The following is a 72,089-nucleotide window of genomic DNA, read 5'->3' as shown; positions in this document are numbered from 1 at the left end:
TGGGGTCTACACCAGAATGTTAGTGTAAAAAAATTAAATTTTTTACACTAACATGCTGATGTTGCCCTATACTTTACATTTTCACAAGAGGTAAAAGGGAAAAAAGCCCCCCAAAATTTGTAACGCAATTTCTCCCGACTACAGAGATACCCCATATGTGAGCGCAAAGTGCTCTGGGGGCGCACAACAAGGCCCAGAAGGGAGAGTGCGCCATGTACATTTGAGGTGATTTGCACAGGGGTGGCTGATTGTTACAGCGGTTTTGACAAACGCAAAAAAAAACAAAACCCCACATGTGACCCCATTTCGGAAACGACACCCCTCACGGAATGTAATGAGGGGTGCAGTGAGAATTTACACCCCACTGGTGTCTGACGGATCTTTGGAACAGTGGTTTCGTGAAAATGAAAACTTGTACAGCCCACTGTTCCAAAGATCTGTCAGACACCAGTGGGGGGGCAAATGCTCACTGTATCCCTTGTTACGTTCCTCAAGGGGTCTCGTTTCCAAAATGGTATGCCATGTGGGTTTTTTTTTGCTGTTCTGGCACCATAGGGGCTTCCTAAATGCGATATGCCCCCCGAGCAAAATTTGCTCTCAAAAAGCCAAATATGACTCCTTCTCTTCTGAGCATTGTAGTTCGCCCATAGTGCTTTTCAGGTCCACTTATGGGGTACCTTCATACTCAGAAGAGAAGGGGTTACAAATATTGGGGAGTATTTCCTGCTATTAACCCTTGCAAAAATGTGAAATTTGGGGGGAAACACACATTTTAGTGGAAAATTATTTTTTTTTTTTTACATATGCCAAAGTCGTGAAACACCTGTGGGGTATTAAGGCTCACTTTATTCCTTGTTATGTTCCTCAAGGGGTCTAGTTTCCAAAATGGTATGCCATGTGAGGGGTTTTTGCTGTTCTGGCACCATAGGGGCTTCCTAAATGCAACATGCCCCCCAAAAACCATTTCAGAAAAACGTACTCTCCAAAATCCCCTTGTCGCTCTTTCCCTTCTGAGCCCTCTACTGCGCCCGCCGAACAATTTACATAGACATATGAGGTATGTGCTTACTCGAGAGAAATTGGGCTACAAATATAAGTATACATTTTCTCCTTTTACCCCTTGTAAAAATTCAAAAATTGGGTCTACAAGAACATGCGAGTGTAAAAAATGAAGATTGTGAATTTTCTCCTTCACTTTGCTTCTATTCCTGTGAAACACCTAAAGGGTTAAAATGATGACTGAATGTCATTTTGAATACTTTGGGGGGTGCAGTTTTTATAATGGGGTCTTTTGTGGGGTATTTCTAATATGAAGACCCTTCAAATCCACTTCAAACCTGAACTGGTCCCTGAAAAATAGTGAGTTTGAAAATTTTGTGAAAAATTGGAAAATTGCTGCTGAACTTTGAAGCCCTCTGGTGTCTTCCAAAAGTAAAAACTCGTCACTTTTATGATGCAAACATAAAGTAGACATATTGTATATGTGAATAAAAATTTTTTTAATTTGTAATATACATTTTCATTACAAGCAGAGAGCTTCAAAGTTAGAAAAATGCAAAATTTTCAAATTTTTCATCAAATTTACGGATTTTTCACCAAGAAAGGATGCAAGTATCGACAAAAATTTACCACTATGTTAAAGTAGAATATGTCACGAAAAAACAATCTCGGAATCAGAATGATAACTAAAAGCATTCCAGAGTTATTAATGTTTAAAGTGACAGTGGTCAGATGTGCAAAAAACACTCCGGTCCTTAAGGCCAAAATGGGCTTGGTCCTGAAGGGGTTAAATGAGAAATATATATTTGTATGAGGAAGCTTTATCACATGAGGTTCTGATGTAACCTGATGGTTTGTGAAACCTGTTTGATAAACTATTACATTTTTGTTAGATCACATGAAACAATAATTTCTTGCAGTATTCCAATAAAAAATACTTGGAGTGTTGCCCAGTGGTATTTTTAATTTTTTTATTTCCTATTATAATGTACATCTAATGTTTGATAATAATTCTTAATCTATGTAGTGCACACTGATTCTGCAGCGCTGTACACTCAAATTGGTCTTTGTACCAATCTACATTCACCTATCAGTATGTTTGCAAATGTGGGAAGAAACCGGAGTACCCTAGAGGAAATCCATGCAAACACAGATATCGTCCTATTGTCCTTAGTGCAATCTGAACCCCAGCTCTGCAAGGCAACAGTACTAATCACTGAGCCACCGTGCTGCTCAGGGCCGTATCCAGGGCTAATAGTCAAACAAGCTCAGTAGCTCAGTCCCACCAATTGGATCCTCTTGTATGTTTATCTTGTTTGTGTTGAATGAGTGATTCCTACTTCTGTGCAGGCAGCCTAGAAGAATCAGATCAGTGCACTAGGAGCAGCGTCATCTTACCAGCACTGGACACCTTAGGCAGACATTCTGATTGGAAATCATAAGAACAGCAGAGGGCACTGTTAACCTGTTGGGGATGAAGGGCATACAGGTATGCCCTTGCTCCCTGGTACTTAAGGACCAAGGGCGTACCTGTACGCCCTAGACGTTTCTGTTCAACGCCACGCATGGGGGGTGATCGGAACGGGATGACTGTTGATATCTATCTGCAGCCATCCCAAGACATCGCCTAGGGGGGTTCTGAGACCCCCCCTGTTGGCGATCGCTGTGATTCACTGGTCAGTTGTGACCAGCAAATCACAGCTTTTTCCAGCCTATTGAGTCTTTGGTGACCTGATCACCCGGAAAATAAAGGTGATCGGTGCTGTCCTTTACAGTGCCAATCATCCTGAAGGATAGGTGTGAGGTGGCAGGGGTGCCAACTCCTCCTATCCCCTGCAATTGGCCGGGCAGGACAGACCTGCCAATGGCAGATCAAGGGCAGGCATGGGGCGGGTTAAAGTTTCGATCCCCTGCTCTGCCCACGTGTGGAAGTCCAGGCAGAGCGGGGGGAAACATGGCAGCGGGGGGCATGCAGCAGTAGCGAGCACGGGGGTGGTCAGTGATGGGCAGCAGTGTACAGCTTACCCATCGGCGTCCTGCGGTGGATTTGGCATGCTGCGCAATGATCCAGTGAGTGATCCGACCTAGCCCTCTAGAACATGCAAAAGTACAACTTCCAGCATGCCCAGACAGCCTTTGGCACTACAGTTTAGAGACTACTGTGCAGAGGTCTCCCAACTGTGGCCTTCCAGATGTTGCAAAACTACAACTCTCTGCATGCCCAGGCAACATCTGGAAGGCCACAGTTGGGAGACCTCTGCACAGTAGTCTCCAAACTGTAGTGCTCCAGATATTGCAAAATTACAGGCATGCTGGGAGTTGAAGTTCAGCAACATCTGAAGGGCCAGATGTTGCAGAACCATAATGTCCAGCATGCCTGACAGTCGGGACACGCTGAAAGTTGTAGTTTTGCAACATCTGGAGGGCCACAGTTTGGAGACTTCTGCACAGCATAACTACAACTCCCAGTGTGCCTTTCAGCTGTCAGTACATGCTGGGAGTTGTAGTTTTGGTCTGTTACCTAACTCTGTGTTTTCCAACCTGTTTGCCACCAGCTGTTGCAAAACTAGTAATACTTGTAGATTTGCAACAGATGGAGACACACTGGTGGGGAAACATGGAGTTAGTTAACATACACTACCTCAGTGTTCCCCCACCAGTGTGCCTCCAGCTGTTGCATAACTGCAACTCCCAGCATGTACGGTCTGTCAGTGCATGCTGGGAGTTGTAGTTTTACAACAGCTAGAGCCCCCCCCCCCCCCCCCCCCATGTGAATGTTTGGTACATTCACACAGTCAGGGGTTTTCAGTGAGTTTTCCCCTGCAAGTTTGAGCTATGGCATATTTTCCACTGCAGCTGAAACTCCCAGTGGGAAACTCACTGTAAACCCCCGCCCATGTGAATGTATCCTAAAAACGCTACACTACACTAAATAAAGAGTAAAACACTACATATACACACCTTTACACAGTGACACCCCCCCCCCCCCAAAAAAAAAAAATAGATTTAAAACGTCTTGTACGGCACTGTTTACAAAACGGAGCCTCCAGCTTTTGCAAAGCAACAACTCCCAGTATTGCTGGACAGCCATTGACTGTCCAGGCATGCTGGGAGTTTTGCAACAGCTGGAGGCACTCTGTTTGGTAATCACTGGCATTGAGTGTTTTTGATGGAGGAGGCAAACGCCATGCTTGCATCCAGGTCTGTCCCTATGCAAATCTCTAATTTAGGCCTCAAATACGCATGGTGCTCTCTCACTTCGGAGCCCTGTCGTATTTCAAGGCAACAGTTTAGGGCCCCATATGGGGGATTTCCGTACTCGGGAGAAATTTCCTTACAAATTTTGAGGGCTCTTTCTCCTTTTATCGCTTATAAAAGGTAAAGTTGGGGTCTACACCAGCATGTTAGTGTAAAAAAAATATAAATTTTCACACAAACATGCTGGTGTTGCCCCATACTTGTCATTTTCACAAGAGGTAAAAGGAAAAAAAAGACCCCCAAAATTTGTAACGCACGAGTACGTAAATACCCCATATGTGGATGTAAAATGCTCTGCGGGCAGACAACAGTGCTCAGAAGTGAAAGTGCCATGTACATTTGGGGCCTCAATTGGTGATTTGCACAGGGGGGGCTGATTTTACAGCGGTTCAGACATAAACGCAAAAAAAAAACACCCACATGTAACCCCATTTTGGAAACTGCATCCCTTATGGAACATAACAAGGGGTATAGTGAGCCTTAACACCCCACAGGTGTTTGACAAATTTTTGTTAAAGTTGGACGTGAAAAGAGAAATTTTTCACTAAAATGCTGGTGTTACCTAAAATTTTTCTTTTTCACAAAGGGTAATTGGAAAAAAGCCCCCCAAAATTTGTAACACCATTTCTTCTGAGTAAGAGAATACCCTATATGTGGATGTAAAGTGCTCTGCTGGCGCACTACAGGGCTCAGAAGGGAAGGAGCAAAATTTGTTTTTTGGAGAGAGAATTTGGCTGGGCCATGTGCGTTTACAAAGCCCCATGGTGCCAGAACAGTGGACCCCCCTCCCACATGTGACCCCATTTTGGAAACTATACCTCCATGGAACATAACAAGGGGTACAGTGAGCATTTACAGGTGTCTGACAGATTTTTTTGAACAGTGGTCCATGAAAATTAAAAAATTTAATTTTTCATTTGCACAGCCCACTGTTCCAAATATCTGTCAAATGCCAGTGGAGTTTAACTGCTCACTGCACCCCTTGTTACATTCTGTGAGGGGTGTAGTTTCCGAAATAGGGTCACATGTGGGGGGGGGGTCCACTGTTCTGGTAGCACAGGGGCTTTGTGAATGCATATGGCCCCCGACTTCTATTCCAACCAAATTCTCTCTCCAAAAGCCCAATGGCGCTCCTTCTCTTCTGAGCATTGTAGTGGGCCCTCAGAGAACTTTACATCCACATATGGGGTATTTTCATACTCAGAAGAAATGGGGTTACAAATTTTGGGGTGAATTTTCTACTATTACCCATGGTGAAAATGAAAAATTTGGGGTAACACCAGCATTTTAGTGAAAATTTTTTTTTTTTTTAATTTCCACGTCCCACTTTAACAAAAGTTTGTCAATTACCTGTGGGGTGTTAAGGCTCACTATACCCCTTGTTACATTTCTTGAGGGGTATAGTTTCCCAAATAGTGTGCCATGCTGGGTTCTTTTTGCTGTTCTAGCACCATGGGGGCTTCCTAAATGTGACATGTCGCTCCTTCCCTTATGAGCCCTCTAGTGCACCCACAGAGCACTTTACATCCACATATGAGGTATTTCCTTATTCAAGAAAAATTAGGTTACACATTTTGGTGGCTTTTTCGCCTTTTACCTCTTGTAAAAATGAAAACATGAATAAGAACATGTTAGTGTAAAAAATTAAGATCTTACATTTTCTCCTCCACCTTGCTGCAATTCCTGTGAAACACCTAAAGGGTTAACAAACTTTCTGAATGTCATTTTGAATACTTTGAGGGGTGCAGTTTTCATAATGGGGTCCATTCTGGGGAATTCCGAACATAAAGACCCTCAAATTCACTTGAAAACTGAACTGGCCCCTAAAAAGACGGTAATTACTCACCGGTAATGTTGTTTCCTTGAGCCAAGCCAGCACCACCTGAGAGAGGGACTCTGCCCATAAGGACAGGAAATATAACTCCTACATATACTCTGCTGTTGCGGTAATGCTACCCCTACATATACAACTCCTACAGAAAAATGGTGGACTCACATGCATGTAAAATGTTATTATCTTTATTAATGTCACACTTAAACAAAAAAACACACCATTAAAATCACATGAGACAGCACAGAACATAACAACAAAAAGTACCTACAGGATATGACTGGGTAGACTGGTTAGAGAGAGTAATCTCTTCTCTCTTGGGCTGTATGCGCATAGAGTAAAGTGCCACATGTAAAAATTGTACACAGGAGGGGGGAGGGGGTCAAAACATCATGGAAAGCACTCCCATTTAAAAAAAAAAAGTGACTAAGTTCACCAGTGCAAATATAATAGAGTAAGTAGATCACAGTACATGTCTAAAATGATTCAATGTATATGAAGAACATAACTTCATATACATTGCATCATTTTATGCTTTTATTGATACACAGATTTACTTTAATTGGCTTAGTAGACTTGCTTGCAAAAATATTTATATAGTCACATGCACTCTTATTATTTATCTAATAATCACCTTTTTGACTATTTATCCATCTTATATTGTTCCAGTAGGCATAATAATGGGTATTTTAGCATAATAATATTATTATTGTAAACATGTACTGGCAGAACTGTGTATATATTATGTATTGAGAGCATGGTCTTTCTTTAAGTGCCGGGAGCTGGAGGCTGAGCCCGCTCTGCGCTTGTGGCTCCATAGCAACGCGTCTAGGCGGGCCTCGTTATCGCGTACTCATGGAGCGCTAAGTGATGCGTGGTGACGTGGCCCAGTGACGCCGGGCTGGGGGCCGGGAGTGGTTGCGCGGGCGCACAAGGCGTCCTAAGGTGACGGGCATTAGGAGGTAAGACACGGACCCCTGTAAATTAGTTAAATGGAGTCCCCAGAGACATCATGACCCTGTGAGCAAGCATAATGCGAAACGTTCGTTAGAGTGGCTTTGTTCTGTGTGACCTCCAGGTAATGATTGGGGACTGGAGGGACTGCACTATGATCTGTACTGTGATCTACTTACTCTATTATCTTTGCACTGGTGCACTTAGTCACTTTTTTTAAATGGGAGTGCTTTCCATGCTGTTTTGACCCCCCCCCCCCCCCCCTGTGTACAATTTTTACATGTGGCACTTTACTCTATGCCCATATAGCCCAAGAGAGAAGAGATTGCTCTCTCTAACCAGTCTACCCAGTCCTATCCTGTAGGTACTTTTTGTTGTTATGTTCTGGGCTGTCTCATGTGATTTTAATTGTGTGTTTTTTGTTTAAATTTGACATTAATAAAGATAATAACATTTTACATGCATTTGAGTCTACAATTTTTCTGTAGGAGTTCCTCAAGGACAGGAAACCTGAGAATAAAAAGAAGAGCCCTCCTCTCCAGCCTCAGTGTATTTTCGAGACCAGAAGAGCCTTCTTAGGTTATTATTTACATGAAGATTTATACAAAGAGAGAAAATATCAGAGATTAAACCTAGGGTGGGATAACGGATTGTAAGACCATACGACCAAAGGCAAAAGAAGAGGAGTTACCCACATTCACCCTGTAGTGATGAAAGAAAGTTTGTGGAAAAGACCAAGTAGCAGCCTTACATATTTGATCTAGAGAAGCCCCATGCCTTTCAGCCCAAGAGGTGGCTATGGACCTGGTAGAATGGGCCCTCAGTCCTACTGGTGGATCAAGACCTAACGCTGTATAAGCTTAGGCAATAGACTGTCTGATCCACCTAGCTAACGTATTAGTACTAGCTTTGGATCCCTTATTTTTACCTGCAAACTGAACAAATAAAGCAGTAGATTTTCTGAAGTCCTTAGTTCTGTCTAAATACTGCAGGACACATCTTCTAACATCTAATGAATGAAGGGCCTTTTGTCATTAGAGGGGTGGTTACAAAAAGGTAATACAATATTCTGAGAAACATGGAAAAAAGAAACTACTTTAGGTAGTATGCAGGATCTGGGAGGAAGATTATGCTATCCTCTACATTTTTAGTATATGGTTCTACGCTAGAAAGGGCAGAAAGATCCGCTACCCTCATGGCTGAAGTTACTGCCACTAACAGGACTGTTTTTAGAACCAAAATTTTAAGTGGATTCGTATCAATTGGCTCAAAAGGTTGGGAGAGGAAAGCCTTCAGAACCAAAGATAAATCCCATATTGGGGCTCTGGGAAATTTATGAACTGATAGACTTTTAACTGCTCTTAGGAAGCTGATACCCAGGGATGATCTGCTATTTTGGAATTATACACGGCACCTAATGCTGAGACCTGGACTTTTAAAGTGGCCAGTTTTAACCCTTTCTCCAAACCTGCTTTAAGGAATTCTAAAATGTTTACGAATATTTGGGACAGATGAAGCAGAGAATGGTTCATTAAGAAAGTATAGATTAACTTTTCAGATTCTGAATTAAATTTTGTAGGTGCATAACTTCCTACTGGCCTGTAAGGTAGAGATAACTGAGTCAGAGACTCCCTTACTTTTAAGAATCATCCTCTTAAGGGCCATGCCGTCAGATGGAGATTCTTTACCGACTGATGTAACACTGGACCCTGCATGAGGAGGTTCTCTGATTCTGCAAGGACCCATGGATCTGTGACTAACAGTTCTCTTAGTGAGGAAAACCAAGCCCTCCGTGGCCAGAATGGGACTATCAAGATCACCCAAGCTTTGTCCATCCGAATCTTTTTTATGACCCTCGGAATTAATTGAAGAGGAGGTTTCAGTCCCAAGTTTGGGTTAGAGTGTCCACCTCCCATGGGTTCTCTGTGGGGTTCAGGGACCAAATTTTTTGTACCTGTCAGTTTTCCCTCATGGCAAAAAGGTCTATTTGTGGAGTTCCCCAGAGCAAATTTTCTTGAAGATCTGAGGGTCTAGGCACCATTCCCCTTGACGAAGTTCATGACGGCTTAAGAAATCCACTCTTGTGTTTAACATTGCGGACAATGAAAGGAGATTTGATTCTGCGAAGGAAAATATTTGATAACAGATATTCATTAAGGTTTCGCTCTTGGTGGTACTCTGTCTGTTCAGCACGGATACTGTGGTAGAGTTGTCTGAAAATGCTTTTACATTTCGGATGAGAAGGAGTTTTTGCAACTTGATCAGGCTGTTGTGCACAGCTAAGAGGTTTTTCCAAGATATCCCACGGACCTTGAAAGTTTAGATCTCCTATGTGAGCCCCCTAGCCCCAGGGGCTGGCATCTGTGGTAAGTATCTTGGGAACTACAGAGTCAAGGTCTTGACCTATTTGAAGATTTTCTTCTCTTAGCCACCACTGGAGGGACTCTAAAGTCTCTTGAACCAGACAAATTTTTCGGTCGAGATCCTGAACCGAACTGTCCCAATAGGCCAACAGATTTAGCTGCAGAGGCCTTGCGTGAAAATGAGCCCAGAGGACTGCCTGTATAGCGTCTGTAAACAGCCCCAAGAGGGATATACCTTTTCTTGGAGATATGGAACGGTGACGGAGCACTTTGCCTACTACTTTTTGAATTTTTACAATTTTTTTTTGTGACAGAAAAGTCTTTTGTACCTCTGAGTCTAAGAGGACTCCCATAAAAAGCTTTTTCTTCGCTAGCACCAGGGATGACTTTGTCCAATTTACAATCCAACCTAATTTTTTTAGAATAGACAAGGTATGATCTATGAAACTTTTTACCTCTTCTTCTGTCTGACCTACTAGGAGGAAGTTGTCTAAATAAGGGACAAAGGTACTCCTTACTTCCCTTATATGAGCCACCATCTCTGAAATGATTTTTGCAAACACTCTTGAGGCTATTGAGATGCCAAAGGGTAGAGCCCTGAACTGAAGGTGCACCAGTTCTAAGTTTAGACAGATAGCTAGTCTTAGGTATTTTTGATAATGCGGATGAATTGGTACATGCAGGTATGCGTCTTTTAGGTCTATTGAGACCATGAAACAGTCCCTTGTGAGCAGATTTATAGTTGATTTCAGTTTCCATTTTAAATTTCTGGTAGACCAGAAACTGATTTAATGGCTTTAGGTGTATTATGGTGCGAAATGAGTTGCCTGGCTTTTATACAAAAAAAAAAAAAAGGGAAGAATAGAAACCCTTTTTCGCTTTCTGGGACTGGAACTTAGACCTTCTTTTCTATTAAGGAAAGAACTTCTTTTTCTAGAGCTAGTTGACCTACATGACCTGAGTGACTCACCGTGATTTTCTGACGCGAGTCAGAGGGAGGCTGAGAAATTCAGAAGTTAATCCATTTGTTAGGGTATTTAATACGCAAGAACTGTTGGAAATTTGTTCCCAGTGGATGAAGAAATTTCTCAGTCTACCGCCGACTCGATCTAAAGTGTCATTGCTGACCTGGTTTTCTGGAGGTTGAGGCGGACTGGTTAAAGAGATAACCTTTTGAACCCCTGGGAAAACACCACCTAGAATTTTCCCCAGTTTCACAGCCCTGACCCCTAGACTTTTTATTTGAAGGGTAGGGCTTGTTTTCTTTAAAGGGTGGCTGGAGAGGGAACTCTTTCTTTCTGTCACCTGTCTTGTCCAAAATTTAAGACAGGCCGGTCCAAAAAGCAAATTTCCCTTGCACGGGTGGGAACATTTTTAGAGGTGACATCCCCCTGCCAAGTTTTAAGCCAAAGGGCTCTGCGGGCAGAATTTGATTAAAGTGGCCGACCTTGCAGACAGCTTCAAGGAATCTGAGGAAGCATCCATTAAGAAAGCTGCAGATTTTTTTATTAAAGGTATAGAATATATTAATTGTTCATGGGGAACTTTGTTCTGGATATCCATAGACAATTGATCGATTCATAGTAACATGGATCTAGAAACCCATGAAGCTGCCACATTTGGTTTGAAGGAAGCAGTTGAGGCTTCCCAGGCCCTTCTCGAGAAAGATTCAGATTTTTTATCCATAGGATCCCTAAGGACCCCCAAATCTTCCAAGGGAAGAGCCCCTTTCCTAGGAATTTTTTGGATTGATACATCTCTTAGGAACTTTTTCCCACATAGTAAGATCCTTATCATCAAAGGGATATTTGCATTTTAGAGCCTTGGAAAAAAAAAAGCTTTCTTATCAGGGTATTCACGCTCTTTTTTTAATGAGACCAGAAATGCATTCGTGGACCAGAAAAAACCCTGTGCTTCCTTGGTTCAAGGCCCTCAAATATTATATCCTAGATAGTTTTAACTTTCTTCGGATCCTCTATATTCATGGCCATATGGACATTTTTAATAAGTCCTTCTGTATCCTCAGATAGAAAAACGGTCTTCCAGACATAGTGTCCTCAGAAGAAGAAGACTCATCCTCTCATTCTCCAGAATCTACTATAATCCCTTTTTCTTCTGACCCCACGGCAGATGGTAATATAGCTGCAGGGGATTCAGGGGTTTGGCAAGCAGACACCAGGGTAGAAACAGAAGTACTTTCCCTTTCAGGGAATTTTGTATCTCCATTTTAATCATTTCTTGCATAGAGGTTAGTAAAGATTGAACTTCTGCAGAAAATACTTTTACTACACAAGCGGCACAGGTCTGCTTGTCATAACCCTGGGGAAGTTTTGATTTACAGGTATTACAAGTATTACATTCCAAATGCTTCTTTTTTGAAGATTTTTAAAGGAACATCACCCTAGAAAATAAACCGTATCTAGCATTAATGACCCCATAAAGAAAACAAGGTATGGATACACTCACTCAGGTGGTTGGTGGTACCGTAGACGGGGTTTTGGCTGCAACTTTAGCTGAATTACGTTTGGGGTCCTCCTTGGTTGAACTCATGCTGACCGCTGTTCAGGAACACTTGCTGCCAACTTGATAGCTGGCTGTGCTACCACAAGGAGGGCTTCTGGAAGTGTGCAGGCTGCCTAAATACTATTAGACAGTGCTTACACACCGAGGGCCAGCTTCTTACATCACATCCGGGACCTCCGATCACATGACCGACAGTCATATCTGTCTGCCGACCCTCTGCTCTGCGCCGCTTCCGGATTCCCCTATGCAACAGTGCACGTAGGGGAACATACAAGCAACTACCTGTAGTCCTGCAGCAGGTTCTGGCCCAAGATGCGCTACTACAACACCGGCCATAAGCGCTCCCCACCAGCAAAGCGCCCGGAACCCTTTGTGCAGCCAGACTTAACTCCCCAACTAAGAAGGTATGTAGGGTAAGGGGGACCACCACTACAGGGATTTAGCGACCTTCTCTCAGCTATGGAAAGTCAACCTGAGACAGGGACTCCTGCTCAGCTCAGGCTTCCTTAGGGACAGGAAACATACTGATGCTGGAGAGGAGGACTCTTCTTTTTCTTCTCAGGTTTCCTGTCCTTATGGGCGGTGTCCCTCTCTCAGGTGGTGCTGTCATGGCGATGGGGAAAATTTTCATGAAAAATGTGATAATTGTTGCTATACTTTGAAGCCCTCTAACAGTGCCAGATTAAGGCTGCTTGGAGGATGGAGCACTTTAGTATGATGGGGCCCCCCTTCCCTGAAAAAAAACAATGCCAACACAGACACATCCCTAAACCTCAACCCCCCTGTGCATGTTTTCAAATATGACAATTAACAAGCCTTCACAAAGGAATGGGCATTTCAGACTATGCAGCCCATTTTTGGTGGGGGTCCATCTGCTGGGACCCCCATTAATTACCTCAGTTCCAGTGGCTTTCCACCTACTGAAAATCTACAACTCCCATAATGTCTTGAGAGCCTTAGGCATGATAGAAGTTGTAGTTTTGCAACAGTTGGAAAGTCAAAGATTGGGCTACAGTTTCACTCATGATCACCTAGTCAGAAAGAATACACAATGATATAATGGCTCACAGGTGACGTCTTCTATGTTGTCTTCCATTTTCTCCTTCATCCGGTCCAGATGGAGTGGTGGCTTCCAGCTAAATCTTCCTCTGCAGAGTGTGATGCTCAGACATCATTGGTTCCTCACTTTGTCAGCAGATCCTTATCCTGTATATGAAAAATTAATCAATATGAGCCTGTTAGACACTATGCCCCCTGAATATAACCCCTCCAAACACTAAGCCCCTGAAAATACTGCCACACACTGTTTCTTCTCAGTTTGGCTGAATCCCACCTCTCTACTGTCCTCCTCCAGACCCCTTTGTCCCCCAAGGCCTCTATGTCCCCTCCTCCAGACCCCTGTTTTCTCCTCCCTGATCCCTCGGTCACCCCAGACCCTTCAGTCACCTCAAATGCCTTAGTCCTCCTCCAGACCCCTATGTCCCCTCCTCCCTCAACCCATCAGTCATGCCCAGACCCCCCAATTCTCCTACAGATCCCTCAGTCACCTCCCCCCAAGACCACTCAGCCAACCCCAGTTCTCCTCAATACTCCTCAATACTGTACATGCATCATATACACACAACACACATACTGTACACAGTACATACTGTACATCACCACAAATCACATACTGTACACATTACATACTGTACATGCATCATACACACATACTGTACAAATTACATATTGTACATGCATGCATTATATACACACAACACATACTGTACACATTACATACTGTACATGCATTATATACACACAACACACATACTGTATACAGTACATACTGTACATCACCACAACACACATACTGTACACATTTCATACTGTACATGCATCATACACACACATACTGTACAAATTACATACTGTGCATGCATGCATTATATACACACAACACATACTGTACACATTACATACTGTACATGCACTATACACACACACACACACAACACACATACTGCACACATTACATACTGTACATGCATTATATACAAAGACTACAACACACATACTATACACAGTACATATTGTACATCACCACAACACACATACTGTACACATTACATACTGTACAAGCATCATACAAACATACTGTACAAATTACATCCTGTGCATGCATTATATACACACAACACAACTGTACACATTACATACTGTACATGCACTATATACACACAACACACATACTGCACACATTACATACTGTACATGCATTTTACACACACACACAACACACATACTGTACACATTACATACTGTACATGCATTATATACACACAGCACACATCCTGCACACATTACATACTGTACATGCATTATATACACATACTGCACACATTACATACTGTACATGCATCATGTACACACAACATACATACTGTACACACTACATACTGTAAATGCATTATATACACACTGCACACATACTGCACACATTACATACTGTACATGCATTATATACACATACCGCACACATTACATTCTGTACATGCATTATATATACACAGCACACATACTGCACACATTGCATACTGTACATGCATTATATACACACAACACACATACTGCACACTGTGCATGCATTATATACACACAACACACATACTGCACACATTGCATACTGTACATGCATTATATACACACAGCACACATACTGCACACATTACATACTGTACATACATTACACACACAGCACACATACTGACACATTACATACTGTACATGAATGATATATACACAGCACACATACTGCACACATTACATACTGTACATGCATTACATACACACAGCACACATACTGCACACATTACATACTGTACATGCATTATATACACACAGCACACATTACATACAGTACATGCATTATATATACACAGTACACCTACTTAACACTTTACATACTGTACATGCATGCTTCATATACACACATAGAATAGATCAGTGTTTCCCAACCAGTGAGCCTCCAACTGTTGCAAAACTACAGCTCCCAGCATACTCAGATAGCCTTTGGCTGTCCAGGCATGCTGGGAGTTGTAGTTTTGCAACAACTGGGGGCACACTGGTATAGACACACACATGCACTTTATATAGTCATCCACAGTAGTAACACACACACAGGCACAGTACATAGACATACACATATGTACACACACACACACACACATGCTTATACACATATATACATGCAGGGACACCTACTTTAGTCAGGCCCCATGTTGCACAGCCTCTGCAGTGCTGTCATTTCCTCACAGCCAGCTCTGGGCTCCCCTCCCTCCTCCCCCTCCTCCTGCTCAGATGCGAAGAGTCCGGAGCTGAGGGAAGATACCAAGTGCAGGGGGGGGGGCGATTGTAGTGTGGTGAAAAGAACTCCAAAGCTGCAAATGAAATAATGTCAGACATCCGGGAGCCCTCTTGTTTGACTGGGTGCCCGGGGCCCGGAGCACGAGCTCCATAAGCACCATTGTTAATCCGGCCCTGCCCTCTAATGTCTTCAAAAAGTAAAAACATGTCAATTTGATGATGCAGACATAAAGTTTTACTAATCTAGTCTATTCTGGGTATGCTTATAGACCAGCGTATGTGGTAGTCTCCTGTCTATTGTGCTCCTAATTTATCAAAGGTCTCACAGCCCTTGATAAATTCTGTGCTCAGACTTCAGGGTCTACAGCTTAAACTGCATTTAGACCTGCTCCAACATGGTCTGACATTTCAGTGTATTTTGGGCAGATGCGACTTGTCGCACAAAAGTCGCACTTGATAAATTCAGCACCAATGCATTTTTCAATGCATTTCAGTCTAAAATAGACTTGCATGCATCATGTTCTAAAAATCCTCTACAGCAAAAGTCGCAGAAAAGTCGCACATATTTAGACTGCGACTTTCTGTGCGACAAATTTAGACAGGAAAAACCAGTCTAAATCCTTTGATAAATCTCCCCCATTGTGTATGTGAATCAATATATAATTTATTTGGAATGTCCATTTTCCCTACTAGCAAAGAGCTTTAAAGTTCATGCCACTTTGACATTTCCCGACATATCTGATGTGAACCTAGCCTTATTGGGGCTACTTTAAGAAACCAGACTGTAAAAAAAACTATGAAACAATGAAATCCCCAAATGGTCTTATCTCCCCTCTTGGGGACAGACTATTAAAAGGAAAAAAAAAATAAACAACATAAACAACTAATGCTTGGGGTAGCTCTAGCCCTGGTCCATTTATCCTAAACAGTAAATGTAAATTAGATTATAGTGCTACTGTACTTTAGATTTATGCCATATGAATTCTCATAAAAAATAGCTACATTTTTAAAAGCAGATGTCCTTTCTCTTCTTGGACATGAACTTAGCAGATCAGATAAGAACACGATGCTACCCTATCACAATAAAAGTTCCCTCCCTCTTGGACAAATAGTAATTTAGCAGGACAACTTTAAATGACAATGACTACAATGAGATACAACCACAAAAATACCCATAGTGCTCTGCACTGGAATTGTATCAGAAGTTATAGATTTTCAAGAGAAGTTGTGGTTAGTGGTTACCCAATTTGCAGACTTGCAGATGTTTCTATTTTGCAGAAGTTCACAGCAGAAAGAACTGTTAAACAAAGCCATAGACTTAAAATTAGCATCTATAACAGAGCTGGAAAGTAAATAGTAATAACCTATATAAGAAGGACTTTAAACTAAAAGTATCCTCCATTAACTTCAGAAAAGTTCAACACAAACAAAACAAGTTGGCAAAGAAATAAAAAGTTTGAGACAAAAAAATTAAGGGGACCACCATCATCGCCATTACAATTTCCTCAGGGCTATAAATATCAAAGAAAGAAGCATCTTTATATGTACATATAATAAACAATAAATACCTCTCGGGTGTATACTGACTGGAAAGGATGCATCTGACCTATGTGCACCCGAAATAGCCCAGGGCCCTGGACTTCATCTTCTTCTGTGCACCTGAAGGAATCCCACCGAGCCACTCCTGCGCACTAGGAGGTAACACATCTCATGTGTGCCTGTGCACTAGGGGGTAAAGCACAGATATATGGTGTGAATTATATCAGTGTTTCACCTGTAAAAGACCAAGGAAATCCTGAAAACATGACCCGTTGGGGGTATTGAGGAACGTCCTTGAGAAACAATGAATTGCATCATGTCTCTGCTGGCCCAATCAATGTTTATAAATAATAACAGTGTATATGACAGGGATAAACCCATTAGGAGTGTTGACAAAATATAATGTTAGGGTGATAAAAGAAGAAGGAAAAACAAATAAGTCAAGGATCAAAACAGTAAGGCTGCATTCACACTTCGTTTTTACATTATGGGAGCCGGATCCTGCTGGGGGAGGGGAAAACCAGGCTCTCCCGTACGGCAGCCAGTCAAATGGTGACTCCGATTGGCTCATTTTTGGCCCGCATGCTGTTTCATGACTGGACCTAAAACCGTAGTATAATACGGTTTTAGGTCGAGTCACAAAACCGTTTGACTCCGGTCGGCTCATTAAAGTAAATTGATTTCAGCGCTGGTCCGGCTGAGGTACGGGAGAGCCTGGTTTTCCCTTCACCCAGCCGGATCCGGGGCACCCATAATGTAAAAACGAAGTGTGAATGCAGCCTAAGTATTATAATAAAAGATATTTATATTAATTATTATTCCTAAAAATATCAGGGCAGAGGAAATGACCATCATTCACATTACAACTCACCCAGATGAGTCCTCATTCAGTCCTTCCCAAGTTACAGATCTATCTTGCTTCTTGTTGCAGCAACTTGTTAGTAACTGTGTTTCCCTTAATATTGGTGGATATCCATTGTAGATCTATCAATGTTCAATCCATTTGGGGTACAAAATCAGTAAAAAATCAAACAGTGTGCTGCAAATGAAGGAAGGATTTGATGGTGCATCTCTCTTGACTAATACAATGGTGGTGTTTCTGTATTCCTTTTCTAATTGCTGACTGGCCTGACCAATGTAAACCTTATTGCAAGGACAAGTCACAGCAAAATTGACATGAGAGGTTTTACAGTTAATGTATTAACTGATCCAATAAGACTTATTGTCCTGAGGGTTAATGTAGGTTTGAGTAGAAGAGACAAAGGGGAAAATGTCACAGTCACTATATGGAAATGAGCCCTGAAATCTGGTACCACGTTGCACACTAAGGGTAGATCTTAAAGGGGTACTCCTCTGGAAAATAAATTGTTTTCAAATCAACTGTTGCCAGAAAGCTCTACAAATTTGTAAAATACTTCTATTTAAAAATGTAATCCTTCCGGTACTTATCAGCTGCTGTATGCTCCAGAGGAAATTGTGTAGTACTTTCCAGTCTGACCACAGTGCTCTCTGCTGCCACGGGAAACAACTACACCACGTCCTCTGTGGTATACAGCAGCTGATAAGTACTGAAACATTGAGACCTCATTTTGAAACCAATACTGGTCTGTTTTTTTTTTTGTTTTTTTTACTTCTGAATTTGGGCATCTGAATTGAGGATGCCCCGTCTGTTTTCTGAGAGGTTTGAAGAAGATCATATCTGTTAGAACATTAAGCCCTCTAAAAAGCCCTTGATGCCATTTTTGGGGGCTAACCCTTATTCAGAAATATATCAGTAAAGTTTTGGAACTGTACCTTGAAGTCATGGTCCGTGCTACAATTTCTCTGAGTGCTTACAAACTGGCCTGTTGGAATCCCATTCCTAAGTATGTTATAGAGGGAAGGAGGAATAGTGGAGTAAACTATTTGCAATCTTTTTTTCAAAAAAGGTTCATTTATTAATTGATTATCCAATCCAATGTCAAGTAAGTATTCAGATTATTCTGGTTGAGGGAGGAAATAAACTCAAGACACTCCTCCCTAGACTTCTTTCAGAAAAAAAGAATATTGTAAATTAAACTAAACCAGTGTTTATCCTTCTTGAAAAACCGTAATAAGTAAACATGTGTCGGTTCCCATGAACCCAAAAATAGGTTTGTCAAGGAAGGAGCAAACCATGCACCCATCATGGTACCAGAAATCTGCAAATTGTATTTGAGTTTAAATAGAAAAAAGTTATGTTCTAAAACAAAGTTCAATAGACTTACCAAGAAGGATTCTTGATAGGTAGAAGTTAGAAGTAAGTCCTTATCACCACAAGTCTGTTGACCCCCCCAAAAAGAAGGTTACAGTTGTCAGTCCATCATTGTGTGAAATATTAGAGTATAGTGATGCAACATCAAAGGTGACAATTAATAGGTCCTCCGGTAATGAAAGAGCTTGTGTCAATTGGAATCAGATGTATTAAGCCTCACACTTTATATCAGATGTATAGAGTAAGTTGCCATTCAGTTTCACACATGTATCAGTCAACCGACCATAGCACAACATTGCCCTCTTTATCGGCTTCTTTGATAAGGTTAAATAAGGCCTGCCATGCCCATGATGTAAGATTCTGTCCTGTAAAAGAGTCACTTGATAATTGTTGGGAACCATCTTTGACCATAGTAAAAAAAAAAAAATAATAATAATAATAACTGTGGGAAACAAAGGCAAGGGGATTTGGTAAAGGAAATGGCAGGGTTTTGTCCCCACCTAATTTTCCTGTAGTAAATGTACAAAAGGACTGCTGAATCAGACAAAAATACATGAATAGTAACATTAATTATGTCCGTCATTAACCCCTTAAGGACGCAGGACGTAAATGTACGTCCTGGTGCGGTGGTACTTAACGCACCAGGACGTACATTTACGTCCTGTGCATAACCGCGGGCATCGGAGCGATGCCCGTGTCATGCGCGGCTGATCCCGGCTGCTAATCGCAGCCAGGGACCCACCGGCAATGGCCGACGCCCGCGATCTCGCGGGCGTCCGCCATTAACCCCTCAGGTGCCGGGATCAATACAGATCCCGTCATCTGCGGCAGTGCGCGATTTAAATGAACGATCGGATCGCCCGCGGCGCTGCTGCGGGGATCCGATCATTCAGAACGCCGCACGGAGGTCCCCTCACCTTCCTCCTTCCGGCTCCCGGCGTCTTCTGCTCTGGTCTGAGATCGAGCAGACCAGAACAGAAGATAGCCGATAACACTGATCTGTTCTATGTCCTATACATAGAACAGATCAGTATTACCAATCATGGTATTGCTATGAATAGTCCCCTATGGGGACTATTCAAGTGTAAAAAAAAATGTAAAAGTAAAAGTAAAAAATCCCCTCCCCCAATAAAAAAGTAAAACGTCCGTTTTTTCCTATTTTACCCCCAAAAAACGTAAAAAATAAATTTTATAGACATATTTGGTATCGCCACGTGCGTAAATGTCCGAACTATTAAAATAAAATGTTAATGATCCCGTACGGTGAACGGCGTGAACATAAAAAAAAAAGTCCAAAATTGCTACTTTTTTAATACATTTTATTTAAAAAAATTATAAAAAAATGTATTAAAAGTTGTTTATATACAAATGTGGTATAAAAAAGTACAGATCATGGCGCAAAAAATTAGCCCTCACACCACCGCTTATACGGAAAAACAAAAAAGTTAGAGGTCATCAAACTAAAGGGATTATAAATGTACAAATTTGGTTAAAAAGTTTGCGATTTTTTTTAAGCACAACAATAATATAAAAGTATGTAATAATGGGTATCATTTTAATTGTATTGACCCTCAGAATAAAGAACACACGTCATTTTTACCGTAAATTGTACGGCCTGAAAACGAAACCTTCCAAATTTAGCAAAATTGCTTTTTTCTTTTTAATTTCCCCACAAAAATAGTGTTTTTTGGTTGCGCCATACATTTTATGATATAATGAGTGAGGTCATTACAAAGGACAACTGGTCATGCAAAAAACAAGCCCTCATACTAGTCTGTGGATGAAAATATAAAAGAGTTATGATTTTTAGAAGGCGAGGAGGAAAAAATGAAAACGTTAAAATTAAATTGTCTGAGTCCTTAAGGCCAAAATGGGCTGAGTCCTTAAGGGGTTAATGGTGAGTGCTGGCTGCTGATAGCAGTGGTTACTCACCTAGTATGAAGCAAGCTCAACACCTAAGCTCGCTTTATGGTCCCCACGCACCCACATTCATGTTATTATACAGACTAAAAAAATATATTCCCCAAATTAATAGGTCATCAATATTTTATAAGCAGGGATCTAACTCCCAGCACTCTCTGCCAATCAACTGTTTAAAAGGGGCCATGGCCCATGTGCTATTTAAGTGAATGTGGTTACACCACTGCTTCTAATACTGAGGTGAATGAAGGTACAGAGGCAATATAACCATTGAAGAGGCTATGTAAGGGTAGATTATAATCCACTTGGTCACTCCATGCAACATCTTTACAGTGCGCATACTTAGTGGTGTTAGATATCAGTACCATAGAAATAAAGAGCCTATGTTCTCTACTGTCAGGAGAATTCATAGTGCAGAAGTGAAGATAAGAGTTTCCTCTAGACAGATTCTAAAACTAAGAGCTGAGAACGTTCTCTCCGCAGACACAACATTAACTCATGGTGTGCTAAATGACCCTGAATAATTGATAAGCATACATACATCTGCCTCTGTAGTGTTCTGCTCTGTAACTGCAGGGCAATCTGCTGCCCTGGTACTGGCTTGTCTGAACCTGGCTTCTGCTTATTCCTACTATTAATCAATAGAACTAATGGGTATTGGGAAGGAATGTCGGCAAATACACCTCATCTGGCACCATAGATAAGAAATTATTTTACTGTACATGTGAAGAGGGAAGAAAGGGCTGAAGCAAGCTGAGGAAATAAAGATTATTCTAAGAGAGAATAAAAACGAATGGAGGAAGGGAGCGAAGAAAGGAAAAAAGGGAGGAGAGGACAAAGGAAGGAAAGTAGGAAGGGAAAGGGACAGACAACTCTGAAGTGTATCGTTAGATAACCATAGATGGACTGAATTACACTTGACCTCCAGGGAAACAGAAATAAACCCCTCCTTTACCCTAGACAACCAGAGTAATTTGTATTTAAATATCAATATAAAATCCCCCTACATTACCCTAGATAACCAGGCATGTTGAAATAACCCTCCCCTAAGACATAAACCCTTCCACTGCCCAAGACTATCAGAGAAGAAGGAATTAACCCCCATTCCTCCCTCCCACGTGAACCTCTGCTCCAGGCATAGCACTATTGTTCCATATCAGATATAAGAAAGAGGCTTCCCTTATTAAATTGTAGAAAATGCCAGCTCGCCTGTCTATATGCACGTGGGATGCCAGGGCAAGGTTACTCATCAGTACAGTAGTTTGTCAGCTTGAGAACAACCAACACAGCAATTTAGCAATTCTAATTATGAATAAAATTAATCATTATTATAAATTAATTTATTCATGATTTTAGATAAATGTATTCATGATTTTGTATTAGTTTTTTTTTTCCAATTACTAAAGTATATTATGGTATTGTTTAGTTACTGTATGGCAATATTATCAAGTCACTGTATAGAGATGTAATTTGCTTACTTTTTTGGTGTTCAAATTCAGTTCCTATATAGCAGTATTATTCCATTATAGTATGGCGGTATAGTATGAGTGAAGTATAATACATTTCCATTTTAAACAAATGTATACATTTAGATCTTGTATCTATTAATGGGCTTCTAATGTTATGTTTTGAAAACAATGACTGAGATAAATTAGGACATAATAACTAAACATATTCTTTATTTCATGTATTATTACCCGTATGTTTTCCCATCAATGATCCTGATATACCCCACCTCAGGAAATCTGAAAGCCACAATAACCTATATGGTAACTTCTATTGTTGCCCTGTTGCATTATTGGAAGATTTTCACCTGTAAAAAGAGCTGTAAACTCAATGGCCAATTTATTAGATACACCTTGCCAGTCCTGGGTTGTACACCCTTTCTCTTTCAAAACTGGCTTTATTCTTCTTGGCATACACAAGGTACTGGAAACATTCCTCAGAGATTTTGCTCCATATGGACATGATGACATCACACCGTTGCTGCAGATTTGTACACCACACCCCCAAGGTGAACTATTGGATTGCGATCTGGTGACTGTGGAGACCATTGGAGTCTAGTGACCTCATTGTCATGTATGAGATGATGTGATGTGACATGGTGCATTATCCTGCTGGAAGTATCATCAGAAGATGGGCCCACTGTGGTCATAAAGACAGGGACATGGTCAGCAACAATACTCAATACCCACACCATAACACTACCACCACAAGCCTGAACCATTGATCTAAGGCAGAAGAGATCCATGGTTCATATTATTTACCCCAAATTCTGACCTTTCCATATTAATGTCCCAGCTGGAATCGAGACTCCAGATCAGACAACGCTCTTCCAGTCTTCAATTGTCCAATTTTGGTGAGCCTGTGCAAACTGCGGCCTCAATTATCTGATCTTAGCTGACAGGAGTGGCACCTGGTGTGGTCCTCTGCTTCAAGGTTCAATGTGTTGTGCATTAAGAGATGGCATTCTGCCTACCTTGGTTATAACAGTGGTTATTAGAGTTAAATGGGCACTGTCAGATACAAAAACTTTTGATATGTTGTAAAGCATGAATAGGTTTTGCAATTGCTTTCTTTAGAAAATGTTCAGTATTTCATACTGAAAAAGCAAAACAACTGACCCCCTTCCCGCTTGGACACATACTAGTCCTGCTGTGTCCATGCGTCATCACCTATGTCATGGACACACTCCCTTGATTGACAGCTGTGAGCGCAGGGCTCACACCTGGAGGAAATATCCTCCCACTGTCAGCTTGTGTCCCGCTACTGTCAGTGACGACAAGCAGGGAGTTGTAGTTTTGCTAATGCTAGGGGAGATGTGAGCAGACAGCATACTGAGGGAGGGGGCGGATACCTGCACAGTGAGGCTATGCCCCCTCCCTTTGAGAGGAATTCAGACTAGTGAGCTAAATTTAAAGTGTTATAAGATAAAAAAATAAAGCTGCTAGACCGAAAAAGAGAAAATATCCAGAGAGCGGCAGTTGTGTGAAGGAAAATGGTTTGTTGATGCCAGATGAGAATGGGCAGACTGATTTGAGATGACAGGCAACATTAAAGCATACCCGTCAGATCCAACAAAAAAAAATATATTTTTTAATATATCACTCAGTACCTAATCCTGATCATGTACATCTAATTTTTATATTAGATGTACATGGTCAGGATTAGATAGTACGTGATATATTAACCCCTTAAGGACCGGGGGGTTTTCCGTTTTTGCATTTTCGTTTTTTGCTCCTTGCCTTTAAAAAATCATAACTCTTTCAATTTTGCACCAAAAAATCCATATTATGGCTTATTTTTTGCGCCACCAATTCTACTTTGTAATGACGTCAGTCATTGTGCCCAAAAATCTACGGTGAAACGGAAAAAAAAATCATTGTGAGACAAAATTGAAAAAAAAAAACATTTTGTAACTTTTGGGGGCTTCCGTTTCTACGTAGTACATTGATATTTATTCTGTAGGTCCATACGGTTAAAACGATACCCTACTTGTATAGGTTTGATTTTGTCGTACTTCTGGAAAAAATCATAACTTCATGCAGGGAAATTTATACGTTTAAAATTGTCATCTTCTGACCCCTATAACTTTTTTATTTTTCCGTGTATGGGGCGGTATGAGGGCTCATTTTTTGCGCCGTGATCTGAAGCTTTTAACGGTACCATTTTTGCATTGATAGGACTTTTTATTCATTTTTTCATGATATAAAAAGTGACCAAAAATGCACTATTTTGGACTTTGGAATTTTTTTGCGCGCACGCCAATGACCGAGCGGTTTAATTAATGATATATTTTTATAATTCGGACATTTCCACATGCGGTGATACCATATATGTTTATTTTTATTTACACTGTGTTTTTTTTATGGGAAAAGGGGGGTGATTCAAACTTTTAATAGGGGAGGGGTTAAATGATGTTTATTCACTTTTTTTTTCACTTTTTTTTTGCAGTGTTATAGGTCCCATAGGGACCTATAACACTGCACACACTGATCTTCATCATTGATCACTGATTTCTCATAAGAAACAGTGATCGATGATTCTGCCGCTTGACTGCTCATGCCTGGATCTCAGGCACTGAGCAGTCATTCGGCGATCGGACAGTGAGGAGGCAGGTAGGGACCCTCCCGCTGTCCAGTAAGCTGTTCGGGATGCCGCGATTTCGCCGCGGCTATCCCGAACAGCCCACTGAGCTAGCCGGCATGCTTTCGGTTTCACTTGAACGCCGCGTCTAAAGGGTTAATAGCGCGCGGCATTGACAGCGATCAATGCCGTGCGCTATTAGCCACGGGTCCCGGCCGTTGTTAGAGGCCGGGCCCGACCCGCTATGACGCGGGGCCACGCCGTGGCCCCGCGTTATAGATCGGGAGTGGACACATGACGTTCCAGTACGTCATGTGTCCTTAAGGGGTTAAAAAAATTTTTTTTTTTTTTTGGATCTGACGGGTATGCTTTAATGTTGCCTGTCATCTCAAATCAGTCTGCCCATTCTCATCTGGCATCAACAAACTATTTTCGTTCACAAAACTGACGCTCACTGGATATTTTCTCTTTTTCTGACTATTCTCTGTAAACTCTAGATATAGTTGTGCATGAAAATCCCAGCAGATCAGCATTTTCTAAAATACTCAGACCAACTAATCTGCCATGAACAAACATGCCATGTTCTAAGTGAACTAAATCCCTTTTTTTCCTTTCTTATCCTCGAGTTGAACCTCAGTAAGTTGTCTTGACCAAGTCTAAGGCCTAAATGCATTGAGTTGCTGCCATGTGATTGGCTGATTAGCTATTTGTCTTTATATCTTATAAAGTGGCCAGTTTATGAATGGCCAGTCATATGGCTAACTGGATGAGCAATTGATACACATATTATATTGTGCAATACACTGTGCAGCTTAAAAACAGAATTTGCTGCACACTGTCTGCAATGATCTCCAACCCAGGCCATAACAGGATCTGCAAGTAAGGGTCTATTCACGCAAGCGGGATTTCCGAAGTGTCAACGGGAGTGCGAATCTCATAGAAGTGTATTGGGCTTTCATTTCAGGCGAAATTCTGCCATGTGAATAGACCCTAAAGCTTTCCATCAGATTTCATGCAGTCTTTCCACTTTTGGCTACTCAGACCCTAAACAGTGGCAAAACCCAGCAAGAGGCAATATGATATATGTACTTTGACTTTTATATTATAATATGCCTACATCCAACTTTGTTTCATATAGGTTATAGTCCTGGAATATATCAATAAGTTATAGTGCACTCATATTATACTTTATTTTCTATAAAGGATGAAGAAAGTTATGATTATATTGATGAGGACAGAGAATTAAACTTTGGGACCAGGCAATTTCCAAAATCCAATGGCACATCAGAATATGCTGGTAAATATCTTAATGTCTAGAATTATTTTTTCTCTCTAGAATTTTCTGATATTTTCTGATACTTTAAAGGTGTACTCCGGTGGAAAACTTTATTTTTTTAATCAACTGGTGCCAGAAAGCTAAACAGATTTGTAAATTACTTCTATTAAAAAATCTTAATCCTTCCAGTACTTATTAGCTGCTGAATACTACAGAGGAAATTATTTTCTTTTTGGAACACAGAGCTCTCTGCTGAATCACGAGCACAGTGCTCTCTGCTGACATCTGTCCATTTTAGGAACTGTCCAGAGCAGTTCTTTAAATGGACAGTTCTTTAAATGGACAGAGATGTCAGCAGAGAGCACTGTGGTCATGATGTCAGCAGAGAGCTCTGTGTTCCAAAAAGAAAATAATTTCCTCTGTAGTATTCAGCAGCTAATAAGTACTGGAAGGGTTAAGATTTTTTAATAGGAATCATTTACAAATCTGTTTAACTTTGTGGAACCAGTTAATAAAAAAATAAATAAATAAAAGTTCCACAGGAGTACCCCTTTAATGATATCCCCCTTTCATTATGCCCCTAGGACACACCATGAAGGGAATTTACTTTAAGTGGCAGTTAATATATCGGTCATAATACAGAGTACAGTGGAGAAAATGTGCCATATTTTAAGAGGTGCACAATTGTAAATATATTTTGGGCAGCTTTTTGTTATCTGTGTGCCTGAAAAGCAAATCCATGGGTGCTATAAGAAGATGTAGATTTGCAAACTAATATATGCCAGTATCAAACATAAGTTAGGTTACAATTCTCTGTCTGCAGAGGTCATATTACTTACTTAACTTGAGAAAAGTAAAAAGTTAAAATGAAAAATGAAAAGAAATAAGTTAATATAAAAAAAAAAAAAAAAAAAAGGGGGGGGGGAAGAGGGAACACCCTGTCTAGTCTGCAAATCTATCTATATATACAAAACTCATTGGCCCTCATTTACTATTGCAAACCCGACATGTTTTGTTGGGTTGTGCGCCAGATTCTGTCGCATTGTGCCAGAAATTCTGTCTGCGCCAGATTTTGCGTCAGAATTTGCACCTGAATTGAAAAAAAACTAACTAACTCTCCATTTTGCTAAGAAAACCCGAAAAAGGGGCATGACCACTGGGAAAAGGGGTGTGGTCTCTGAAAAGGGGCGTGGTCCCGACATTTTCACAAAAACCCAAAACATATTTACTAAGGTTTCCACGGAAAATGTGGTGGATTTGAACTGAGGAAAACCAGACAGATCAGAGCATGTGTAAAAAAAAAGCAAAGTGTAGGGAAAGTGGAAAATGTAGGGAAACCTTAGTAAATACAGTGGAAAATAAATTGTAGGGAATTAAAACCCACAAAGAAACCTACACAACACTCTTAGTAAATAAGGGCCAATGAGTGTGTATGTTCCAGCATCACGTCCAAACGGCTAAAGATATTAACATGAAACTTGGCACACATGTTACTAATATGTCAACAACAAACATAGGATAGGTGATTTAACCCTTACTCACCCTTATTTGCCAGGGTCGGGGTTTTTGTTTAAAGTCCCATACAAGTCTATGGGAAATATATGTTGCTGCATAACTTCCAAAAGGCTGGAGATATTTCGATAATACTTGGTCACATGTTACTTGTATGTCCACTTAAAATATAGGATAGTTAATTTAACCCTTAACTACCCCCATTTGTGAGGGTTGGGGTTTTCGTTTGTCCCATGCAAATCAATGGGAAATGTATGTTCCCACATAACTTCCGTACAGCTCGAGATATTTCAATACCTGGTACACATATTACTGATATGTCAAATAAAAAGATATGATAGTTAAATTAACCCTTACCTACACCCTTACACCCTTATTATACAAGCTCCGCTCTGCATCTTTTGGTGAATGTGTCAATCCGGCTTGCAAGCCACACCCCATCTCACAAAGAGAAGAGGTCGGGATAGGAGGTTGAGATATGAGGTCAGGATATGAGGACGGGATATGAGAACAGGATATGAGGTCAAGATAGCAGGACGGGATAGGAGGTCGGGATATGATAATGGGATATGAGGTCGGGATATGAGGATGAGCTAGGAGGACGGGATAGGAGGTCGAGATATGAGGACGGGATATGAGGTCGAGATATGAGGACGGAATTTGAGGACAAGATAGGAGGACAGGATATGAGGTCGGGCTATGAGGACGGCATATGAGGATGGGATATGAGGACGGGATATGAGGTCGAGATATGAGGACGGGATATGAGGTCGGGATATGAGGTTGAGATATGAGTTCTGGATACGAGGTTGAGATATGAGGATGGCATATGGGGACGTGATATGGGTTTGGGATATGACTACAATATATGGGGATTGGATATGAAGTCAAAAGCTTCCTCCTTTGTTGATTTTCCTCCCCAACAAGGATGAGGAAGGAAGAACCGGGCAACGCTGGGTACTCAGCTAGTAGAATATAAAACGGAGATAGGGTTCCTTTTACATAGATCTTGGCATACGGACCATCATAGAGGGAGAAGATTACTTGGATGAACTGCAGTTGGGTGACTTAGCTGTTGTTTTTAACAATGCATTTGAAAAGTTACAGCCATGTGCTGAAATAAAAATTATTATTTTGTACTAAATACCCTACAATGAGAATGTGAAAAAAAAGGATTTTAGAAATGTTTGTAAATGTTGGACATAAGTATTCATACCGTTTCCTGTGACAGTTAAAAGGTAGCTGTGGGGGGGCTCCCATTAAGCTAGGTTTCCACCACACAGCGCGTTTTTAGTGACCAAATGTTCACAGGGAGTCAAAGGGTAATTATAAAACACCAAACCCACTTTGCGTTTTTGGGTTTGGCATTTTTTTCCCTTCTTTTGGGCATTTTTGGGATCATTGACAGTTTCCAAAAAATGCAGCATGTTGAAACTATGGTGTGGTTTTTTTTTTTAAATCTTTCTCATAGCATTGACTCTTTTTGTGCATCATTTTTGCCGCCAAAAATACCAAATGGCAGTGTCTGACTCTGCCAGCTGTACTTCTAGTGGAGCTGAGCTGTGCCAACAGCTATACAGCGGCAGGTACAGCTCAGGCTGGGCAGGAGGTATAAATTCAATAAATTTGCAAAAGATTTCTAACATTCTGTTTTCACTTTGTCATTATGGGGTATTGAGGGCAGAATGATGGGGGAAACCTTAAACTTTCTTAGCACAAGGCTGCAACATAACAAAAGGTTAAAAAAGTGAAAGGATATAAAGACATTATTGTGTGTGTTCCAGATAAAAGGTACTTCCAGCCAGAAAAAAATAACCATACTTGTAACAATGTTCAGCTAAGTCCTGTTGTCCATCTTGTACACAGAAATACAAAGTCTACGAGACCACAGGTAAATAAAGTGCTAATGTTTCTTCATCTATTAACTGAGATTTTCAAGAGTTGAACATTGAACTTGATTATGATAGGCCATCAATGTTTAATTGGTGGGGGTCTAACATTGAGAGCCCCTGCTAGTTATGGTCAGATCACGATTGTGACATGTAAGAGGGTTTTATGGGTCTTCAACCCAAGAGACACCATTGCCTGGTGTCAATGGGTTTCCATGACAGCTGCAAGTCTACTAAAGACTTCCAGGTCTGCCCTGATAGTGTGCTTACCTGACTGTGCCTCTATCAGGGCCAAGTTGATTGCCAGAATTATAAATACACAGCATTTTTTGATTATCCATAAAAAAAAACAAGTGTTAAAGAGGTACTCCGCCGGAAAACATCTAATCCCCTATCCAAATGATAGGGGATAATATGTCTGATCACAGGTGTCCTGCCATTGGGGACCCCGCAATCTCCATGGAGCTTCCGTGTTCGTGATGACACGCAACACCCCCTCCATTCACATCTATGGGAATGTGACTGCTAGTATGTAGCCAGCACGCCTCCTCCCACAGACATGAATGGAGGGGGCATGACCACCAGTCATCCGGTACAGAGTGGAGTTCGCGGCGTGCACCGGATGACTGGGATAAGATGTTTTTCGGCGGACTACTCCTTAAAGACCCCACTGATCAATAAAACCAGAAGCTAGGGGCGTATGTCTAAGCGCTTATTTCCCTGTTTTGCTTGTCGCAGCACAAGACAGGGTTCATAGACTTGTATAGAGTATGTCTCCTACAGCAGTGCATAAAAATGGTAAGAAAAGTGTTTAGTTGCATGCTTCTCCCACCTGGTTCTGGCAAAGTGTTCAACCATTGATACATTCACATTTGCACATTATGCACTTTGTTTTATTAGTTTGTTAGGCAAACAATGCATCTATTATTAGTACGACAAAAGCTTTAGAAAAAGTATTACCAGTATTAGGTTGATCACAGGGTGTCCCACTATAGGTACCTTCATTGATTGACTGTTAACTGCCAGAGCGCAACTCCAGTGAGGGCTCAGGAGGCAGGATATCTGTTTACATTTTCATACCACCACCTATTTTTTTTTAGTTAAATGAACACTTTTTATATAATGTACATAATAACATTATTTGTATATACATTCATATTTGAATATTTTTGGAAACATTATGTCTTGTCTCTGCAGGTATTGCTGTTTGTTTCTGTGCAGAGACAAAATACAGGAAGTGTGGGTGGACAAGTAGGGCTCTGCACACTGAGGACAAGCAGGGCGCTGTACACTGAGGACAAGCAGGGCTCTGTACACTGAGGACAAGCAGGGCTCTGTACACTGAGGACAAGCAAGGCTCTGTACACTGAGGACAAGCAGGGCTTTGTACACTGAGGACAAGCAGGGCTCTGTACACTGAGGACAAGCAGGGCTCTGTGCACTGAGGACAAGCAGGGCTCTGTACACTGTGGACAAGCAGGGCTCTATACACTGAGGACAAGCAGGGCTCTGTACACTGAGGACAAGCAGGGCTCTGTACACTGAAGACAAGCAGGGCTCTGTACACTGAGGACAAGCAGGGCTCTGTACACTGAGGACAAGCAGGGCTCTGTACACTGTGGACAAGCAGGGCTCTGTACACTGTGGACAAGCAGGGCTCTGTACACTGAGGACAAGCAGGGCTCTGTACACTGAGGACAAGCAGGGTTCTGTACACTGAGGACAAGCAGGGTTCTGTGCACTAAGGGTCTATGACACCCCTCAAATATTACAAATATTCATAAAATGTTAAATCTACATTATATAAAAAGCTAATACAAATTACATTGCCCATTTGAAAGACATGGACATATATTTTTTAGGAAACAAAGATATGTACAAATCTGCACAATCTTTATCCAACCCTAGATCTGCCATTGTGAAAGAGTTACATATTATATGGCCTAAAATTGCGCATAGATCCAATGTTTCAGCTTCAGAAAGGGTTTTCAGATATCAGATTTACATTAGTTGGTTCATTCAAAAAAGAATATGTTAAGTAACCTAATTGTGTTATACATTTTAGTCTACCTGGAGCTACAGTAAAGCATGTGCTATGAAATCACAGCCAAGTAAAGGTAATAAATGAAGATACAGCAATCAACACCTTGATCAAGTTATTATATTTAAAGATTCAGTCTGCCATAAAGCATTTAGTATATTTCACAGAAAAGTTAGTGTTAAAATGCATGTGCATTTTGTGGGGGGGCGAGGAGGCTGTATTGGGGCAATTTACTTTGTGCTGTGATTTGTAGTTTCTATTGGTACGAATTTAACCTAGATCAGATTGTTTTATTTTTTATTTTTTTCAATAATGTTTTTTTTTTCTAACTGTTGGTATTTATTTATTCTTTTCATTTACATGATTCACCAAGTGGTATACATGTTATATTTTAATAGTTTTGACAATTCCGCACTTGGAAATGCTGAATATTTATTTTTACTTTTTTCTTTTACATTTGATTTGGAAAATGGGGAAAGGGTGGTAATTAGAATTTTCATTATAGGAGGAGTTTATGTATATATTTAAAAACATTTTGATTTATATTTGTACCCTGTTTTAGTCTTTCACGCACTCCATCTATAGGACCCCTGTATTACACCTTTATACAACTGCCCCAGAATATTAGACTTCCTCTCTAATTGCTTCAATAAGATTTGTTAAATAACCATAGACCATGGCCCTTACACAACCTTACACAGATTAACTTCTGAAATAGTCATTTTTTTTTTCATTATTATTTTAGGTCCAGCTGTAAACCGAAGTTTAAAGCCACAAAAATGTATTTTTCAATTTAAAGGTAATGTAATGTAAAAAAAACTGTTGTCTATGTAAGATTTTATGAAGTTCACAACCAATTAAGTTTACACGGGTTGTCATGGGTACATCTCTGAATCATTCATATTGCCATTCACTTCATCATTGTCAACCACGCATAACACATTTACACAGGGCGACGTGTGGCCAAAAACAATCCTTTTAATGGCTGCACAAAAGTTTTCTTGTTCATTAGCTGATTGCAGGACATTCTAATCCCAGGAACGCTCATTGAGCCGATTATTGGTCCATGTAAGGGGGCCTTGGTTATTTCAGTATACTTTTAAGGTAAACTCCCCAGTTCAAGTCACCTGTCTAACCCAGGAAGAAGTACAGTGCCGCCTACAAAAAATCAAAATAGACAAATCACCAGGTCCAGATGGCATTAACCCCTGTGTTCTAAAGGAATTAAGTAATGTAATAGACAGACCCCTATTTTTAATATTCATGGACTCTATAGTGACAGGGACTGTTCCCCAGGACTGGGGCATGGCAAATGTGGTGCCAATATTTAAGAAGGGGTCAAAAGGTGACCCTGGGAATTATAGACCTGTTAGTTTAACCTCGGTTGTATGTAAATTGTTTGAGGGTTTCCTAAGAGATTCTTTTTTTGAATATCTTGATAAAAATAAATGTATGACCCCGTATCAGCATGGCTTTATGAGGGATCGGTTCTGTCAAACTAACCTGATCAGCTTTTATGAGGCGGTGAGCTCCAGACTGGACCAGGGGCAATCGCTGGATGTCGTATATCTGGATTTTTCCAAAGCATTTGAAATGGTTCCACAAAAAAGGTTGGTGCATAAAATGAGAAGGTTTGGGCAGGGGGAAAATGTGTGCATGTGGGTAAGTAACTGGCTCAATGATAGGAAATAGAGGTTGGTTATTAATGGTACTTATTCTGATTGGGTGACTGTTACTAGTGGGGTACCACAGGGGTCCGTCTTGTGTCCTGTCCTATTTAATATATTCATTAAAGGGTACCTCTCATAAAATAAACTTTTGATATATTTTAGATTAATGAATGTTGAATAACTTTCCAATAGCATGTTAATGAAAAATATGCTTCTTTCTACTGTATTTTTCCTGATCAGTCCTGGCAGCAAGCATTTCAAACTCATGCTGGAGTCCTAAACACTCAGAGCTGCCAGCCTGCTTTGTTCACAGCCAAACAGGCTGTGAACAAAGCAGGCTGACAGCTCTGAGTGTCCTCCTTTGTGAACAAAGCAGACTGGCAGCTCATAGTGTTTAGGACTTCAGCATGAGTCTGAAATGCTTGCTGCCAGGACTGGTAGGGAGACCCCTAGTGGTCATTTCTTCAATGTGGAAAATTAAATAGAAAGAAGGATATTTTTAAATAACATGCAATTGTAAAGTTATTCTGCATACATTAATCTATAATATATCAAAAGTTTTTTTGATGAGAGGTACCCTTTAATGACCTTGCAGAGGGGTTGAATAGTAAAGTAGCAATCTTTGCAGATGACACTAAACTCTGTAAAGCGATAAACACTATAGAGGACAGTGCACTGTTACAAATGGATCTGGATAGGTTGGAGGTTTGGGCTGGGAAGTGGCAGATGAGGTTCAACACTGATAAATGTAAGGTAATGCACATGGGGAAAAAAAATCCGGGCTGGGATTATGTATTAAATGGGAGAACACTTGGGATGACTGACATGGAAAAGGACTTAGGAGTCTTAGTTAACAGTAAATTTAGCTGTAGTGACCAGTGTCAGGCAGCTGCTGCCAAGGCTAATAAAATCATGGGGTACATCAATAGGGGCATAGATGCCCACGACAAGGAAATAATTCTACCGCTGTACAAATCACTAGTCAGACCACACATAGAATACTGTGGACAGTACTGGGCACCAGTGTACAAGAAAGATATAGTGGAGCTGGAGAGGGTTCAAAGACGGGCAACCAGAGTAATACGGGGAATGGGAGGACTAGGGAGAATTAGGGTTATTTAGTTTTGAAAAAAGAAGGCTTAGGGGAGACCTAATAACTATGTATAAATATATCAGGGGACAGTACAGAGATTTCTCCCATGATCTATTTATACCCAGGACTGTATCAATAACAAGGGGGCATCCTCTACGGAAAGAAGGTTTCTACACCAGCACATACGGGGGTTCTTTACTGTAAAAGCAGTGGGACTGTGGAATTCTCTCCCGGAGGAGGTGGTCATGGTGAACTCTGTAATAGAGTTCAAAAAGGGTCTGGATGCATTTTTGGAGAGTAATAATATTACTGGTCATGTATACTAGATTTATAGGGACAGAAGGTTGATCCGGGGATTTATTCTGACTCCCATATTTGGAGTCGGGAAGGAATTTTTACCTCTAGTATGAGGGTTTTTTGACTTCCTCTGGATCAACTCAACTCAATAGGGACTTATTAGGGTTATAGGTTGAACTTGATGGACTCTGGTCTTTTTTCAACCTTATGAACTATGTTACTATGTTACTATGTTATGTACATACATTTGTGGTGAACAAAAGATTGCCACTTTGTTCTCCACTAAGTCCGTTTGCACTGATGTACCTATCTTTTTACTGATCAGGAGTAAAAAGAGTGGTAAACTAGCATAGTGCAGGAAACTAGGTTAGGTGGTTCAGGGGGACCTCGTAGGAGGAGCTTTCTCACTAGTATGTCTGTGAATTGGCATGAGGGCCCAACTTTGTAGCGGTGGCATGAAGCAAGTAACAGGCAGTGCCAAACCTATGCCAAACTTATTTTGTGCACCCCAGAGAATCGTATCGCTGCAAATCTCTGATACAAAATTTTAAATCATGGCTGTTTAAGACAATGTAGGTTTGCTTACAATGTTCTGTCAAAGTCGGAGTATAGTCAAAAAAGGTTAAATTGTACTTATTATAAGAGCAAAGTTGATTTAAATTTGACCTGTGGCCTCTCGTGGCTTGTCTGCTTTAGTATATACCTGAATTCCACATTAAACATTTCTCCAGCATATGTTCCTATGGCTCTGTGTGATGACACTCCTCTATTGTTCTTACTAGAAATGCATGACTAATTAGCCAACTGGGTGTTGCCAGCAAAGGGGCATTTCCCTACATTGTGTGAGACTATTCAATCAACGCTGCCAGTGCTAGACAGCATAGGGGCACTCACCTGATGGCAACACCCAGTTGGTTATTTAGTCACACACTTCTAGCACAAAGAACAGAAGAATGGCCCAACACAGAGCTATAAGAAAACATGTCCGAGACTTGTTATTTTAGATGGAAAATATATGTACCATGCATCTTTTTATGCTGCTGTCTTGTGGTAAAATAGACACAAATAAAAGAAATAATTAAAAAGTTAGAAATCTAACAATTATTAAAATTATTAAAAGAGGATAAACTAAAATATTACATTGACATAAGTATTCAGACACTTTACTCTGTACTTAGTCGAAGGCCCCCTTGGCAAAGATTACAGCCTCCAGTCTTCTTGGGGATGAGACCACAAGGTTATCACACCTGGATTTGGGCTTTTTCTGCCATTCTCCTATGCAGATCCTAACAAGCGGTCAGGTTGGATGAACCCATTTTTAAGTCTCTCAGGAGATTTTCTACTCGGTTCAAGTCAGGCCTCTGACTAGGCCACTGAAGGACATTCACAGAAGTCTCCCTAAGCCGTTCCTAAAATGTCTTGGCTGTGTGCTTAGGTCAGTGTTTCCTAACCAGTATGCCTCGAGCTGCTACAAAACTAAAACCCCCAGCATGCCAGCAGACAACCAAAGGGTCATTGTCAAGTTGGAAAGTGAACCTTTAGTACGGAGCACTCTGTATCAAGTTTTTATTAAAAATATTTCTGTACTTTACTTCATTCAGCTTTCCTTTAACCCTGACCATAATCCTTTTAACACGTTTCACGTTTCATTTGTTAAAGGCATACTCTGGTGTAAAACAAATGTTTTAAAATCAACTAAAATTCAAACAGATTTGTAAACTACTTCTATTTAAAAATCTTAAACCTTCCAGTACTTATCAGCTGCTATATACTACAGAGAAAGTTGCATAGTCCTTCCAGTCTGACCACAGAGCTCTCTGCTACCACCTCTGTCCATGTCAGGAACTGTCCAAAGTAGAAGCAAGTAATAAATAAGAACTGGAAGGATTAAGATTTTTATATAGAAGTAATTTACAAATCTGTTTAACATTCTGGCACCAGTTGATTTGAAATAATTTGTTTTCCACTGGAGTACCCCCTTAATTCCCATTTAATAGTAAAATTGAACATAAATTATAAATTATCTTTTAAGAACATTTGCTGTTCTATTACATTGTTGATATTTCTGTTATTGTACTGTTCAGCTTTACTAATTATATCTGATAAACAAACCAATGGCTTTTCATGTATGTTTCTAGGAAATACATCAACTACCCACGAAATTCACAAAAGTCCTGGAAGTGAATTAAGTCGGCCTATTCTATCAAATAATATTGCCACCAAACTGAGTACAGAGGTAAGTAAGGGGAATTTTCTACTGGCATGGCCAACTTCTGTGGTCCCACATCTTAAAGGGGTTATCCAGGAAAAAACTTTTATATATATATATATATATATATATATATATATATATATATATATCTCAACTGGCTCCGGAAAGTTAAACAGATTTGTAAATTACTTCTATTAAAAAATCTTAATCCTTTAAGTACTTATGAGCTTCTGAAGTTAAGGTTGTTCTTTTCTGTCTAAGTGCTCTCTGATGACAAGTGTCTCGGGAACCGCACGGTTTAGAAGAGGTTTGCTATGGGGATTTGCTTCTAAACTGGGCGGTTCCTGAGACACGTGTCATTAGAAGTAATTTAAAAATCTGTTTAACTTTCTGGAGCCAGCTGATATATATATATATATAAAAAAAAAAAAAGTTTTTTTCCTGGAATACCCCTTTAAATCAAATGCCGACCTCATGCCATAGATTTTAGACATCGGTTAGCACATTGGCTAGCCGAAGGCATAAATAAATATAAAATAAGACATGTACACTACTGATCTGCTGTGCACGTCATCTCTTCTCTGCCTTGTTTTATAAGGGACAGTCTTTCTCTGTTTTTGCAGAAGAAAACTGAATCAACTGCACTTACCAAAATATGTTCACGAAGTCCATGTAATGATAACAGCTCAATGCAAAGTCACCAGGCGAGCACAACTGTAGGACTGGTAAATATACAAAATAAAGCAACATGTGAAATAACTCCTATTTGTATAAAAAAAAATGAAGATAGAAAAAAATTGTTGCACTCACCACGTTTTAAATGTTGTAAAGCAGGTTTTATTCATGCGTGCTGTACATAGAGGTATAGCTCCCATAACTCCTATTTGTATAGCAACTGTCCTACAAAGAAGGAGATAGATTTATAGTGTAACTTATTCACTAGTGCTCCTATGAAGTGGGTAGTGGGGAATATCTCAGAAAAAAGAATATATGTATTTTGGTTTTGTTGCCTGGTATAATTATGGGTCCCTGTTACCCATACATAATCAAATAAATAAATATAATATATAATAGAAAGTTATATAAAATACTGGCGTAACAAGTGTGTTTTAAAAATCAATATGTTTTATTCTTTGATAATTAATAAATACCTCTAATATTGCACAGACAGAGGCAAAAAAAAAGTATTTCCCACAGGATTGGTAAATGTTGCGAATGTTCCTGATAGACATAAAAATAAAAAATAAATTATTCATATAATAAAGTGTGATAAAAATGGGTTTCTATGAGTAGACCTAGAGTGCAATGTACCCACCTAATAGTGGTCACTTGATCTGTTTGTGGATGAAGACTTCTGCATGCAGACCATAAGTGTGTACATGTATAGGAAAATAAATAATGTTAATAGTCTTATTTAAAAGGAGCAGTATATACACAGTTGAAGAATACTGTCGCGTTCACAGTCTCTTACCCAGTATTATATAGTTCTTTCCAAGGTGCTAGTGACCATGTTATTTGAGCAGGAGGTGTATTTTGTTTTCCAAATTTAGATTTGATGTTCTTTCTGTGTATAAATATATGTCATAAGAGACATGCTGACTTATTTGGTATATACTCCCTCTGTATCTAGTTGTTTGTTTCGCTACTTGCGAATAGCAGAGTATGTTCTGGTCCTGATGTTTGGGATTCGGTTCTGTCCGGATCTGGTAAAGTTGTCCTGATGTTCACTACTAAATGGAACCGGACAGGAGACTGCCCCGGTTGGTGGCATCTCTACCATACCTGGTCCCGCTGGATTGCACGGTGGTCAGCTGGTCGCCGCAAGTGACTTTATTATATAAACATTTTTTTTTTTTTTTGGTCTAAAAGGAACATTTGCAACATACGGCAATACTCGGTGATCCTGTGGGAAATACTTTTTTTTTGCCTCTGTCTGCAAGGTATTTACTAATTAGCAAAGAATAAATCATTGATTTTAAAAACACACTTGTTGCACCAGTATTAATTTATCTATACTGGTGTTTTATATACTCTTTAAAATGTTGGTGTATCCTGGACTCATATTTAAGGGGTTTTCAGATGATGAAACCTATTTTCAACTGTTTACATTTATTTGTAAACACAATTATTTTACTATCTTTCTGAGGTTGCTTTCTTTTGCAAACTATCTGCTTTGTTGTCTTCATGAGCCTAAATCCCTGCCTATTGTACATCCTGTAACAGACTTCCTGTTTATGTTGTACACTTTGGTTGGGAATTCAGCCAAATCTATCACCCTCCCACTACATATGTTTGACTATAACCCCAGCCACATCTGAATTCCTGGCTACAGTGTACAGAAGGAACAGAAAGTTCATTTTAAGACATACACTAGACAGGAAGTTGGGCTAATAAAGACAACAGAGCAGACCATGTAAGACAAGAGAAATATAAAAACTTTATTTATGAATATATGTTTATTTATCAACCCATGGAGGTCTGGATATGGAGTCACACTCAAAATCTAAATGGAAAACCACACTACAGGCCGATCCAACTTTGATGTAATGTCCTTAAAACAAGTCAAAATGAGACTCAGTAGTGTTTGTGGCCTCCATGTTCCCGTATAACCTCCCTACAACGCCTAGGCATGCTCCTGATGAGGTGGCGGATGGTCTCCTGAGATATGTCCTCCCAGACCTGGACTAAAGCAGCCGCCAACTCCTGGACAATCTGTGGTGCAATGTGGCGTTGGTGGATGTAGCGAGACATGATGTCCCAGATGTGCTCAAATGGATTCAGGAACGGACGGGCCAGTCCATAGCATCAATGCCTTCCTCTTTCAGGAACTGCTGACACACTCCAGCCACATGAGGTCTAGCATTGTCTTGCATTAGGAGGAACCCAGGACCAACAGCACCAGTATATGGTCTCACAAGGGGTCTGAGGATCTCATCTCATTAACTTATGGCAGTCAGGCTACCTCTGGCAAGCACATGGGGGGCTGTGCGGCCCCCAAAGAAATGCCACCCACACCATTACTGACCCACCGCCAAACTGGTCATGCTGGAGGATGTTACAGGCAGCATAATGTTCTCCAGACTCTGTCACGTCTGTCACACGGGGTCAGTGTGAACCTGCTTTTATCTGTGAAGAGCACAGGGCACCAGTGGCAAATTTGCCAATCTTGGTGTTCTCTGGCAAATGCCAAGCATCCTGCATGGTGTTGGGCTGTAAGCACAACCCCCACCTGTGGATGTTGAGCCCTCAAACCACCCTCATGGAGTCTGTTTCTGACTGTTTGAGTGGACACATGCACATTTGTGGCCTGCTGGAGGTCATTTTGCATGGCTCTGGCAGTGCTCCTCCTGCTCCTCCTTGCACAAAGGTGGAGGTAGAGGTCCTGTTGCTGGGTTTTGCCCTTCTACGGCCTCCTCCACATCTCCTGATGTACTGGACTGTCTCCTGGTAGAGCCTCCATGCTCTGACAGACACAGCAAACCTTCTTGCCCCAGCTTGCATTGATGTGCCATCCTGGATGAGCTGCACTACCTGAGCCACCTGTGTGGGTTGTAGACTCTGTCTCATGCTACCTCTAGAGTGAAAGCACTGCCAGCATTCAAAATTGACCAAAACATCAGCCAGGAAGCATAGGAACTGAGAAGTGGTCTGTGGTCACCACCTGCAGAACCACTCATTTATTGGGGGTGTCTTGCTAATTGCCTATAATTTCCACATGTTGCCTGTTCTATTTGCACAACAGCATGTGAAATTGATTGTCAATCAGTGTTGCTTCCTGAGTGGACAGTGTGATTTCACAGAAGTGTGATTGTGTTGTTTAAGTGTTCCCTTTATTTTTTTGATCAGTGTATTAGGCCCAAAGGGTAGTTTCAAACAAGGTAAAAAGCCGGGAAAAAAATGTCATGGGTCACAAAAAGCATATACTTATACACAGTGGCACAGATTTAGCAGTCTGTCTGAGATAAAACTCACACATTTGTATCACAGACAGATAGCAACCAATCACATCTCATTTTAATAAACCAAAGCTAAGCAGTGATTGGTCAATATCAGGCTTGGACAGACTGATACATTTCGACCATTGTGTTAATACTACCTCATGCAAAAAAAGGTGACATTTTTGTGGCATTTTCAGGGGGGAAAAAAGTACTGCAAATAAAATGTCTATGGGAGCGTTTCCAAACAGTTTTTGGTGCAATTTTTGGAGCCCAAGCCAAAAGTGGATTCAAAAGGAGTGAGAAACATAAAAAGAAAAGACTTATCCTCCTCCTAAAAACATTGGCTCAGATTTACTAAAACCGTCTACTTCTTAGACACATTGGGAAAGATTTGTCAAAACTTGTGTGCAGGAAAAGTGGATCAACCATAGCAACCAACCAGATTGTGTCATAAATTTTTCAGAGGCCTTTTTAAAAATGAAAGAAGCGATCTGATTTGTTTTCATGGGCAGCTAGCTAACTTTTCCTGATAAATTTCCCCCTATAACCTTAGACTAGACAGTCTAAGAATGTGCCACATCTATTACAGTGGCTCAGGCTGTTTGATGCATCTGTTGTGGTCTTTCACTGTCCAATCAATGTTCACACCAACTATTAGTTGTCACACAGTGTCGCATCTTAAAAGGAACTGCTTTTTTTGGGGGGAAAGGGTGTTGCATTAGATGTGCCATGGGGACCCCCGTGATCTTCCACACCGCACCCCGTTAGAATCAGCCCCCGGAGCGTGTCACGCCCCCTCCATAGGCTTGCATTGAGGGGGCGGAGTGTGAGGTCACATGGGGACGAAGCCGTGACGTCACTATGCTCCGTCCCCGTGATTGTCAGTAATCAGACCCGGAGCAAGCACGCTCCGGGGCTGATTTTAACTGGGTGCGGCGTGGAAGATCACGGGGGTCCCCAGCAGCGGGACCCCCGGGATCAGGCATATTGTCCCCTATCCTTTGGATAGGGGATAAGATGTCTTAGCGCCGGAGTACCCCTTTAAACTAGGTAGTCTTCAAATGCCCCAGATATATTAGCCTGATACACTGTGATAATTCAGGCGCATTTGAACATTTGTCTGTCTAAGTTTGTCTAAAAATTACACAATTTTAGTATATCTAGGCCAATATGTAACACTAATATTAAAGGAATAAGATAACCTCTTTAACCCCTTAACGACAATGGACGTAAATGGACGTCATGGTGACGTGGTACTTAGCACACCATTACTTACATTTACGCGCCGACATGATCGCGAGCACCGGAGCGGTGCTCACGTCATGCCCAGCAGGTCCCGGCTGATATCAGCTGCCAGGGACCCGCCGGTAATGGCGGACATCCGCGATTGCGCGGATGTCCGCCATTAACCCCTCCGATGCCGTGATCAATTCAGATCACGGCATCTGCGGCATTGCGGTAGTTTGAATGGACGATCGGATCGCCCGCAGCGCTGCCGCAGGGATCCGATCATCCTGCATGGCGGCCGGAGGTCCCCTCACCTTGCTCCGGCCGTCTCCCGGGGTCTTCTGCTCTGGTCTGAGATCGAGCAGACCAGAGCAGAAGATCACCAATAATACTTAGCAGTGCTGTGTCCTATATAAAAGCTCTGCACAGTATTAGCAATCAACTGATTGCAATGAATAGTCGCCGAGTGCGTAAAAGTATGAACTATTAAAATATATTGTTAATTATCCCGTACGGTGAACAGCGTAAACGTAAAAAAAAAAAAGTCCCAAATTGCTGCTTTTTTGTCACATTTTATTCAAAAATATGATATAAAATGAATGAATAAAAAGTAAAACCTAAGCAAAAGTGATACTGATAAAAACTACAGATCATGGCGCAAAAAATTAGCCCTCATATCGCCCCATATACGGAAAAATGAGAAAGTTATAAGTGGTCAAAATAGGGCAATTTCAAACATACTAATTTTGTTTAAATGGTTTGAGATTTTTTTTAAGCGGTACAATTATAGAAAAGCATATAACATGGGTATCATTTTAATCGTATTGACCCACAGAATAAAGAAAGCATGTCAGTTTTAGCGGAAAGTGTACAGCATGAAAACAAAACCTTACAAAATGTGCTAAATTGTGGTTTTCTTTTCAATTTTCCCACATAAATAATATTTGTTTGGTTGCGCCGTTCATTTTATGGTAAAATAAGTGATGTCATTACAAAGTACAATTGGTGACACAAAAAAACAAGCCCTCATATGGGTCTGTGGATGGAAGTATGAGTTATGATTATGATAACCCAGCACCACTGTCAGCGCAGAATGACTTGTCCCCTAATTCAGTAAGTATTCTAGAAAGAAATTCTACATTGGGACAGATTAAAAATACATTTGGGACTATTAAAAATATAACACAATTTGGACCAGTAACCGAGTACCACCTTCATTATGCAAATAAGTGCCCCTAGGAATGCTTGTTAATAAGTATTGCTTGTGTTAGAGTGACTGCATTGTGTAAATATTTAAATTATTTAATTATTACCCTTCAAGTGTGGCCATTTAATTTAATTTAAAAGCAAATTGGACATAATGTCACACAACTCCAAAAATGGGCTGGACAAAATTATTGCCGCCATTAAAGGGGTTGTGCGCTGCCCTAATTTTGGGAGCTCCGCTCACAGCGTCCGGAAGTTCATTACTCCTAACGCTGTGTGCGGGCTTTCGTGTTCGCGGCCGCCGGGCGTGACGTCACGCCCTGCCCCTCACCCGCCCCCTCGTGATGTCTCACCCGCCCCCTCGTGACATCACTCCCGCCCCCTCTACCAAAGTCCCATAGACTTTCGTTAAGGGGGCGGGTGAGACGTCACGAGGGGGCGGGCGAGACGTCACGAGGGACGTGACATCATGCCCGGCGGCTGCGAACACGGAAGCCCGCACACAGCGTTCGGAGTAATGAACTTCCGGACGCTGTGAGCAGAGCTCCGAAAGTCAGGGAAGCGCACAACCCCTTTAACTTAATATTTGGTTGCACACCCTTTGGAAAAAATTACTGAAATCAGTCACTTCCTATAACCATCAATAGTGATGTCGCGAACATAAAATTTTCGGTTCGCGAACGTTCGCAAAAGTTCGCGAACCAGCGAACCGCCATTGACTTCAATGGGCAGGCGAATTTTAAAACCCACGGGGACTCTTTCTGGCCACAATAGTGATTTAAAAGTTGTTTCAAGGGGACTAACACCTGGACTGTGGCGTGCCGGAGTGGGATCCATGGCAAAACTGCCATGGAAAATTACATAGTTGATGCAGAGTCTGGTTTTAAACCATAAAGGGCATAAATCACCTATTATTCCTAAATGGTTTGGAATAACGTGCTTTAGCCCCCTTTAGGCAGCACATAGAGCCCCCCTTTAGACAGCACATAGTTAGATCCCCCCTTTAGGCATCACATAGATTCCCCCATGTTAGGCAGCACATAGTTAGAGCTAACCTTTAGACAGCACATAAGATTCCCCCATATTAGGCAGCACATAGTTAGAGCCCCCCTTGAGGCAGCACATAGTGGGATTTAAACACAAGGCCCCAGCGCTGCAAGGCAGCAGTGCTAACCTCTGAGCCACCATGCTACCCTTAGCATACATCTAATATCCACGGTTGCAAAAATGGACAGAGATGTCAGCAGAGAGTACCTGAAAAATTAGGCATGTACACATGCCTGAAAAATTTGGTATTGTTGCAGCCGCTTCTGTAGCAGCGGCCATAAAAATTGCAGCACCATAACAATTGCAGCAGCAGAGGCCAGAAAAATTAGGCATGTATACATGGATGAAAAATTGGGTATTGTCGCAGCCGCATCTGTACCAGCAGCCAGAAAAATTGCAGCACCATAACAAGTGCAGCAGCAGAGGCCAGAAAAATTAGGCATGTACACCTGGCAGGAAAATTTGGTATTGTTGCAGCTGTAGCAGCGGCCATAAAAATTGCAGCACCATAACAAGTGCAGCAGCAGAGGCCTGAAAATTTCTGTTTGTTTTGCCAGGCAGAAAGTGCCCTAAAACATTGCAGCTTGAACCCTAGTTGGTGGCAGATAAGTCACGCAAGTCATCCGGCATTCAGAGTTCAAATACAGCAGCGTGTCGACCATTTTTAGGCCAAGGCAGGTCATCTGATCAGGCCTTGTTCAGTCAAACATATCGTCCAGTGTCAGTCCCTTCGGGAGCCATCCCTCATTCATCTTAAGAAAGATGAGGTAATCCAGACTTTTTTGACCAAGGCAACTCCTCTTCTCAGTGACAATAACTCCTGCTGCACTGAAGGTCCTTTCTGACAGGACACTTGAAGCGGGACAGGCCAGAAGTTCGAGCGCAAATTGGAATAGCTCAGGCCACAGGTCAAGCCCGCACACTCAGTTGTCCAGGGGTTCATCGCTCCTCAGAGTGTCGAAATCTGCGGTTAAGGCCAGGTAGTCTGCTACAGCATACTTCTTAATTTATTTTGGACCTGCTGAATCCTTTCCGCCTTGCTGTAATGCGGTAACATGTCAGGCACTTTATGTTTATACCGGGGTCTAGTAGCGTGGACACCCAGTACAGGTCGTTCTCCTTCATCCTATTTATACGAGGGTCCTTCAACAGGCACGACAGCATGAAAGACCCCATTTGCACAAGGACAGATGCTGAGCTACACATGTCCCGTTCCTCGTCCTCAGTGATGTCAGGGAAGGTATAATCTTCCCCCCAGCCACGTACAACACCACGGGAACCAGATAGGTGACAAGGAGCACCCTGGGATGCCTGCTGCGGTTGGTCTTCCTCCTCCTCTTCAAAGCCACATTCCTCCTCTGACTCCTCTTCCTCACAATCCTCTTCCAGCGTTGCCGCAGGTCCAGCAAGCGATGCTGATAAGGCTGTTTCTGGTGGTGATGGTGTCCACAACTCTTCCTCTTCACGCTCATCTACTGCCTGATCCAGCACTCTTCGCAGGGCACGCTCCAGGAAGAAAACAAACGGTATGATGTCTCTGATGGTGCCTTCGGTGCGTCTGACCAGGTTTGTCACCTCCTCAAAAGGACGCATGAGCCTACAGGCATTGCGCATGAACCTCCAGTAACGTGGTAAAAAAATTCCCAGCTCCGCAGATGATGTCCTAGCACCCCGGTCATACAAATATTCGTTGACTGCTTTTTCTCGTTGGAGCAGGCGGTCGAACATTAGGAGTGTTGAATTCCAATGTCTCGGGCTGTCGCAAATCAAGCGCCTCACTGGCATATTGTTTCGCCGCTGGATATCTGACAAATGCGCCATGGCCATGTAGGAACGACTGAAATGGCCACACACATTCCTGGACTGCTTCAGAACATCCTGTAATCCTGGGTACTTGAGCACAAAGCGTTGTACAATCAGATTACACACATGTGCCATGCATGGCTTGCACGGCACATGTGTCAACTTGCCCAACCTCAATGCCGCCAACAAATTTGTTCCGTTGTCACAAACCACCTTGCCGATCTCCAGTTGGTGCGGAGTAAGCCACTGGTCCACCTGTGCGTTCAGGGCCGACAGGAGCGCTGGTGCGGTGTGACTCTCCGCTTTGAGGCAAGTCAACCCCAAGATGGCGTGACACTGCCGTATCCAGGATGTGGAATAGCACCTGTGGAGCTGGGAAAGTGCCGGTGATGTGGAGCAAGACACAGCAGTGGAAGAGGACTCGGCCGAGGATGTTATGGAAGAGGATGGAGCAGGAGGAGTAGAGGAGGTGGCAGCAGACCTGCCTGCAAGTCGTGGCGGTGTCACCAACTCCTCTGCAGAGCCACGCATTCCATGCTTGGCAGCCATCACCAGGTTTACCCAATCAGCAGTGTAGGTGATATACCTGCCCTGACCATGCTTTGCAGACCAGTGGTCAGATGGACCCTTGCCCCTACACTGTGTGCCAGACATGCCATAATTTCCTTTTGCACAATGGAGTAAAGGTTGGGGATTGCCTTTTGTGCAAAAAAATTTCGTCCGGGTACCTTCCACTGCGGTGTCCCAATGGCTACAAATTTTTTAAAGGCCTCAGACTCCACCAGCTTGTATGGTAAAAGCTGGCGGGCTAGCAGTTCCGACAAGCCAGCTGTCAGACGCCGAGCTAGGGGGTGATTTTGAGACATTGTCTTCTTGCGCTCAAACATCTCCTTCACAGACACCTGACTGTGGGCAGATGAGCAGGAACTGCTCAAGGCGAGAGACGGAGAGGCGGATGGTTGAGAGGGGGCAAGGAGGGCAGCAGTTGTTGACCTGGCTGAAGATGCTGGACCAGGAGGAGGATGGCGGCTTTGACTTTGTGTGCTGCTTGTACTGACGTGTTGATCCCATAGGCGTTTGTGATGTGACATCATGTGCCTTCGCAAAGCAGTTGTGCCTAGGTGGGTGTTGGACTTCCCATGACTCAGTTTCTTCAGGCACAGGTTGCAAATGGCTTCGCTGTTGTCAGAGGCAGACACACAAAAAAAATGCCACACTGCTGAGCTCTGCGATGACGGCATCCTGGTGGTGGCAACAGCATGCGTTGATTGGCGTCCCGTCTGGCTGACCCCGGGTGCCGATGCAAGCTGTCTGACTGTGCCACTAGCTCCTTGCAACGACCTCCCCCTGCTTCCAACTCGTCTCCTCTCTGAACTTTCCCCCTCTTCTTCTCTTCTAGCGGGCACCCACGTGGCATCCACGGACACATCATCATCATCAACACCTTCACCGCTATCTGACACCTCAAGAAAGGAAGCAGCAGCGGGTACAACATCATCATCACACCGTATGTCCATGTGTGTAATGCTGCCTGACTGAGACATATCCCTGTTAACTACATCCTCTGGCAATAATGGTTGTGCATTACTCATGTCTTCAAACTGATGTGTAAATAACTCCTCTGACGGATCAAGTAAAGCTGCTGTGGTGCTAGTGTTGGTGGTGGCGGCAGGCGGGCAAGTGGTAGCATGAGAGGTGCCCGAAGCTAAGCTAGAGGAGGAGAAGGACGGTGCGTCAATGTTCCGAGCGGAAGCTTTAGTAGTAGATTGGGTGTCTTGTGATAGCCAGTCAACTAAGTCCTCAGAACTTTGGGGGTTCAGGGTACGTGGCCTCTGAACACTGGCCATTCTAGGGCCAAAGGGAATCCCAGCACCACGACGGCCCCTGCGGGGTGGCCTTCCTCTGCCTGTCATTTTTTTAGTTAAATTTACACAAGTGTCACACCTAATGTGATTTGCACTAAGGTGACACAATTTGCCCTGCAGGCAGGAAAAATGGCAACTGTAATGTGAACTAACAGTGATGGCTGATTTTATTTAACAGCCAAAGTTTTTTTTTTTTTTTTAATTTGCGCAACTGTCACACCTAATGTGATTTGCACTAGGGTAACACAATTTGCACTGCAGGCAGGACAAATGGCAACTGTGAATAGTGTTGCTCGCGAATATTCGCAATTCGAATATTATTCGCGAATATCGCATATTCGCGAATTCGCGAATTTCGCGAATATAGCGCTATATATTCGTAATTACGAATATTCGTTTTTTTTTTTTTTTTTTTTCTTCACAGTACACATCACAGTGATCATCCCTCTCTGTTTCCAGCTTGTGTGGTGTAAAGAAGGCTGTAATACTACTGTGTGAGACTGGCGTGCGAAAAATCGCACATGCGAAAATTAGCATATGCTAATATTCGCATATGCGAATTTTCGCGTATGCTAATTTTGTATATACGAATTTTCGCATATGTTAATTTTCGCATACGCGAATTTTCGCGTATACGAAAATAAAACGAGGATATAACGAATATGCGAATATTCGCGAATATATGACGAATATTCGTCCATATATTCGCGAATATTCGCGAATTAGAATATGGCCTATGCCGCTCAACACTAACTGTGAAGTGAACTAACAGTGACGGCTGATTTTATTTAACAGCCAAAAAAGGTATTTTTAATTTGCACAACTGTCATACCTAATGTGATTTGCACTAGGGTGACACAATTTGCCCTGCAGGCAGGAAAAATGGCAACTGTGACGTGAACTAACAGTGACAGATGATTTTATTTAACAGCCAAAAAAGGTATATTTTTTTTACGTTTGCGCTACTGTCACACCTAATGTGATTTGCACTAGGGTGACACAATTTGCCCTGCAGGCAGGAAAAATGGCAACTGTGACGTGAACTAAGAGTGACGGCTGATTTTATTTAACAGCCAAAAAAGGTATTTTTTTATTTATTTGCGCAACTGTCACACCTAATGTGATTTGCACTAGTGTGACAATGAGCAAAAAAACTTGCCAGCGGAGTTCCCCTTTTATGCAGTGGTCCCCAACCAGGGTGCCTCCAGCTGTTGCAAAACACACGGACTGATATATTTCAGCCATTTGAATACTGTAGTAGTTAGTTGCTTGAAGGAACTTAAGTTTGATTCGGGAGTACCCCTTTTAACCAGCAGTTCCCTCCCAACCAGGGTGCCTCCAGCTGTTGCAAGATTAACGGACTGATATCTTTCAGCCCTTTGAATACTGTAGTAGATAGTTGCTTGAAGGAACTTAAGTTTGATTCTGGAGTACCCCTTTTAGCCAGCGGTTCCCTCCCAACCAGGACTGATCAGGGCTTTTTTGGTTGCTGTCCTTAAAGCAGATGTTACATTAGTGCTTTAGGAGTAAACTGGACCCTGAATACACCACCTAGCAGCAACCTAGCTATCGCTTTCCCTAAACAGCAGGAGCAGCTTCTCTAACCCTCCACTTCCTAAGCCTGCAGCATGCTGAATGAGGCCAAAATGGCGTCCGTGCAAGAGGTAGGAGGGTCTGGAAGGGAGGGACTGATGCTGATTGCCTGTAATGTGTCTGCTGACTCTGACTCACAGGGTCAAAGTTTACTGCAATGTTAAAGTATAGGGGGTGGATGGAACTTCACATATGTTCGTCCGGCGATGCGAACGCGAACATGCGAAATTCGCAGGGAACTGTTCGCCGGCGAACAATTGGCGATATCTCTAACCATCAATAGGCTTCTTACACCTCTCAGCCGGAATGTTGGATCACTCTTCCTTTGCAAACTGCTCCTGGTCTCTCTTATTGGAAGGGCGCCTTTTCCTAACAGCAATTTTAAGATCTCTCCACAGGTTTTCAATGGGATTTAGATCTGGACTCATTTCTGGCCACTTCAGAACTCTCCAGCACTTTGTTGCCATCTATTTCTGGGTGCTTTTTCACATATGTTTGGGGTCATTGTCCTGCTAGAAGAACAAGATCTAGAACACAAACCCAGCTTTCTGACACTGGGCTGAACAGTGCGACCCAAAATCTTTTGGTAATCCTCAGATTTCATGGTGCCTTGCACACATTCAAGGCACCCAGTGCCAGAGGCAGCAAAAGAACCCCAAAACATCATTGAACCTCCACCATATTTCACTGTAGGTACTGTGTTCTTTTCTTTGTAGGCCTCATTCAATTTTTTGGTAAGATGTCTTGGTCTCATCTGTCCACAAGACATTTTCCCTGAAGGATTGTGGATTACTCAAGTTCATTTTGGCAAAATGTAGTCATGCTTTTTTTTAGGTCTCTGTGTCAGCAGTGGGGTCATCCTGGGTCTCCTTCCATAGCGTTTCACTTAAGTTAAATGTCGATGGATAGTTTGCACTGACACTGATGCTCCCAGAGCAGGACAGCTTGAATATCTTTGGAACTTGTTTGGGGCTGCTTATCCACCATTCGAACTATCCTGCATTGACACCTTTCAGCAATGTTTCTCTTCCGTCCACACCCAGGGAGATTAGCTACAGTGCCATGGGTTGCAAACTTCTTGATAATGTTGTGCACTGTGGACAAAGGCAAATCTAGATCTCCTGAGATGGAATTTTAACCTTGAGATTGTTGATTTTTTTCAACAATTTTGGTTCTCAAGTCCTCTTTCTGTTGTCCATGTTTAGTGTGGCACACACAGACACACTATGCAAAGATTAAATTAACTTTTCTCCTTTCTATCTGCTTTCAGTTGTGAATTTTGTATTTCCCAGACCTTTTACTTGCCCCAGGTGAGTTTGAAGGAGCATCACATGCTTGAAACAATATTATTTATCCACAATTTTGAAAGGGTGACAATAATTTTGTCCAGACCATTTTTGGAGTTTGGTGTTACATTATGTCCAATTTGCTTTTTTTTCCAACCTTTTTTTCATTTATTTCCAATACACAAAAAAGGAATTCACATTTCTATAGCAAAACATGTGTTACTGCAATCCCTTTCTGTGAGAAATACTTAATTTTCTTGAAAAAATTCAAGGGTGCCAACATTTGTAGCCATGACTGTATATATCGTATGAACATGAACAAGTTCACATCATACAACATGTGATTGGAATGATGCAATGTGGTTCTGGATTTTTACACACTCACAAAGTTTTTCTTTGTAGAAAATAGAAGCAGAATGTACTGCAGAGAAACCTGTGGTTCACAGAAGCATAAAGCCTATACTACAAAGGCCTCATTCAGTGATCATTCCCAAAGTTTCAACTCCTGAACAGGCAAGTTTTATTAGACAGGAACTTCCCTCCCTCCTGCCTCCCTCTCATGTCTAGTAAGTTACAGTATTACTTTAATTGGAAGTTATATTTTGATGGCAACAAAAAATCATAATTGTAATACTAATAAATAATAATAAATATAATAATAATCTGTAGATAACACTATAATCGTAATATATAACATATTGAAAAGTTTATGTAAGTTTTATTAGGAAAGCATTTTACTCCTATATTGCAGGAGTATATAGCTATAGGAGTTATAGCATCTTTCATTCAGCAAAAGCAAAAAGAGGCCCAATGAATTTGCCATTTAATAGTAACGCCTCTCTAGTATTTAACCCCATCCTGTCAGCAGATTAAAACCATGTAGCCCATCTAGTCTGCCCAATATTCTGAATTCTATCAATAGTCCCTGGCCCTATCTTATATGAAGGATAGCCTTACACCTATCCCACGCATGCTTAAACTCCTTCACTGTATTTGCAGCTACCACTTCTGCAGGAAGGCTATTCCATGCATCTACTACTCTCTCAGTAAAGTAATACTTCTAGAGATGAGCGAACTTACAGTAAATTCGATTTGTCACAAACTTCTCGGCTCGGCAGTTGATGACTTATCCTGCATAAATTAGTTCAGCTTTCAGGTGCTCCGGAGGACTGAAAAAGATGGATACAGTCCTAGGAAAGAGTCTCCTAAAGGAGCACCTAAAAGCTGAACTAATTTATGCAGGATAAATCATCAATTACAGCGCCGAGAAGTTCGTGACGAATCGAATTTACTGTAAGTTCGCTCATCTCTAAATACTTCCTTTTATTAGTTTGAAACTAGAGGGGCAAAGATTTAGCAACATACGGTAGTTCAAAAGGTTGAAAAAAGTCCATCAAGTTCAACCTATAACCCAAATGATTCCCTACTGAGTTGATCCAGAGGAAGGCAAAAAACCCTCATACTAGAGGTAAAAATTCCTTCCCGACTCCAAATATGGCATCAGAATAGATCCCTGGTCAACTTTCTGCCCCTATAGATCTAGAATCCATAACCTGTAATGTTATTACTCACCAAAAATGCATCCAGACCCCTTTAAAATTATTTTACCGAGTTCACCATGACCACCTCCTCTGGCAGAGAATTCCACAGTCTCACTGCTCTTACAGTAAAGAACCCCCATCTGTGCTGGTGTAGAAACCTTCTTTCCTCTAGACGTGGAGGATGCCCCCTTGTTATAGATACAGTCCTGGGTATAAATAGATCATGGGAGAGATCTCTGTACTGTCCCCTGATATATTTATACATAGTTATTAGGTCTCCCCTAAGCCTTCTTTTTTCTGAACTAAACAACCCTAATTCTGATAATCTTTCTGGGTACTGTAGTCCTCCCATTCCCCGTATTACTCTGGTTGCCCGTCTTTGAACCCTCTCCAGCTCCACTATATCTTCCTTGTACACTGGTGCCCAGTACTGTCCACAGTATTCTATGTGTGGTCTGACTAGTGATTTGTACAGCGGTAGAATTATTTCCTTGTCGTGGGCATCTATGCCCCTATTGTTGAACCTCATCTGCCACTTCCCAGCCCAAACCTCCAACCTATCCAGATCCATTTTTAATAGTGGACTATCCTCTATAGTGTTTACCGCTTTACAGAGTTTAGTATCATCTGCAAAGATTGCTACTTTTGGATGCAAACATTAACCCCTTCCCGACCTATGACATACCCGTACGTCATGGATGGCAAGGTGTTCCCGACCCATGACATACAGGTACGTCATGAACATCACTGCCGCTACTCGCGGCACCCCGCAGCGCCCGGAAAGATGGTGGCTATCACTGATAGCCAGCCATCTTACCGTGCGACCACGGGGGGTTTCATCCCCCACCCCCCCCAGCGATCGCTGCTATCAGCTGGTCAAATCTGACTAGCTGATAGCAGCGTTTCGCTATGAAAATACTTAGCAGCGCGGTGTGTGAGTCCCGATCACGGGGATCGGGACACACACCGCTCTGCTAAGTGTCCCTGACCCGTCCCCCGGCATCACTTACCCGTCCGAGCGGTGTCCCGAGTGGTCCCGGCGGTCCCGACGTCCTCCAGGCGGTCCCGGCTGCGCTGCGTCCCGGAGGTGAGTTTCCGGCAGCAGTGCGGCATCTTCATTGGCAGCAGTGAGATCGCCGTAAAGCGATCTCACTGCTGCCTCTGAGAGTTTCAAAACTGCAACTCCCAGCATGCCCAGACAGCCTTTGGCTTTCTGGGCATGCTGGGAGTTGTAGTTTTGCAACATCTGGAGGTCCACAGTTTGGAGACCACTGTATAATGGTCTCCAATCTGTGCTCTTCCAGATGTTGAAAAACTACAAATCTCAGCATGCTCAGTCTGTCCAGGCATGCTGGGAGTTGTAGTTCTCTAACATCTGGAAGAGCACAGATTGGAGACCATTATACAGTGGTCTCCAAACTTTGGACCTCCAGATGTTGCAAAACTACAACTCCCAGCATGCCCAGACTGCCCAAGCATGCTGGAAGTTGTAGTTCGGCAACATCTGATCCTTCAGATATTGCCGAACTACAACTTCCAGCATGCCTGGGCAGTCTGGGCATGCTGGGAGTTGTAGTTTTGCAACAACTGGAGGCACACTAGTTGGGAAACATTGTCCGTTTCCTACCTCAGTGCCTCCAGCTGTTGCAATTGTTGCAAAACTATAACTCCCAGCATGCACTGACAGACCATGCATGCTGGGAGTTGTAGTTTTGCAACAGCTGGAGGCACACTGGTTTGGAAACACTAAGTTTGGTTGCAAAACACTTGAAAGTTTATTACTTAACTTAGTGTTTCCAAACCAGCGTTCCTCCAGCTGTTGCAAAACTACAACTCCCAGCATGCACGGACAGCCAAAGGGCATGCTCGGAGTTTACAACAGCTGGATGTTTGCCCCCCCCCCCCCCCCCAATGTGAATGTACAGGGTACACTCACATGGGCGTAAGTTTACAGTGAGTGCTGCAAGTTTGAGATGGCGCAAATTTTGCGCTGCAGCTCAAACTTCCAGCGGCAAACTTGCTGTGAACCTCTGCCCATGTGACTGTACCCTAAAAACACTACACTACACTAACACTAACCTAAAATAAAAAGTAAAAAACACTAAATATACACTTACCCCTACACAGCCCCCCTCCCCCAAAAAAATGAAAAACGTCTGGTACGCTACTGTTTCCAAAACGGAGCCTCCAGCTGTTGCAAAATAATAACTCCCAGTATTGCCGGACAGCCATTGACTGTCCAGGCATGCTGGGAGTTTTGCAACAGCTGGAGGCACCCTGTTTGGGAATCATTGGCATATAATACCCCTATGCAAATCCCTAATTCAGGCCTCAAATGCGCATGGTGCTCTCTCACTTTGGAGCCCTGTCGTATTTCAGGGCAACAGTTTTGGGACACATATGGGGTATCGCCATACTCGAGAGAAATTGCCTTACAAATTTTGGGGGGCTTTTTCTTCTTTAACCCCTTAAGAAAAGGTGAAGTTGGGGTCTACTCCAGCATGTTAGTGTAAAAAAATAATTTTTTTACACTGACATGCTGGTGTTGCCCTATACTTTTCATTTTCACAAGAGGTAAAAGGGAAAAAAGACCCCCAAAATTTGTAACGCAATTTCTCCCGACTACGGAGATACCCCATATGTGGGCGCAAAGTGCTCTGGGGGCGCACAACAAGGCCCAGAAGGGAGAGTGCGCCATGTACATTTGAGGCGATTTGCACAGGGGTGGCTGATTGTTACAGCAGTTCTGGCAAACGCAAAACAATAAATATCCATATGTGACCCCATTTTGGAAACTACACCCCTCACGGAATTTAATAAGGGGTGCAGTGAGCATTTACACCCCACTGGTGTATGACAGATTTTTGGAACAGTGGTCTGTGAAAATGAAAAATAAAATTTTTGATTTGCACAGTCCACTGTTTCAAATATCTGTCAAACGCCAGTGGGGTGTAAATGCTCACTGCACCCCTTATTAAATTCCATGAGGGGTATAGTTTCCAAAATGGGGTCACATGTGGGGGGGTCCACTGTTCTGGCACCATAGGGGCTTCCTAAATGGGACATGTCCCCCAAAAACCCTTTCAGAAAAACTCACTCTCCAAAATCCCATTGTCGCTCCTTCCCTTCTGAGCCCTCTACTGCGCCCGCCGAACACTTTACATACGCATATGAGGTATTTCCTTACTCGAGAGAAATTGGGTTACAAATTTTAGGGTGATTTCTCTCCTTTTACCCCTTGTAAAAATTCAAAAATTGGGTCTACAAGAAAATGCGAGTGTAAAAAATGAAGATTTCGAATTTTCTCCTTCACTTTGCTGCTATTCCTGTGAAACACCTAAAGGGTTAAAACACTTACTGAATGTCATTTTGAAGCCCTCTGGTGCCCTCCAAAAGTAAAAACTTGTCAATTTTTTTATGCAAACACAAAGTAGACATATTGTATATGTGAATCAATATGTCATTTATTTGGAATATCCATTTTCCTTTGAAGCAGAGACTTTCAAAGTTAGAAAAACGCAACATTTTCAAAATTTTCATGAAATTTTTAGATTTTTTACCAAGAAAGGATGCAAATATCAGTGAAATTTTACCAATAACATAAAGTAGAATATGTCACGAAAAAACAATCTCGGAATCAGAATGATAAATAAAAGCATTCCAAAGTTATTAATGTTTAAAGTGACAGTGGTCAGATTTTCAAAAAATGCCCAGGTCATGAAGGTAAAAATGGGCTGGGTCATGAAGGGGTTAAACTTTTGAAGGAAAAAAATCAAGAAAAAAGTAAATATATGGTGTAAATTACTGTTATCACAGGCAGATCGAGTGGCGGCATTAAAAATGATCTTCTTACCACAGATTTCGTATGTAATTTGGGCTGCTCCGGTATGGGTACCAGATTCTTGGTTTAAAGGTTTAGAAGCAATTCATAATAGACTAATATGGGAACGGGGTCAAGTAAGAATAAAATACTCATCTCTTACATTTCCAAAAGGGAAAGGAGGATGGGCATTACCGAACTTAAAATTTTATCTCCTGGTGGCAAAAGTAAAGGAAATAAAGCAAGGTACTAAGAATAGTATCTTGGAACCTATGATACATTTTTACTCAAGGGATTATAGAAACATGTTTGAAATTGTGGAGTCACAACCGAGGGAGCACTCACTTAAATTTTTCTCAATATTTGAGATATATTATAAAGTTTGGAATGAAATAAAATGCATTTGTGGAATAAGACACAGTTTTGGATGCACGAGGATTTGGGGGAGTTACAAATTTAGTGAATTTAATAGAGGTTTGGAAAAGCAATTTTGGGTACAAAGGGGTATTGAATTTGCACATCAGCTCTATAATCAGGGGGATTTGAGGTTAGAATATAATATTGGGGAAGGGAAGGAATTTTTCTATTTTCAATTAAGGGAAGCAGATAGATACACAAGTGATAGAGATGAATTTATTATAGGAACACATAAACTTTTTATGTATATTATGCAACCACAGAGCACAATGAAGTCCCTGAGAAATATTTACAAGGGTTTAATTCAGGAAACTTCATCCATCTTTCAAGATCAGATTAAAAATAAATGGGAGAGAGATATAGGTCCCCAGGCAGGTTCTACATGGGAAAAATCTTGAACAATGTCGTGCTGGGGTCCTCGAATAAAAAATTCCAGTACTTACAGTTAATAATAGACTATATTATTTCCCTATGTTCCTTGAGTCGATTGGTTGTAGCCAAGACTCTATTTGTCCAAAGTGCTCAAAAGATAAAGCAAATTGTATACACTTGATATGGAGCTGTAAAAAGGTGATAGGTTTCTGGGTGCATATAGAGGAATGTCTGGGGAAAAAAATTATGAAGACAATACGTTTGGGTATTAAGTCGGCTATATTAGGAGATATGAATGACTTTGGGAGCTTGAAGGATCTATTGTTGAAAGTAGGAATGCTTGCTAAATAGTACGAATGTGGATTGATCCTAACCCCCCCCCCATATACTGAACAGTGGTTATGTTTGGTGGAGAGGATTAAAAACTATGAAAGATTCAGAATAGTTAAGTCAAAGAAGAAACAAAGAATTTGAGAGGGTATGGGGTAAATGGTAGTTTGGTTATTCATAATTATAAATAGGTGTTATGATGGGGGTATTCCTCAACTTGGTTATTCCCTTTTTTTTTTCTTTTTTCTTTTTTCCCACACAGGGAGGCGGGAGGGAGGGCGGTATACAATAAAAATAAAAAAAAGATTGCTACTTTACTATTCATCCCCTCTAACAAAGTCATTAATAAATATATTAAATAGAATAGAACCCAAGACTGACCCCTGTGGTACCCCACTAGTAACAGTCACCCAATCAGAATAAGTACCATTAAGAACCACCCTCTGTTTCCTATCACTGAGCCAGTTACTTACCCACGTGCACAAATTTTCACCCAGCCCAATCCTTCTCATTTTATGTACCAACCTTTTATGTGGAAAGAAATGGAGTTGTCCAGAGCAGGATATCAAGCAATGCAATATTTATTCAGCGGTAACTGTGGGTGATGACAAGGTGACGCGTTTCAGCTGCACTCAGCAGCCTTAGTCATACAAAACAATAGTGCAAATGGCTCGCTTATATGGGGGTGAAAAGATTGGGTCCGCCCTGATGGGAGTTTTCACTGGGCTTAACCCATTATTCACCTCCATCCAGCAAGTATAATACATATAGTAAAAAACGCACATATAATGTGAACAATAGTCAACATATTAAAACGCTTGAATTACAAGCAATGATGTAGAAAAAAAACATACGTTAATACTAAAAATACAAAAGCAAATTACAAAATGTCAGATGACATATATACATGTGCGATCCCAAAATGGAAAAGGAAAAGACAGGGGGGAAATTTCCAAAAATAGAAAAATCTATATAGAGATAGCCCTATATAATATCATATGAATCTAAATGAATTCAAGTGACCTATATGGCTGTATATATTACCATAGGGCATGAAAAGCATAAGTTCGAAAAAATTTTTTGTTTCTTTTTTATGTTTATTATATTCCAATTATATAATAGGATCGCAAATGGATATACGGAACAGTTGAATTATCTCAAACATATCCCCACATGTGGTATGAATATTGTTTAATGCTCAGTTATATATATACTATTAATTATCAATTGTCACATGTGCGGGAAATGATTGTGGGGAAGAGAATTTGTCTATGTATATAAAAATAAATATATGTAAAATTGTCCCCCCAAAACTCCAAGAGAGACCAAAAATATTTAGTTCCATACACAAACAACAGCAAATCAGTAATGGAGAATGACATCTTGTCTTAAATTTAAACCAAGGGGACACCTAGTTTGAAGTTTGATGATCCAGAAGACTTCTCTATCCAATAATTTTTGCTTAATATTGCCTCCTCTAATATTATTGGTGACCCTCTCAATCCCCTGGAGGCTGAGACCAGAAAAATCACCCTCATGTTTCTCGGCAAAATGCTTACTGACCATGGAAAGATGTCGGGTCTGGAAATGGGGGATGTCCGACAGGTGTTTTCTGGTCCTAGTCTTCAGGGGATTGGAGGTGCACCCCACATACTGTAACTGGCAGATGTTGCATGTCATTAAATAAACCACATGACTCGTGTTGCAATTAATATATTCTGACATGCCAAATGTTTCTCCAGTTACTGTGGACATAAAGGTTTTGGAATTCTTCATGATTTTACAACAAATACATTTTAGATGTCCACATTTGAAATTGCCCTTGGTATTCAGCCAAGTTGGTTTTTTGATTTCACCAGAAATGAACAAGCTCGGGGAAACACATTGGCCAATGGTTCTGGCCCTCCGTGACACAAATTTATACCCATGTTCAAAAATTTTTATATATTGGCTATCATTAACTACCATTGGTAAATATTTCTCAATTATTTTACATATTGGTTTGAAATCTTGGCTATAATTTGTGGAAAAAACAAGGGGTTTAGCTTCACTATTATTTTTAGGAACTTGTGATAATGGCTTTTTGATGCCATATACCAAGTCAGACCTATTTTTTCTCCTAGCAATGTCCTTGGCTCGGTTCAATGACCAAGTCTGGTAACCTCTTTCACCCAGCCTCATTGATATATCCTCCGCCTCTTTTTCGAACAGCTCCAATGTGGAGTTGTTCCTCCTGGCTCTAATCATTTCTCCTACCGGGAGATTCTTGACCACATGCGGTGGGTGGCACGATGTTGCCTGCAAAATCGAATTGGTAGCTAATTCTTTACGGTATGTTAAGGTGGTGACCCTATAATTCAAAGGATCACCTCTCAATGTCAGATCCAAGAAACTAACCTCATGTTCCTCACTATGAAGTGTGAATCTGAGGTTACAAGGATTCTGATTGAGGTACAGTCCAAACTGCTGCATGGTCGGCATAGACGACCCCCCGATAAACAGGAGGTCGTCTATGTACCGGCCATACCACAGGATGTGCTCCCCAAATGGATTGTCATGAGAAAAAAGAAAATTTCTTTCCCACCAACACATATATATGTTTGCCAATGAAGGCGAGAATTTAGCACCCATAGATGCTCCGGTGATCTGCAGAAAATACTCTCCATCGAACATAAAAAAATTGTGGGTAAGTAAATATTCCACCACCAAAATAATGAAGTTCTGCAGGTCACCGGAGTATGGGGCATAAATGGACAAAAACCATCTCAGGGCAATCAATGCCTCCTTGTGGGGAATCACGGAATACAGAGCGGTGACGTCAGCTGTTATCCATCTCATCCCGGGTTCCCACCGGATGTTGTCCATGGCAACCAGGACATCCCTGGTGTCTTGGAGGAAACCCGGGATGAGAGGGACCAACGGCTGAAGTCTGGAATCGACCCACTCACAGAGTCTCTCATTGAGAGAGCCAATCCCCGCTACAATAGGACGCATCTGGGGAGGAAATGTATTCTTATGGATTTTAGGGAGCGAATGAAAAATTGCCATGACGGGATTAGTTATTTTAATATAATCTGCCTCCTTGGACGTGAAATGGCCATCTTTTACTCCCAAATCTACCAGATTGTATAATACCAATTTGAATTGTGGTGTTGGATTCATTTTTAATACTCTGTATGTATTTATATCCGACAAAATGTCCATATTGAGCTTTCTATATAATTTAGAATCCAATACAACAACCCCTCCACCTTTGTCCGCTCCGCGAATCACTATATCTCTGGTTTCAGACAATTCTTTCAGAGCCACTTTTTCACATTTTGTTAAATTATGTTTCATTATTTTGACATTTCGAGATAATTTGTATAAATCCCTTTCTACTAAATTCTGAAATTGTTCCAATACAGGTGTGCGGGACATGATGGGATAAAATTCGGGGTTGGGGGTAGGGAAGGAAGGTTCTACATGATTTCTAGATGTGGTCAATTGTTGTAATTCCGAGAGAGTGGAGAGGTCCCGGAAAGAGAATCCCTCCACTCTGTCGGAAACACCACCATGGGTGGGATACTGGGGTACCATGAGGGAAACATCATGATCGACAGTTGGTACAGATATGAATGCTGTATTCGAATCAAAAAAGTAATCAGAAAAATCATGGTCACCCGTGTCCAGACTCCCACCGCCTCCCGCCTCCCCCTCCCTCCCCAAGTCCAGCACAAGTTCCTGAGTGGATCTCTGATCCTGAATCTTGGCAAAATGTTTTCGCACCGTAATGGAGCGGACAAAACGATTAACATCCAACATGGTTCTGTAGAAATCGAAAGAGCATGATTCTCGCCTTCATTGGCAAACATATATATGTGTTGGTGGGAAAGAAATTTTCTTTTTTCTCATGACAATCCATTTGGGGAGCACATCCTGTGGTATGGCCGGTACATAGACGACCTCCTGTTTATCGGGGGGTCGTCTATGCCGACCATGCAGCAGTTTGGACTGTACCTCAATCAGAATCCTTGTAACCTCAGATTCACACTTCATAGTGAGGAACATGAGGTTAGTTTCTTGGATCTGACATTGAGAGGTGATCCTTTGAATTATAGGGTCACCACCTTAACATACCGTAAAGAATTAGCTACCAATTCGATTTTGCAGGCAACATCGTGCCACCCACCGCATGTGGTCAAGAATCTCCCGGTAGGAGAAATGATTAGAGCCAGGAGGAACAACTCCACATTGGAGCTGTTCGAAAAAGAGGCGGAGGATATATCAATGAGGCTGGGTGAAAGAGGTTACCAGACTTGGTCATTGAACCGAGCCAAGGACATTGCTAGGAGAAAAAATAGGTCTGACTTGGTATATGGCATCAAAAAGCCATTATCACAAGTTCCTAAAAATAATAGTGAAGCTAAACCCCTTGTTTTTTCCACAAATTATAGCCAAGATTTCAAACCAATATGTAAAATAATTGAGAAATATTTACCAATGGTAGTTAATGATAGCCAATATATAAAAATTTTTGAACATGGGTATAAATTTGTGTCACGGAGGGCCAGAACCATTGGCCAATGTGTTTCCCCGAGCTTGTTCATTTCTGGTGAAATCAAAAAACCAACTTGGCTGAATACCAAGGGCAATTTCAAATGTGGACATCTAAAATGTATTTGTTGTAAAATCATGAAGAATTCCAAAACCTTTATGTCCACAGTAACTGGAGAAACATTTGGCATGTCAGAATATATTAATTGCAACACGAGTCATGTGGTTTATTTAATGACATGCAACATCTGCCAGTTACAGTATGTGGGGTGCACCTCCAATCCCCTGAAGACTAGGACCAGAAAACACCTGTCGGACATCCCCCATTTCCAGACCCGACATCTTTCCATGGTCAGTAAGCATTTTGCCGAGAAACATGAGGGTGATTTTTCTGGTCTCAGCCTCCAGGGGATTGAGAGGGTCACCAATAATATTAGAGGAGGCAATATTAAGCAAAAATTATTGGATAGAGAAGTCTTCTGGATCATCAAACTTCAAACTAGGTGTCCCCTTGGTTTAAATTTAAGACAAGATGTCATTCTCCATTACTGATTTGCTGTTGTTTGTGTATGGAACTAAATATTTTTGGTCTCTCTTGGAGTTTTGGGGGGACAATTTTACATATATTTATTTTTATATACATAGACAAATTCTCTTCCCCACAATCATTTCCCGCACATGTGACAATTGATAATTAATAGTATATATATAACTGAGCATTAAACAATATTCATACCACATGTGGGGATATGTTTGAGATAATTCAACTGTTCCGTATATCCATTTGCGATCCTATTATATAATTGGAATATAATAAACATAAAAAAGAAACAAAAAATTTTTTCGAACTTATGCTTTTCATGCCCTATGGTAATATATACAGCCATATAGGTCACTTGAATTCATTTAGATTCATATGATATTATATAGGGCTATCTCTATATAGATTTTTCTATTTTTGGAAATTTCCCCCCTGTCTTTTCCTTTTCCATTTTGGGATCGCACATGTATATATGTCATCTGACATTTTGTAATTTGCTTTTGTATTTTTAGTATTAACGTATGTTTTTTTTCTACATCATTGCTTGTAATTCAAGCGTTTTAATATGTTGACTATTGTTCACATTATATGTGCGTTTTTTACTATATGTATTATACTTGCTGGATGGAGGTGAATAATGGGTTAAGCCCAGTGAAAACTCCCATCAGGGCGGACCCAATCTTTTCACCCCCATATAAGCGAGCCATTTGCACTATTGTTTTGTATGACTAAGGCTGCTGAGTGCAGCTGAAACGCGTCACCTTGTCATCACCCACAGTTACCGCTGAATAAATATTGCATTGCTTGATATCCTGCTCTGGACAACTCCATTTCTTTCTACTATTATATGGACTGAGGTCCGGTCCGGTCCGTGAGCGGGAGGGGCAATCGAGTGAGCTGTGCCGCACCTGTTGTACCTATTGAACCTTTTATGTGGCACCGTATCAAATACTTTGGAAAATCCCAGATATACGACATCCAGCAATTCCCCCAGGTCCAGTATGGAGCTCACCTCCTCATAAAAGCTGATCAGGTTAGTTTGACAGGACCGGTCCCTCATGAAGCCATGCTGATACTGGGTCATACATTTATTTTTATTAAGATACTCCAAATAAAACCCTTAAACAATTTACATTCAACAGAGGTTAAACTAACAGGTCTATAATTCCTGGGGTCACCTTTTGACCCCTTTTTAACCCCTTAGGGACTCAACCTGTTTTCACCTTAAGAACTCAGCACATTTTCATTTTAGCATTTTCGCTTTTTCCTCCTTTCTTTCTAAAAATCATAATGCTTTAAATTCTGCACCTACAGACCCATATAAGGGCTTGTTTTTTGCATCACCAATTGTACTTTGCAATGACATCACTTATTTTATAATATAACCTGCGGCGAAACAAAAAAAATATATTTTTGGAGTGAAATTAAAAAAAATGCCAGTGCAATATTTGGTAAAAATGACACCTTATCTTTATTCTGTAGGTCCATACGGTTACAAGCATACTTTATTCTGTAAACGGGACCAGGGCGTACAGGTACGCCCTGAGTCCTTAAGGATCGGGGATGCAGGGCGTACACATTTGGCACCACATTTGCCATGCGCCTGTCCTGGGGGACAGTCCCTGTTACTATAGAGTCCCTGAATATTAAAAATAGGGGTCTGTCTATGACATTACTTAATTCCTTTAGAACACAGGGGTGAATGCCATGTGGACTTGGCAATTTGTCTGTTTTGATTTTTTGTAGGCGAAAGTACAGGTGACCTGTACTGTGGAGTTTACCTTATCTTGCTGTATTTTACCTGGCATTTAATTTTCCTCAGTGGAGAAGAATTTGAGAAGACTTTGTTTAATATATTTGCTTTTTCCTGATCCCTGTTTATAATTTCTTCTTTATCATTTTATAAAGGGCCAACACTTTCATTTTTAAACTTTTTGCTATTTATATAGTTAAAGAACATTTTGGGGATAGTTTTACTCTCTTTGGCAATAAGTCTTTCTGTCTCTATTTTTGCGGCTTTTATCTGTTTTTTACATGTTTTACATTTTTCTCTATAGCTTTTTAATGCTTCTTCACTGCCTTCCTGTTTTAGTAGATTAAATGCTTTATTTTTGTCATTTATTGCCCCCTTAAAATAGTTATTCATCCATATTGGTTTTCTTTAATTTCTGACCATTTTATTTCCGTAAGGTATATACATCTTACAGTGAGAATTTAAGATATTTTTAAAAGTCTCCAATTTAGTGTCAGTATTCTTGTTTTTCAGGACATTATCCCAATTTATATTGTTAAGGGCTTCTCTGAGTTGATCAAACTTTGCCTACCTCAAGTTCGTTGTTTTAGTGGCCCCTCTCGAGATTCCCTTATTGGAGAACAAATTATAAGGTATTATATTATAATCACTATTTCCTAGGTGTCCTTCTACCTGCACATTAGTTACTCTGTCAGGTCTGTTGGTTAATATTTAGTCTAGTAGCGCGCCCCCTCTGGTCGGGCCCTGCACCATTTGGGACAGATAATTGTCTGAGATTCACAGGACTCAGTCTCCCAGTTTATATCAGGATAGTTAAAGTCCACCATTATTATCACCTCATTCTGATTTGCTGCCTTGTTTATTTGCCTCAGTAATTGATCTTATGCCTCTTCCATTATATTTGGTGGCTTATAGCAAACCCCTATCAGAATTTTTTTTTTATCTCCATATATTTCTACCCATAATGACTCCACATTATCGTTTCCCTCCCATATATCCTCCCGTAGTGCAGCCTTCAGACTTGACTTTACATAAAAGCAAACTCCTCCCACTTTCCGTTTTGGCCGATCCTTCCTGAATAGACTATAACCCTGTATGTTGACTGCCCAGTCACAGCTATCGTCCAACCAAGTCTCTGTTATACCCACTATGTCATAATTTTCCTCAGACATCAACCACTCCAGTTCCTCTGTTTTATTAGACAGATTTCTGGCATTAGTCAACATGCAAGTCAAGTCAAAGGTGTATGTTTTTTCTTCCTATAAAGCATGTCCCTATTAACTATTCTAACCCCTCCCTCCGCTCTACCCCCAAGTACATTAATAAGTCCCCCCTCTCTATCTACACTATCTTCCCCCTCTATGTTGTAGGTTCCCTCCCCCAGTCCCTAGTTTAAACACTTCTCCACCCTTCTAGCCATCTTCTCCCCAAGCACAGCTGTAGCCTCCCCATTGAGGTGCAGCCCATCCCCACGATAGAGCATATATCCGACAGAGAAGTTGGCCCAGTTCTCCATGAACCCAAACCCCTCCTTCCTACACCAGCTTCTGAGCCACTTGTTTACCTCCCTGATCTCCCACTGCCTCTCTGGTGTGGCTCGTGGTACAGGTAATATTTCAGAAAATATTAAATTGGAGGTCCTTGCCTTAAGCTTGCAGCCTAAGCCCCTGAAATCATTTTTAACCCCTTAACGACAATGGATGTACGTCATGGTGTCATGGTGACGTGGTACTTAAAGCACCATGACGTACATTTACGCGCCGACATGATCGCGTCACGCCCGTCATGCCCGGCAGGTCCCGGCTGCTATCAGCAGCCGGGGACCCGTCGGTAATGGTGGACATCTGCGATGTCCGCCATTAACCCCTCTGATGCCGTGGTCAATACAGATCACGGCATCTGCGGCATTGCGGTACTTTGAACAGATGATCGTATCGCCCGCGGCGCTGCAGCGGGGATCCGATCATCCAGCATGGCGGCCGGAGGTCCCCTCACCTTGCTCCGGCCATCTCCCGGGGTCTTCTGCTCTGGTCTGAGATCGAGCAGACCAGAGCAGAAAATCACCGATAATACTGAGCAGTGCTGTGTCCTATGCATAGCACTGCACAGTATTAGCAATCAACTGATTGCAATGAATAGTCTCCTATGGGGACATAAAAGTGTAAAAAAAAATGTGAATTAAAAAAGTAAAAAAATGTGAAAAATCCCATCCCCAATAAAAAAGTAAAACATCCGTTTTTCCATTTTACCCCCAAAAAAGCGTAAAAAAAAATTAATACACATATTTGGTATCGTCGCATGCGTAAAAGTCTGAACTATTAAAATATATTGTTAATCATCCTGTACGGTGAATGGCGTAAATGTAAAAAAATAAAAAAAAAGTCCAAAATTGCTGCTTTTTTGTCACATTTTATTCCAAAAAATATTTATAAAAAATTTATAAAAAGTAAAACCTAAGCAAAAATGATACTGATAAAAACTACAGATCATGGCGCAAAAAATGAGCCCTCATATTGTCCCATATACGGAAAAGTGAGAAGGTTATAGGTAGTCAAAACAGGGCAATTTCAAACATACTAATTTTGCTAAAATGGTTTGAGATTTTTTTTAAGCGGTATAATTATAGAAAAGAATATAATCATGGGTATCATTTTAATTGTATTGACCCACAGAATAAAGAAAACATGTCATTTTTACCGTAAAGTGTACAGCGTGAAAACAAAACCTTCCAAAATTAGCTAAATTGCGGTTTTCTTTTTAATTTTCCCACATAAATAATATTTGTTTGGTTGCGCCGTACATTTTATGGTAAAATAAGTGATGTAATTACAAAGTACAATTGGTGACGCAAAAAGGGGTTAAGGACACTCCACCTACCTCTTATTTTGTCATTGGTGCCAATATGTACCATGTACCGCACTATCAGTTCCTGTCTGGCCTGCCCTGCACTCTTCCCTCCCTCCTTACTGGAGCAGACACCACCCTGGCGGTCAGAGTCCTGCTGCAGTACTGCTAGCTCTGAAATGGCCTCCCCCTCATCTGCCAACCGGGCAAACTTGTTGGGGTGTGCCAGTTCAGGACTAGCCTCCCTGACACTTTTCCCTCTACCCTGTTTTCTAACTGTAACCCAGCTAGCTGCCTGACTGTCCTGCACCTCCGTCCCACTATCCTCCCCCACCTCTACCCCAGAGAGTACTTGCTCAGTGAGCAGGAGACTCCTCTCCAAGTTGTCAATGCATCTCAGTGTTGCCAGTTGCTCCTCTAGATCTATTATCTGGTCTTCCAAATGAACAACTCGCACACATCTCACACAACAATATGCACCCTCAAACTGCTGTTCAAGGATTGCATACATTGTGCAAGATGCACACTGGACTGCCTTTTCCAACATGGAGGCCATACTGGATTTGGGGATTGCCAAAATTAACAGTAAAAAAACAAATATTTCAATTAAACTCCCTGAATTTAAAGTCCCTTAATTTTAAGTCCCTCTCACTTTTATACTTACACTCACTTGTATACTTCACACTCTTGTATACAGACACACAATCACTAGCTCAGACAATCGCTTAGCATACTTTCTTTTATAGTTACCAGACACTACCTCTCTCTTCCACTTCCTGGAAGTGAATTAAAACGATTTCCTCTTGTGGTAAATTTTCTTCTTTTAAAATATACTCTCCTCTTTAACTGTATTGATTCCCTTTATGTATTTAAAAGTTTCTATCATATCTACTCTGTCTCGTCTTTCTTCCTCTGTCTCGTCTTTCTATAAATGTTAAGATCCTTTAACCTTTCCTGATAAGTTTAATCCTGCAATCCATGGACTAGTTTAGTAGCTCTTCTCTGAACGCTGTCCAAAATATCTATATCCTTCTGCAGATTTGGCCTCCAGTACTGCGCACAATACTCCAAGTGAGGTCGCACCAAAGTTTTGTACAGCTCCATGAGCACTTCCCTCTACTGCTAATACCTCTCCCTATACACTCAAGCATTCTGCTAGCATTTCCTGCTGCTCTATGACATTTTCAGCCTACCTTTAAGTCTTCTGAAATATAAATATATATATATATATATATATATATATATATATATATATATATATATATATATATATAGCAGTGACCTGCCCTCCTGTTGTAACCCAGGTAAAGGAATTTTTATTTTGGCCTTTAGTATAATCTATCTATCTTTTCTGAGGCCAATCACATAGATATATCAAAGAAAGTCTTAAAGCATTACTGTCATTTAAATAAACTTCCAACATGTTGCACAGGCATGTCAAAAATGTAAAGATTGGTCAGAGTCTCAATGTGGAAACCCCCTTCAGTCATTAGTTATAGCAGGGGGGAAACACATGGCTGTGTGCGTCACTCTCTGGTTGGCAGCTCCGTCCGTCTGATAGCTGGAGAAGGGCATTGAAGTCTGTGTTCTGAAATCAGTCCGGTCTACCGGTGAGGCAAAGAGTGAAGTGTGCTGCTACCTCGGCACTGAAACCCTGACCAATCTAAACTTTTGATATATCTGTGCAACATGTGAAAAGTTTATGTAAATGACAGTAATGCTTTAAATGCTTAGAACTTGATATTAAGAGCCTTTAATACCTACAGATATCTACAGACAGAATAGTTCCATGTACTTGTGCTAAAGCACTAAATATTTATTTCTGCAATTATTTTTTCAGGAGACAGTGACCAAATCATCATTCTCCTGACTCCTAAGCTGTACTGTTCAAAATCTGCAAATGGAGTTCACTAAATTTACAAGTTGTTTAATGGAATCCTGGCTTTGTATGCAGAAACAGCTTTAACAAAAGGGTATCTGTGGGATCCACAGATTAAAGGGGAACTCCAGTGGAAACAAGTGGAAAACAAATGTTTTCAAATCAACTGGTGAAAGAAAGTTGAACAGATTTGTAAATTACTTAAAATGTGAAGGCTTCCAGTACTTATCAGCTGCTGTATACTACAGAGAAAATTGTGAAGTTATTTCCAATTTGACAACAGTGCTCTCTGCTGATACCTCTGTCCGTGTAAGGAACTGTCCAGATTAGAATCATATCCCCATAGAAAACCTCTCCTGCTCTGGACAGTTCCTGACATGGACAGAGATGTCAGCAGAGAGCACTGTTGTCAGACTGGAAAGAACTTCACAAATTTCTCTGTAATATATCTGTAGTATACAGCAGCTGATAAGGATTTTTAAATAGAAGTAATTTACAAATATGTTTAACTTTCTGGCGCCAGTTGATTTGAAAGCATTTTTTTTCCACAGGAGTTCCCCTTTAACTCTTAGGTCAACACCACTCAGCCTTTGACACAAACCATAGGGACTACTACCCTCATCATACGCCTCCTATGGCCACTATGTTACCATTATGCCAGTGTGATCATTAGCAGGAAAACACAGGGGTCCAGGAAAACTCAGATCCCAGCAATAAACTAATTAAACTACTTAAACCATTCAATAGTTTTGCATTTCTGCATTGAAGCATTTCATCAAGTTTTTTATTGATGTGGCCACATGTAACACAAATTGTATTTTTAAGCAAATTAAGAGCACAAATCTATATATATAAAATTCAATGTGTGTGTGTGTCTGTATGTGTGTGTGTGTGTGTGTATGTTCCAGCATCATGTCCAAACGGCTAAAGATATTAAAGGGGTTCTCCGGTGCTTAGACACCAAAGGATAGGGGATAAGATGCCTGATCGTGGGAGTCCCGCCTCTGAGGACCCCCGTGATCTTGCACGCGGCACCCCATTTGAAATCAGTCCCCGGAGCGTGTTCGCTCCGGGTCTGATTACTGTCGATCACGGCGCCGGCGGCGTGTGACATCACACTTCCGCCCCGTGTGACCTCACGCTCCGCCCCTCAATGCAAGTCTATGGGAGGGGGCATGACAGCTATCACGCCCCCTCCCGTAGGCTTGCATTGAGGGGCGGAGCGTGACGTCACACGGGGGCGGAGGCGTGACGTCACGCGCTGTCGGCCCTGTGGTCACCAGTAATCAGACCCGGAGCGAAAATACTCCGGGGACTGAATACAAACTGGGTGCCACGTGCAAGATCACAGGGGTCCCCAGCAGCGGGACTCCCGTGATCAGGCATCTTATCCCCTATCCTTTGGATAGGGGATAAGATGTCTAAGCACCGGAGTACCCCTTTAGCATGAAACTTGGCACACATGTTACTAATATGTCAACAACAAACATAGGATAGGTAATTTAACCCGTATACACCCCCATTTGCCAGGGTTAGGGTTTTTGTTTAAAGTCCCATACAAGTCTATGGGAAATATATGTTACTGCATAACTTCCACTGGCTGGAGATATTTCGATAATACATGTTACTTATATGTCCACTTAAAATATAGGATAGTTAAATTAACCCTTAACTACCCCCATTTGTGAGGGTCAGGGTTTTTGTTTAAAGTCCCATGCAAATCAATGGGAAATGTATGTTCCCACATAATTTCCGTGCGGCTGGAGATATTTCAATACCTGGTACACATCTTACAGTTTGGGATATGAGGATGGGATAGGAGGTCGAGATAGGAGGTCGAGATAGGAGGTCAAGATAGGAGGACGGGATAGGAGGACGGGATAGGAGGTCGGGATAGGAGGTCGGGATAGGAGGTCGGGATAGGAGGTCGGGATAGGAGGTCGGGATAGGAGGTCAGGATAGGACGACGGGAAAGGAGGATGGGAAGGAGGATGGGATAAGAGGTCGGCATAGGAGGTCGGGATAGGAGGTTGGGATGAGGACGGGATGAGAGGTCAGGATAGGAGGACGGGATAGGAGGACGGGATAGGAGGTCGGGATAGGACGGCATAGGAGGTCGGGATAGGAGGTCGGGATAGGAGGATGGGATAGGAGGACGGGATAGGAGGAAAGGATAGGAGGTTGGGATAGGAGGTTGGGATAGGAGGTCGGGATTGGAGGTCCGGATAGGAGGTCGGGATAGGAGGTCGGGATAGGAGGTCTGGATAGGAGGTCAGGATAGGAGTTTGGGATAGGAGGACGGGATATGGGGTTTGGCTATGACAACAATATATGAGGACAGGATATGAAGTCAAAAGCTTCCTCCTTTGTTTATTTTACTCCCCAACAAGGATTAGGAAGGAAAAACCGGGCAACGCCGGGTACTCAGCTAGTTTAGAATAAAGTAGTATTTTTGTTTATATTATTTAATGTTTAGGTTTGACACTAAATAACCTGTTATGCTGTGGTCAAAGATCAAAGGTTTAAAATATCCATTGCAGCTGAAATCAGGAGGTTGCTCAAAGAACAGGAGCCATTTGTAACCATTCATTCTTACAGCATAAGTATACACTCCTATCTTCAATTACATTGCTAAAAGAATGAGATCCTACTCTGCCTGCCATCAAAACAACCATGGGTGATAGTGAATACAAAGAATTTAAAGTCAAAATGTAGACAGTACAACTTTCTGAAATTTCACATTTATGTGATTGTAAAGCCATGTATATTTTTTTGTAACTTTTTACACTTATTTTAAAACAGACACAGACGAGACTCAAGGTGCACAAGGATATAAAGCAGATGCCACAGTCACTGAGACCAGAATCCATTTTGGTCGGCCCAGTTACTGAAAAGGCAAGTATTGTAACTAACCCCATTCATCCTTCATTATAAAATGTTCTACAGAACTAGTAATAAATACCATAATATTCAATAAAAAAAGGAATGGTAAGATAAGAAACATGTGCATTGACACATGTGCATTGTATTTCACTAGAAAATACAAAGAA

At 41.5% G+C, this 72,089-nt stretch overlaps 1 protein-coding gene across 1 annotated transcript; it reads left to right on the top strand.

Moving 5' to 3' along the window:
- The first annotated feature begins 12,240 nt into the window (after positions 1-12,240).
- LOC130297047 (uncharacterized) lies at positions 12,241-51,820 on the top strand. Its single transcript, XM_056549589.1, has 10 exons — positions 12,241-12,332; positions 23,267-23,324; positions 26,255-26,348; positions 29,624-29,730; positions 31,794-31,845; positions 32,515-32,568; positions 36,968-37,065; positions 37,665-37,766; positions 51,409-51,519; positions 51,758-51,820. The coding sequence occupies exons 1-10, from the start codon at positions 12,241-12,243 to the stop codon at positions 51,818-51,820; spliced, it is 831 nt and encodes a 276-aa protein (XP_056405564.1).
- The last annotated feature ends 20,269 nt before the right edge of the window (positions 51,821-72,089 follow it).

This window comes from Hyla sarda, chromosome 1 (assembly GCF_029499605.1).
Source record: "Hyla sarda isolate aHylSar1 chromosome 1, aHylSar1.hap1, whole genome shotgun sequence".
Taxonomy (NCBI): Eukaryota; Metazoa; Chordata; class Amphibia; order Anura; family Hylidae; genus Hyla; species Hyla sarda.
This window is presented reverse-complemented; position numbering and strand designations above follow the sequence as displayed.

Bases quoted from the DNA above. Each gene is read 5' to 3' on its own strand.
- LOC130297047 (XM_056549589.1), top strand. From the start codon at position 12,241: ATGCGCTACTACAACACCGGCCATAAGCGCTCCCCACCAGCAAAGCGC. The intron at 12,333-23,266 runs GTATGTAGGGTA...TTAATGTCCCAG, and splicing joins TTAACTCCCCAACTAAGAAG to CTGGAATCGAGACTCCAGAT. The intron at 23,325-26,254 runs GTGAGCCTGTGC...TTTTCTATAAAG, and splicing joins TCTTCAATTGTCCAATTTTG to GATGAAGAAAGTTATGATTA.